The sequence below is a fragment of the Lygodium microphyllum genome, chromosome 24 (assembly GCF_053477565.2).
Source record: "Lygodium microphyllum isolate KBCC chromosome 24, Lygodium_microphyllum_v1.1.10, whole genome shotgun sequence".
NCBI lineage: Eukaryota > Viridiplantae > Streptophyta > Polypodiopsida > Schizaeales > Lygodiaceae > Lygodium > Lygodium microphyllum.
In genome coordinates this window covers 28,662,980-28,735,068 of record NC_141158.1, presented here as the reverse complement: position 1 = coordinate 28,735,068, position 72,089 = coordinate 28,662,980, and positions in this window count along the sequence as shown.

Genomic DNA, 72,089 nt, shown 5'->3' with positions numbered 1-72,089 from the left:
CTCCTCGGCACAAGAAGAATCTACCACTGACTCATGGGTGTTGGATAGTGGGGCCTCCCATCACATGACCAACAAGAAAGGTCTATACAGTTCTATGCAGCCTTTACAAGAATCCATCACTGTGACGGTTGGAAATGATGCTAAATGCCCTACTGTAGGCATAGGTACTATTTCTTTTGTTGCTGTAAATGGTGAAGTAAAAAAGCTTTCAAATGTGTTGTATGTTCCTAAAATCAGGAGAAATCTGTTATCAGTTGTTGCCATAACTGATCTTGGTCATGAAGTGAGATTCAAGAAGACATGTGCAGAAATTCTTGATAGTGTTGACACAATTGTTGACAAAGGAGAAAGAATGAACAACCTGTATGAGCTAAGTGCTCTTACAGCCACCGCTGGAGTGGGCTCAAGTAAGCTATGGCATGAAAGGTTTAGACACATCGGATTTGCAGTGTTGAAGGAGATGCAAAAGCAAGGTATGGTTGCTCACCTACCTACAATAACTGAATTGAAGGAACCATGTGAATCTTGTATGATGGGCAAGCAACAAAGAAAGGCATTTCCACAAGAAAGCAAGAATAGAGCATAGGCTCCTCTAGAGTTGGTGCATGCTGACTTGTGTGGTAAGATGCCTACATAGGCCTTGGGAGGATCTTCTTATTTTATGTTGATTGTCGACGACTACAGTAGGAAGATGTGGGTGTACTTCCTTCATGATAAGGCTCAAGATTTTGGTAAGTTTAAAGAATGGCTAAAACTTGTTGAGAATGAAACAGGGAAAAGTGTGAAGAAATTTAGAACAGATGGTGGTGGTGAGTTCAACTCAAAGGAGTTTGAAGGATTTTGCAAGAGCAAAGGGATCAAGCGTCAATTGACGACGCCTCACACACCTCAGTAGAACGGTGTTGTGGAATGTAGGAATCGCACCATTGTGGAGATGGCAAGATGCATGCTAAAGGGCAAGGGATTACCTAACCATTTTTGGGCTGAAGCTATTAATACTGCAGTCTACATTCTAAATCGGAGCTACACAAAGGCTCTCAAGGGAAAAACACCTCATGAGGCTTACATTGGTAAGAAACCATTTGTCTCACATTTCAGAATTTTTGGATGTGAATGTTATGCGCATGTTCCAGATGAGAAGAGAAACAAGTTAAAACCAAAAAGCAGAAAATGTATATTCTTGGGTTATAGTGATGAGCAGAAGGCTTACAAATTATATGACCAAGAGGCAAAGAAGATCATTGCGAGCTGTGATGTGGTGTTCAACGAGGAGCCGCATACAGTGGAGGAGGAGAAGGCAAGTTCTTCCACTTTATCATCAAGCGAAGAAGTAGTCCACTATGAACGTGTCTCGAGAGCTGTCCCTATCCTTAAGGAGGAGGAAGCATCATCTTCAGATGATGAGGAAAAAGTTCACCAACCTGACATCATCCCACCGAAAAAGCCATTGCCGTGCTGGGTGAAGCAACTCTATGACCACAATAATCCTATGCCTGCATCTGTTGAGGAGAAGGCAGACGGACCAAGGAGGTCTCAGAGAATAGAGGAGCAAAGGAGGGCTTCTGCTCACATAGTCAATATGGCCTTGATGGTTGAAATTATGAGAGAAGTAAAGGAGCCAACTGACTTAGAAGAAGCACTTGCAGATCAATCATGGAAGGCTGCTATGCAAGCGGAGTATGACAGCATAATGAAGAATGACACTTGGGAGCTAGTGGATCAACCAGCAAAGCAGAAGGTTATTGACACCAAGTGGATCCAGAAGGTAAAGTACAAGGCTGATGGTACCTTAGAAAAGTACAAAGCTAGACTGGTTGCCCAAGGATTTTCACAAGTTGAAGGGTTTGATTTTCAAGAGTCATTTGTCCCAACTGCAAGAATGATCACTACTCGCACGGTACTTGCAGTGGCTGCCCACAAGAAGTGGCCAGTGTACCAAAGAGCCAGGAAAGATCTTCATCTCTCAGAAGAAGTATGCATGGGAGATCTTGAAGGCATTTGGTATGACTGAGTGCAAGGAGATAGCTACACCTATGGAGGTGAATGCAAAGTTATCCGTCGAGGATACATCAGCACTAGCAGACATTGGGAGGTATAGGAGGTTGGTCGGTAGTCTGATCTACTTGTGTAACACCAGACCAGATATCAGTTTTGCTGTTGGTGTTTTGAGTAGGTTCTCAAACAAACCTCATGAGAGTCATTGGAAGGCTAGGATGCGGGTGCTCAGATACTTGAAGGAAAATCTTGACTATGGTATCACATACAGTTTCGGAACTTCTCTTGTGGGGAACTATGACTCAGATTAGGCAGGAGATAGTGATTCCAAAAAGTCTTTTTCTGGTTATTGTTTCTCCTTGGGTTCAGGAATTTTCTCTTGGATTAGTAAGAAGCAGCCAACAGTGGCATTGTCTTCTACCGAAGCAGAGTACAAGGCAGCTTGTTTTGCTGCATTTGAAGCAGTATGGTTGAGAAGGATTCTATGGCATATGGGAGTACAGGATGAAGAACCAAATGTGCTGAGATGTGACAATCAGAGTTGCATCGCCATTGCCAAAAATCCAGTGTTTCATGCACGCACCAGACATATTGAGATCCAATATCACTATGTGCGTGATTTGAAGGAGGATGGGATAGTGGAACTGGTCTACTGTCCAACAGAGGAGAATGGAGCAGATATCTTCACCAAAGCAGTTACGAAGGATCTGCTTCAAGTTCATCTTCAGAGACTTGGCATTGGGCCGAGGAGATAGTTCACCTATGGGTGGACATTGAGGGGGGGGTGTTAGATATGATCAATGCCCCACCCTCATTAGGTGCCACCAATGATCCATGGTGCTCAAAGTTGTAAGGCCCTCATTATGAGGAGAAGCCAAATGTGAGCTCGGACATTGGTTAAGTCCTGACTTGTATATCAGATGAGGTCTATGTGACCGGATGGCAAAAAGGTGACCATTGTGGGTCTAATCTTTAGCCCTGGCGGGGGTCCAAGGCTGGCGCCCCCGACCCAATGGTAAAGGGAATATTCCTTGGAATATTCCCTGGCTGACTAGTGGAGGCTCATATGGTAGGTCGGTCAGGCGGACCTAACGGCCTTCGCGGGCTATAAAAGCTAAACCCCTCCACAGTGATCCATCATTCATCTTTCACCCAGTCAGAGTTGTTGTTCCAGCTAGCCTTAAGCTCTTCACCTATCTTCTATCTAGATCGCCATCTAAGCTTCACACAGTGGAAGTGCACAGGTGGACAGAGCCATCTTTGTATCAGTTGTTTGGAGCTAAAGAATTTACTAATTCTCCTCTTATCTATTGTGTACTCTCTATCTCTTTCTCAGATTCTATTCGCTGCGCCGTGTAATTTTTTTTAAAACATGTATCAGCCATATACTATGAGAGGTGTCAATTACCTTAATATCCAAGAATTATCTCAACAAACCAAGGTCCTTTATAGAAAACTCTTTATGTAATCCATGCTTGACTTCAGCAATTTCCTTCTCAAGTGTACCTGTAATAATGAGATCATCAACATAGATGACAACAACAACCATACCATCTTCTGTATGCCTCACATAAAGTGAATATTAATCAGCTTTGCTCTGCTGAAATCCCATACTGCATAAGAATTTGTTGATTCTATCACACAATGCTCTTGGTGCTTGCTTCAATCCATATAAAGCCTTCTTCAATCTGCATACATACTATGGATATTTTGGATCTACATAGCCCTCTGGCTGATCTGTGTACAATTCTTCTTCTAAGTTGCCATTCAAAAATGCATTTTTCACATCCATTTGATAAAGCTTCCAACCATAGATAGAAGCCAAAACAATGACTGATCTCCCTGTAGTCATTTTAGCCATTGGACTGAATGTTTCTTCATAGTCCAAACCATAAGTTTGTCATATCGTTTTGCAACAAGTCTTGCTTTATAACTCTCTAGGGAACCATCCGTTTGACCTTATAAACCCATTTACATCCAATGGATTTCTTTCCATGAGGTAATTTCACCAAATCCCAAGTCTAGTTTTTCCTTAGTGCATCCATCTCTTCATCCATTGCTTGTCTCCATTCTTTGCTCTCTACTGCTTCTTCAAAGTAAGTAGGCTCCACTTGTTGTACATAAGAAACCATGTATGCATAATGCATCTTCATGAACCCATTATAAGTAAATCTATCAACTAGATACCTTACCCTTTTTGACCTTCTCAATTGAGGTGCACTACCATGTGTCTCAACTGATCTAGTGTGTGGTGGAACATACTTTCTTGCACTTTTACTACCAGGTGTTTTAACATGCAGAATTCCATACTAATCATTCTAGATTCATCTTCTAAACTTTCAGCCATAGGTCTCTTTTCTTGTGTAACTTATGCACTTCTTTGTGCACTTTTCAACCTACCACTCCATGGAGTGTAATTGCAACTGCTTTCCACATTCTCTTGAGGTCTTGAAGCATCTTCCACATGCTGATTTTCAGTCTTGTTGTTTGCTGAAATTTTCCTTCCATAGCCATCATCATCACTGCTTTCATAGGAATCAACATCCATTGCAATTTTGGGCTTATACCATGATTCATGTTCACTGAATTTGACATTCTTGCTTATGTATACTTCCTTACTCACTGGATCATAGCATTTGTATCCCTTCTTCTCATCAAGATGTCCAAGGAAAATGGATTTTATAGCCTTTGGTTTCATCTTCTTTCTCAAATCATCCAGAACATGAATATAACAAACACATCCAAAGACTTTAAGGTATGCAACAGTGGGTGTCCTGCCATAGATTTTCTCATATGGTGACATATTATGAGTCAAGGATGTAGGTGTTCTATTCATAATGTGAACTGCAGTATGCATTGCTTCTACCCAATATGACAATGGCATGTTCATTTGGTTCATCATTGCCAACCTCTGCAATGATCCGACTCTTCCTTTCAGCCACACCATTTTGCTGAGGTGTGTACCTGCATGTCAATTGCCTTTTGATACCATGATCTCTCACGAAGTCACAAAACTCATATGACATGTACTCTCCACCATTATCTGACCTCAAACATTTTATGTAGCATCCAAACTTCTTTTCAGCCATAGATTTAAATTCCAAAAACTTTTCAAATGCTTCATTTTTATGCTGCATAAAGTACACCCAAGTCATTCTGCTGAAATCATCAATGTAGGCGATATAGAATCTACATCTTCCGCTCATGGAAAAATTCTGACATGGGCCCCAAATATCTAAGTGGACCATTTCCAAAGGATAGATGCTTATTCTCTCCCTCTTTGGAAATGGCAATCAGGACTGCTTGCCAAATTGACAAGCCTCACATATATGATCAAAATTTACATATCCAAAATGCGGTAGACCATGGACTATCTCCTTATATGCCATAATTCTACATCCTTATCTTACCCATGTCTTCTTTCAACATACATAGAGTTTTGAATCAGTGGAGTACATGCATCCAAAGCAAATAATCTCCCTTTCTTTCTACCATGAGAAATCACCCTGCTAGGTCTTCCATTATGGAACTCCGCAATGAAACATCCAAACTTATTGAATCTCACATGCAATCCTTGATCTCTCATTTGACCAACCGATGCTAAGTTCTTAGTTATTGTGGGCACATAAAGTACATCACCAATATGAGTAATTTTATGTAAACCAGTGGCAACATATTCCTCATTCTGCATTTGCTCCTTGCTATCAAACCACTCAACATGATGAGCCATGTGGTTTTTAGCTCCTGAATCCAAAAACCAATCATTCTCACGAGGAGAGTGAGTCATGCTCCCAAGTACGTGCTCCATAGCAAATAGGTGACCTCTAGGTGATCCACCTCTAGGTCCATAATCTGTACCACCATAAGTGCTTGCATAATGACCATGTTGGGTCCTTCCATGACCCCTAGACATGGCATTTTGTTTATGATAACAATCCCTCTCAAAATGACCAAAATGCCCACAATAATGACAAGTGCCATCTCTCTATGAAGGACTAGACTGTCCTCTACCTCTAGGAAAAGATCCCCCCTGCCTCTATGCATGAAGTCACCACGACCAAAGTTACCTCTTCCACCAGCAAAACCATAATTACCACGACCAAGTGAAGAGCCTCTAGCTCTAGATGAGTTGCCACGACCTCTCTGGTGATAGAAAACACTCTCTCCACCTATATTTTTGCCACCACTAGATGCGTTCAATCCCAACTTGATTTCTTCTATAAGTAGCAATCTAATAAGCTCCTCAAAGTTGCGCATATAGCCTCCTCTAACCGAAATAGAGGTATCCAAAGATTTGAAAATTGTTCCAAGTCCATTTAGTGTCACTAACACTAAATCATCATCATCAACAAGTGCATTAATGGATGCAAGGTCTTCTGCAATTTGCTTGATTTCTGCCACATAGTCACTGATATTGAGATTGCCTCTCCATGCACCATGTAATCTCTGCTTGAGTTGTATCTTACGAGCCTCTATACATGTTCCATACATTTTTTCTATGATTTTCCATGTGTGAGGTGCCCGCCCCCATCAACTGTCTAGGCACACTTTTAGCAGTCTATCAAGAAACGAATCTAAGCGTCATTGCCCAGCACTCCCATGGAACGTTTGCGGTCGAACCCACTAGGATCGACCTAGAATTTGGGCTCCTAGTGGCCAAGGTCTCCTAACAGCATTCTAGCGTCAGATCTTGGATATCCTACTTTACGCAGAGATACCCAAGCCGAAGTAGACCCATCCCGCACTTGGTTCAAAGAGAATGGAAAATGAGAGGGATGCACCGCTCAACCTCTTTGTCCGTAGGGCATAGTCCCATTCCGCTCCCCTAAAACGGCATGAATCGGGTTCTAACGTGACAATACCTAAAGGTTGAATGATGATAAAATCTTGTGAGAAGCCTCCCAATTTTTTGGGACCACCCTGCCGTAGGACAAACTCGTCGAGGGTTTCACCCACCCACTTCCCTTAATAGCTTTAGTTTTCTAATTAGGTCCTACCATATTTATGTGTGACACTTAAAGTCAACTTCATTAATTAAGCCTTTTAGGGAACAGGGTTCATTCGCATAACTTATAGCCTAGACACAAAAACAGAGCAAAGAAATCTATTGAAAAGCAAGATTCAAACAAGTTCCTTAACTTATCTTCAAGTTAATCTTTGTCTCCCACCCATACAGGAGAAATTATGTATCCCTTCTATCCAACAGAAGTATCTCTTCTGCCTTGCAGAAGTAATTGGTCCAAATCTCATGGCACCACAAATTCAATCCTTTATCAAGAATAAGATCTCCCAACATGCCCAGATGTTGGGGGCCACGGAGGTCTTCAACTCCATTCTAGACCTAGCAAGGGGTGTCTAGAGCTCCAACTGACCCGCAAGCTGTCTAGGAGCGAAACATCATTCCCGTGGTTGGCCTTTTCACTACTCAACCTTCGGCCCATGAATTGAGCAGTGCCCTCTTTGGGTTAATCTGTGCTGCGATCATGGAGGTGATCCAACTGTGCAAAATATCCTTCCTTAATTAAATCCTTTAAGAATCAAGCACAAACAAGGCACTCAACCCTAATATCCTTTTCCAAGAAAACATTCCTTTATTCCCATCGCAACTTGTCATCACAGACCCTTGCCATGCTTTTAGCATAAATCACAAGAAATTGGAAAAATCATCCAAACAACAACTAACAACCAGTTGAATGTCAAAGCATTTAGGATGTTGCTCGATCAACCAACAAAAAAAACCAATTGTATTCTTGTCAAACAATGCAAGAGTAGTCGCGATAACATTTCCATCGCATATCTGCTCTCTCCCTTTGGATCAACGAGTGATTCTATATAAAATTTACTTAACACTTGTATGCACAATTTTTAATGTCATGATTATGCCATTCATAACCCTTGACCAATTCTTCCTTGTAATTGCTCTATCAACGAATAAGCTACATGCAACTAGGTGCAATTAACTTTCCTTGATATATGCACTTCGCAAGCTCCATCTTACAAATATGTGAGATGAAATTATCTATACTCATGCATCATAGTATGGGGCCTAACGTATCTCATACGAGAATCAAAATAAGCATCTATCAATTTGGAAATACATTACTTACGAGCGGTACCGCAATTGGATTGATGGTGATAGCTTTGCCTGAAGCTTCATTGTTGGTTATGGGATTGCCATCCGCACATGACATTCTTCACTTGGGGGCCATCGTCCGCAAGTAGACTCAAGAGATTAAGAAGGCAGAATAGATTCGAGATGGGAGAGTATAGGAGAAGATGGCTAAGTTGAGAATCAAGATAGAGGGAATTGTGTAGCCTCTCGGGGTAACTCTTCTCTCTCTCTCTCTCTTTGTGTCTCTTTCTCTCTCTCTGTCTCTCTGTCTCTCTCTCTCTCTCACAATCTCTTGGAGGGTATCCTTCTCTCTACCTCTCTCTCATAGCCTCTTGAGGTCTCCTTATGCTTCATTGTGCCTCCCCATGCCTCATATTTATAGTGAATTAGAGGAGAGGGCTTGTGGCTGAGAAGTGGAGCTCTTTGTGGAGGGGGATCTTGGAAAGATCAGCGATTTGATGCTCAGTTCATAAATCTGATGGTTCCACTGGCTCCGAAAGGGGGGTAAAATACCAAGACACTTGGTTAGAAAGCTCTTAGTTCCCTCCTTCTTCTTTTCTCTGTTCGAAGTGCTATTTTTTGTCAATGGACTACGATCGCGGCGCGAGTGATTTCGCAAATCCTCTCTTTATTTTTTTCTTTTTATAAAATATCCAAAACTAACTAAAACATCACTTGCCTTTTCTTTTAAATGACATCTAATTCTAGAAATCTCCATATATTTTTTTGGATAATATCTAAAATATACTAGTTTTTCCCAAAATCTAATAATTTTGGACCATCCCAAACTATACACATTAATACTAGTGATTAATATAGCTCATAAGTCTCGTTCATGTTGTAACTTACGTGAAGGGTGGCTACGGTCCTTGTCAATCCGAGAAAAATATCAGATTTACGACTCTCGATTTTTCTAAATAAAATATTTTTAATTAAATAAAAATCCTTAATTATTAATGTTAGTTAGTTTTTACCTTAGTTAATCTTTAGTTAGTAATCTTACTAGCTTATTAAGTTACTAACTAACTTTCGAATTAACCAACCAACTTTTATTTTGTGGAGATATTACACCATGCCTCCTTACAAGTACTTGCCTTTTTGATATGAGGAATCAAGGTTTCTGAAATACATATGGAGATGCAATGCAAAACCTTCCTGCTCTTCCCTGTCCAATCCTTGTACGCTTTCTTTTGCTCTTCAGTTGGATATTCAGGCACTTATTGACATTCATCATCGCCTATTATGAGGTCCCATAGACCTCTACCCCCATCAAAAAATTCTCCATCCTGTAAGACCAAACACTATAATTGTCTCTGGTCAATTTGTCTCCTAAATCTGAGTGATTTGTGCCATGTCAGGCATTATAGCAATTTCCAATTTAGAAAAACTAACAATAAAAACTGTCCACAAATGGTATTCAGTACCATGTCTCTAAATCATGAATTTATTGTGTACCATTGTATCTAGTGCCTAAAAATGCAACCTTTATGCGATAATGAGTTGAAACAGTAGGTAAGTTCAATTCTTTTACCAACTTTGCGGAAATAAAGTCATGTGTGCTTCCATCATCATGTAAAATAATCTTTTCTTGACTATGCACAAAATATTTCATTGTTAATAATGAATGAGGATTTGGCATACTTGGTTGCTCTCAAGTGATTGATTTGAATAGCTTTCTTCTTGGATTGACAGTTCACTGCTAAGTGTCCAGGTTGATGACACTTGTAGCAAACCATAGGTTTTTCTTTGGAGACATTATTGGTAAGGGATGGAAGTTTGGGTATATTGGGATTTGGCTAGAGAGAAGGCTTAGGGTCTGAATTAGCAGTTGATGGTAAAGTAGGAGATCGAGTCCAAGGTTTACGGAAAGAAGAAGGAACAAACTAATTTTGATTGAATCTTCAAAAGTTAGAATTGAATTACTTTGTACCAAAGTTACCATTAATCGAAAATTGTTATTGTTACTTTTCTCGTCCATGAATTTTATCTTTCGCATCATGCACTAAAGAAATTGCATCCTCCATAGTCTTTGACTTTAACATATTCACTTCCGCATAGAAGTGACCAAGCAAACTGGTCATATACTTGCGCTTGTGGGTCGCCTCAGGAATATCTTCAAGCATTCAAAGTTGAAGTAAGGCACTCCAAAAATGCTCACTGTATTGCAGGAGATCCCACTGTTTGATAGTTTTTTCATGGAATTGAGGTGGAAGGAATTTCTGCAAAAATTTCTATTGAAAGGCTTCCCAAGTAGAGGGACAATCAACACTCTTGCAGACAACAGTCCACCATAATGTTGCTCTGTCTGCTAGATGGTTAGTGATGCATTTAAGTTTATCTTTTTCAACATATTGCTCTTCATGGAAATAGTCGTCAAATTGACTGATGAAAGCAAGAAAAATTTTGCAATCACGTTGCCCATTAAAAGTACAGATTTTGAAATTTATTTTACTTATCTTGGCCTCTTTCCTAAGAGACTTTGTATCAAGTGTCGCATCAAGTCGCGTCAATTGTACATCGAATAACATCTTCAAGTGACGCTGCGTGGATTGTTGAAGTGTAGCCAGTTGTGTTGGCAAATTTTGGCATACTCTTCGCTCTTCTTAAAGTTGCATCATGATTAGATCCAATTTTTGCTCCATAGTTAGCTCTGGCAAATCACCTTCGGCCATTAAATCATCCATGTGATGATCAGACATCCTGTAAAAATCTCAAACAACCTCACACACTTGAAATCTCATTAGAAGGATGAGCATAGCTCAAATGTGGGTTTACAAGGCTTGCTTTTTTTATTGGCTTTTGCTTTTACGATCATGCTTTTTTTCTCGAGTAGGACAATTGATAACGATATTCTTCTCCAAGCAAAAAATTCTTCCGCATAAACTGTGTGAGACAACCTGCTTGCTGTGAATCAGCTCTGCCAAGTTGCAAGTGGAAACATCGGCTTACTTGAGTTTTGTAACTAGTTCGGGAGTATCACAGTGCGAACCCCCGCTATGGAGGAGATTGAAGATTGAATTTTTAGGCTTTAGTAAAGCTTAAGAACTTTAAGGTTTTTAAAAAGCTTAGTAATTTTGAGAATTTATAGCAGGACGACATGACATTTTTGTTGAAGTTGACGTCGATCAGTATATGCTGCCGCCACAGTTCGTTGAATTGTGGAGCTTTAGAGGTGGTCCTCCGCCTCTTAGGAGAGGTCCTTCGCGATCAGAGAGTATAGCAGGGGGTTCTTCACCGCTAGGAACACGCCTATATTGTTGGTTCATCTCGAGACAACATGTAAAGTCCATTCATTTTCACAGGAGCTTTGCCTTTGCGTGAGATGGTAAGTGATTGGAAGCTCTTGATCTCAGCTTTGCTTTGATATCACTGGCGTGCAAATGGAATGTTGTATGCACGCGTAGTGAATGTCGGAAGGTCCCCAAGAACATAGAACTCTACAAAACCTTCATAAAAGCAAAAAGAGAGTTTGCACGACATGAGACAAAAGACAAATTGAGTGCAATCTCTCCCCATGCCTTGTGTGAGCACTTCACAAGGCATGTATTTATAGATTTATTTATCTCCAAGCTCAAAAATAGCCCACTTTACAAATAGCATGCTTTTGGCTTTTGTGTTTGCTTTTGCCCAAATAAAGAGTAAGGCGTTGGGCGTCCAAAAGTTGAATGTGCCCAAATACAATGTCAAATAATGAAATATTAAATCGAGCACCTATGCGCATACAAAATAATAAATATGTTGTCAAGCTCTTTAATAAATAAGCACGCCTAAATAAATATTGGCACCACGCCTTTAGTGATAAAGCGTGCGTCCATCAAAAATAGTAAATCTTCTAGGCATTTTGAATTCACGCCATCGCCTCGGTGCTACCCAATGCCATCACTACTACCTGCTCTACATATCAACTGAAGCATTCACAATTGTTAGAAAATAATAAGATAAAACCCAAAAAAGTGAATACCTAGCAGTCTTCATCTACAAATAATTAAATAGGTTAGAACTCTGTCCTAACCTTAATTTAATTCGAGTGCGCACTCTAAACTCATAAATGTCCATTAATTTGATATGTATTTTGCGGAATCACGCACTATGGAATCACCCATGTGCACATTAAATTAATCTGAGGCTCGAAAAGGACAGGTATCCCCATCAACTTCTCACACAAGGAATCCACCTTGTGTACGAGCCCTAGAAAATAAATAGTTTTTAGAATCTACCAAAAAACCTCACAGAATCCATCGTGGAATATGCCTCTTGGTATCAAGACTACAACAAATTGTGCTTGTTTTGATGTGAACAACATTGCATGTGGCAACACCCACCATATTGTGTAGCTTAGAGTCATTGGTAGCCTATTTTGAGAGTAGTAATAGATGTGTATGTAGCAACTTAGTCCTACTCATATTTAATTGATGAGTAGCAAATCACACACATTAATCTTGCTTAGGAGTAACCACAGATAAGTAGCAGTCCATTAGTAGATTTTTGCACAAACAATGATACCATTTTAGGGAGGAATAAACAAGAAGAACATGCACAATCTTTAGCATGTTCCTAACTAGTAATTAGGCACATAGTCAGTCTGATACAATCATCTTATTATTTGGAGTAGTGTTATGTCAAAGGCCATCATTAACTCTAACTCATTGGAGATGAAAAATAGCAATAGATTCAAGCACACACATGAATGTACTTAGTCATTTGTATTCAAATCTTCCACTCATATTAGAGAGTAGCACTTGCATCCAAATAATGCCTCAATCAATGAATGGAGTAGATATGGAAGCATTTCTTATCTTTATCTTTGTTAGAGATTAGCAACAATAAGGTAGCTCACTTATAGTAGACACCAGTGAATAGGTTTCTCTTCTAAGATGAATGAGTAGCCTAGCAAGGACAATGTGGGTGAGGCTATACAAAAATGCAACCACATGTAGAGGTGGTTATAACATGCTATGGGAACTCATAGCAATCAGAATGCTCTAATTCATATACTCTAGTATGACTTTGAGTAATCAAGTCTTAAGTTTTGAACCCCCTAATAAATTGTTTAGTTTACTTTCTTTGAAGGATTTTTGTATCCTCATGTACTTTTTCTTATTCTCCTACAAAGCTATTATTTGCATATATAGTTGCTGATGAACTATTTTGTTTGCATGCATATGCATCCACCCAAATGCATGCACATGTACACAACCCACTAGGTGTGATATAATTTTTATTTGTTCTTTATTTTCTTAATGAACATTAGATGTTCCTAAAAGAGAAAGTTCTAAAAGCTCTCAATATATGTGTTGTTATCTATCATGTAGAAATGGAAGACTTAACTAGGATCTAAGAATCTTTAGGTGCATAGCTAGATCTTTTTGAACCTTAAACGAAATCTTAAGTTCTTATTTGCAGCTTAAACTGTCAATTACGCCCAAGATAGGTGTAATTTCACACTTGAAAGTCATTCCATTGCTTTCTAAATTTGCAATTGTCTCTAATACTACACTTGATGTGACCATTCTCTCCCCATAGCATTTGATGTGACCATTCTCTCCCCATAGCATTTGATGTTAGCATGACATTATGATTGCATCATTCTATTGCGTTATCTTCTCTTGGACAAGAATTTGTTTGTGTATGCTAATACTCTTGTAAAAAAGGTTCATTTTAGTGCAAATGTTTGAATGTAACTATATCTATGCTAAATTGAGTTACTTGATGTGTTATCATTCTTTTAAATGATGTAGACATATAAATGAGAAGGATGTAAGAGTAGAGTTATGTTAGCAATAAGTGATCTAAAACTTGGCTTTTCCTATAAATGAACCATCTTTTTGGTTGAAAAGCTCTAAAACTATGTTAGGAGGTCCCTTCCAAGTGTAGCATTCAATAGTTGTTCTAACAAAACAAAGAACGAGTTGATGGATTCCAAGATACAAAACTCTAATTTTCTTGCAACAAAAAATCAATTATACAATATCTTTAGAATATGAAGCCATGCTCTAAGTGCTACTAAATTATTTGTACATACTATATTACGATTATCTTAAAATAACACATGTGAATTCTTTGTAAAACGAAATACAACATTAACTCAAATAACACATATAAGTGAATTCTTGTAATTGCATAAAAATGATTAACCAAAACTTACAAATTGTAAAACAAACCATGTCATCAAAAGTGTTTGCATTTTGTACATTAAGTCTAGATATTTTCTTTGGGCAAAACTTGGCCATTGCATGATAGACCTAAAACTAAGGTTGTAAAATTTTCAAAAAGACTTAAAATTATTATATCATTATACCGCATTAGACATATAGTCTATGGCAAATTAGAACAACCTTTTTGAAATGTCAGTAAGGCATGCAATTGATTTAAATGTATAGACATATCATAGGGTCTATGACTAATTAGAACAACCTTTTTGAAATGTCAATGTCATGCCATGGATACAAATACCTAGATATATCATGCATATATAATGTTTTCAAGGCCATATTAGAAGCAATAAATAATATGGTTTGTTTAAATTAAATCACATGCATCATGCACACATTGAAAAAGGAGCTAGTGACTAAATAATATTATACTTTTACAAAGATGTGAAAGTTCTGTTTGACCAATATTGCAACATAAGGATTCAAAATTTTGATCTTGCATCACGAATGTCTCATCTTTCCAAACCCAATGCTAACAAAAGATCTACTTTAATGAGTTTGAGATTTATGAGTACACTTACATCGAGACTTGACTTAATAAAAGTAAAATACTCATAAAGAGATATTTAATGCAAGGATTGGTTGTGCTTTAACTTCGAAACTTCTAAATGTATGATTAGTTACCGTAGTTAAAAGTTTTAATATGCACCTACAAGCTACAATTAAAACTATGAGGCCCACCATTAGAAAGCTATGTATGTGAGAGAAGAAACTCGAAAGAACTTTTGGACTTTCTACAATGTAATTTGTTCCAGTTTTATGAATAAGAGAGGTTTGGATTTTAGTAAATGTTCCACCATGACATGATAAAATAAGCATGTTTTAGAGAACGCTTTTTATAGGCCTTAGAAATATGATTGAGCTGTGCATAACTACACTCAAGTTATACTTGAAATCAATAAAATGTAGAAGTAGACTATATCGCATACTTAAAAGCAAGATGTGTAACTCTAATGAAGGGAGCACTTGTAACTCTAATGTTCTCTATTGGGCTTGCCATGTGTACTTGTGCACTTGCAACAATGGATACTTCCTTTGTGTATGCCAAATGTAATTCAACCCCCATTCCACAAGGAAGCCCCTTTTGGGGAAACTTGGGCACCACTCTTCATCAACTTGTGGAGAATACAGCTTATGCGGACTATGATTTCAAGACACAAAATGGTGGTGGTAATTGCCCTGCCTATGGGCATGCTACATGTGATTTATCCATCTCTCTAAGGGATTGTTCCAAGTGCCTAACTACCCTTGCCTATGACATTTGGCACATCTGCAACGATGGAATTGGTGCTGAGGTCAAACATGGGGATTGTTGCATTCATTATGAGAACTATCGCTTCTAAGTTTAGTATTTTGATTTGAGTTTGTGTAATAATTTGATTTTATAGGCAAAAATTGTCTACACACACAATTTTTGCCTATAAAATCAAATTATTACACAAACTCAAATCAAAATACTAAAACTTCGTAGCCTACATGAAACTCTCTCTCTCTCTCTCTCTCTCTCTCTCTCTCGGCTTTGGAAATAGTGGAGTTTTTAATGTTGGATTTATATAGAGAACACATGCCCACACACTTCAAAATATGAGGATCCACATTATGTTGGAATAAGCATTTTAAAATATGCATTTTAAGACATGGAGTGTAAGATATCAACAATATGGGGATTTAAATCTATGTTTATTTTATTATCTTATGTACTGATTTTAAGATATGTGTTATATTGTCAGCCCCTATAGGTACCAGGATGGAGCCATATATCTTGAACTCTAATGTAGGGACTACAAATGTCTATACTTATGTTCTTTATGGATTATCAAGGAATGATTTTCTAGGGAAGGATATTGTGTAGTGTGCACCCTTGGACTATGAGGGTCCATCTCATACATGCGGATGAGATCAAGTAATGAGGCTATTTGTCTTGGAGAAAAGGCCTCATTCAAATTGAAAAGCTAGCTCATTGGTAGTTGTAGCATTCAATGCACTAGGGGCTAAGTGATAACACTATTTATTCATGACTTTCATTATTGAGAGATAGATCCATCCTTTACTTTGTTCATTGCAATTCGTGAGGGTGGTATGCATATAATAATACTTTAATGACATAAAAAAACCCTATTATTGACATTTTCAAACTTTTGGATTTTTTTAATGTGGGTTTTATTACCAGGGATGGGGATTGTTGCATTGTTGTAGGGCATGATTTTCTAGGGAAGAATGTTGTGTAGTATGCACAAGCAATGAGACTCTTTGTCTTGGGAAAAACCTAATTCCAATTAAAAGGCCAACTCACTAGTCGTTGTAACATTAGGTACATTAAAAGATCCATCCTATGAATTTGCTCATTACAATTTGTGAGGTGGGTATAATTATAGAGAACTTTGAAATTTTCCATGGGTTGTGAACAAAGACAAATTGTCAAACTTGAGACTAAGAGAGGGGTTTCACATCATGATGGATGTTTTCATAGGGATATTCAAATGAATACATCCATTGTGACAAAAACTCTAATCTCTTGCCTACTAGGAAGCCATGGCCATTTGCTTGAAATACTCCAATTGCACCTTGAAGACATGTGTATGACCTATATGTGAGTTAGTGGAAGACCCACTTGAGTTCTATGTGTGAGATAAACAGATTGGAACCTCACTCCAAGTGATTCTTGCTATAGCAAATCTTATCATAATCGATCACATGGTGGTATAAAGCACGTATGTTTCAAATTTAATGCATTGGAAGGCTAATATAATGTTGTCTAGGATTTTTCCCTATTTCTAAATTTTAAGGATAGTTGATACACACCTCAATGTTAACGCATGTGTTTTGTGTAGCATGGAGGCTTTTGTAGCAAACAAGAATGTGTCTACATCAAATGTTGTACAATGCCTTTTCAACGTGCAAATGGGTATGTGCAAGGTGAAAGAGATTACAAGGAAGAAGGCAATTCATCATGCACTCAAGCATGTTAGAGGGTATGATAGTTCTATTGGGTTCTTGAGAATCATTCATTTCTTGGACAGATTGAGATGCAAGTGAAGACACTATCTCGACATCAAAGAGCTTTGATTTCTCTTAGTGAGAACATTGGTAGCCGTCTGCAGAGGATTGTGAGAATATTGGGGGAGAAATATCAAGGGAACCTTAGTGATGGAGTGAGGATACAGGATGAGTTGGAAGAAATCAAGGGCTGTATAGGGGAGATATGTGACCATATTCGAATATATTGGCCACATGTTGGATCCTTGGATGGTCATGATGAGAAGATGAAATATCTTATTGACAGTGCAAGTCATATAGAGGATGGAGTATGTGAGTTAATTGCTCACAAGAATGAGAGCTTGGCTACACCTGAGAACATTGCCCTTGATGTGCAACTTCTTTGAAAGTTTGTCTTAATAGGTTCTCGGTGATGTTGACCCAAATGAATCATCGTGTAGGCTCATCCCCTTGCATTGGAGAACATTTCCCTTGATGTGCAACTTACTTCTTTCAAAGTTTATCTTGATAGGTTTTTGGCAATGTTAACTTGGATGAATCGCCACACATAAGCACATCCTCGAATCCATGCTTTGCTTTATATATACATATAAAACCTCTACAAGGCATCTTGAAAGAGTTATGATGAAAATCTCCATTTGAAATGCATTGCCTATCTCTTCCAAATTATAAAAATTTTATAGAACCATTTTAATGGTTTCTTTTTCCATATTTCACCTTGGTATTCTTTCAGTTTGGAGTCTCAAACACCTTTGGATCTACAACATCTTCAACCCTTTGGCATGCCCTACGTACAGATGTAGATGAACAAACATCCATTGGCAATGCTTGGAGAGAGAGAGAGAGAGAGAGAGAGAGAGAGAGAGAGAGAGAGAGAGAGAGAGAGAGAGAGAGAGAGAGAGAGAGGAGATTAGAAAATGCTTGGCTAGCCTTTATTGAGTGTTGTGTATGCATGTGCTCGCACATGGCCATGTATGCATTTGCTTATGCATGTTGGACCTAATTCATGTCTATTCACTTTAAGATGAGTGATGGTTCTTGGGCCTTCTCAATGGCAAGTGTTGTGTGCAGATGTGGATGAATGGACATCCATTAGAGAGGGGGATTATTAGTTGGTCTTTGACAAGCACCATGTATGCATGTGGTCATGCATGGCTGTTTACGCATGTGCTCATGCATGACTGTTCTTTTATCTTTGAGTCTAGGTGAGCCTTGATTTAGGATTTTTGGTTGCATGCAATGAAAGAAGCTGAGAGGAGAGAGAAGAAGAGCTGAAGAGAGAGAAAGAGAGCAAGAAGAAGAAGGAAAAAGACTAGAAGAGGAGAGAGAAAGAGCTAAAAGAGGAGAGAAGGAAGGAGGAAGCCATGGAAGCAAGAGATAAAGGTGAAGAGTATAATCTCGATAATAACTGGTTGCCCTAATCTGGGACTCTTACACCTTATATACCCCAATCAGTGTGACTAGGTGTCTAAATCCTAGTCGGTGTGTGTCTCGCGTGTTACAATCCATCTCCATCCTGAAGGTTTTTTCCCTAAAAAATAAGGAGAAGTAGAGGGGAGTGAGGGATGGCTAAGGGAGGGTTTCAGTGTACTACTATGAGCCCTTTGACATTGAAAATTGGGTGGGTAGAGACTAGGGATAGCATGTTGTCCAGGACCAGCCTGCTAAAGTAAACATGTCATAATTTTTTGATAGGCTGCTCCAAATAGGGTGTACCACATGTTCAAACGGAGCTTGTGACAAGTACTTTCAGCCTATGTAAGATGGACATGCTTGAGATTTGAATTAGTACAAAATTTTTCTAAAACAATGCACAGTCTACAGGCAGAGGGTGGTCAAGTGGGGCATGATCGGCTAGTCTTCCAGCCATTGGGCCTCATGGAGTTAGGGGAATTCACTGGGAGTGGTGCTAGGTGCCAAGAGGCTTCTTCAAGGGGTAGGCCTTGCCATTTGATGAGGTATTCTTCAATGGATCAGGACTATAAGTGCTTATCTCGCTGCCCAATGATTGCTTCAGGGATATACTGAGTGATGCCTTCTTCATCTATGGGGGGAAGTTCTTCCACATAGTCCACTGAGGAGCCTACAAAGGTTACAACTGGCTGACATGAAACACGTGTTGTGGATTTTAGTGGTAGGGGGGAGTTCTAAGTGGTAGGCCAAGTCACCAACTCTCTTTAGGATCGGGTATGGGCCATAGAAGTGGTGGGCTAGCTTGTTACTGTTGCCTCGAGTAGCGGGACTTAGGCACTTTCAAAAGGACCAATTCCCCTTCTTGGAATTCCAAATTTTGTTGTTTCTCACATCAACATAGAGTTTCATGTGTGTTTGGGCCTTTTGAAGGTTCGGTTTGCATTGCGAAAGTAAAGCTTGCATGCGATCCAACAACTCAGTTTGACTCTAAGGATTGATCTTATCATTAAATAAGACTATGGGGAGGGGAACCTTATACCCATATAAGGCCTCAAAAGGGGAAACTCCAATGCTAGAGTGCATGGAGTTATTATATACAAACTCAGCCAAGTGGAGCCACATATCCCAATTGTGTTGTACATCATGGAAAAAGTGCCTCAAATATGTCTCAAGCCATTTGTTCACTCTTTTAGTCTGGCAATCAGTCTAAGGGTGGTAGGTAGTGGATGGAGTAAGCTTGGTCCCCATGGAGGTGAAAACTATTTGCCAGAAGTTGCTCATAAACTTTGTATCCCGATCATGTACTATGACTTGTGGCAAACCATGCAACTTGATGACATTTTCCATAAACTGAGTGGCCACCTAAGAGGCAGTGTATTGGGTCTTAGTGGGGGATAAAGTGGGTAGCTTTGGTGAGGTGATGAACTACCAATAGATATTATTCCATCCTTTCTTGGTCACGGGAAGGCCAGTGATAAATTCCATTGTGATGTGATTCCATTTCCCTTCAGGGATAGGAAGAGGCTACAAGAGGCCAACGGGCCTGAGTGTACTATCCTTGTTTTGTTGGCATGGAACACATTTGGTCACAAAGTCCTTGACATCCCTCCATAAGCCTTTCCAATGAAAGCTCTTGGCAATCCTATCATATGTTTTGAAAACACCCAAGTGATCAGCAGTGGGGCAAGAATGCATCTCTTCCATGATCTTCTACGTGAAGGGGGAAGTGTGGGGGATGACAATCTTGCCATGGGACCAAATAAGGCCATGCTTGAGCTGATATTGGGAGTTTTCAGTCATGACCCCATGCTGTAATTTTTGAAATATGTGGCTAAAGTGATCATCTAACAAATAAGCCTCTTGAAGCTCTTCAACCCAATCACTGTGCAATTCAGAGATAGAGGATACTATGCATGCCCACGTTCGAGAAAGTGAATCAACCACAATATTATCCTTGCCCTGAGTGTGCGAAATGTCAAATTCATAGTTTTGTGAGGTTGCCACCCATCCCCTTTGCTTAGGAGTCAAAGTGGACTGAGTCAAGAAGTATTGAAGGACTCGGTGATTGCTTTTGACCTGGAAGCGGCTGCCATACAAATAGTGGTACCATTTCTTGATGGCATGGAGGATGGCCAACATCTCTTGGTCATATACATTAATTTGCATCTCCTTCTCATCAAGTTTGCAGCTCTCAAATGCAGTCACACCATTCTTGCAACAATATTGCACCAATACCTTGGCCATTGGCATCACATTAAATGGTAAACAGCTTAGAAAAGTCAGGGCAAACAAGGATGGGGGTTGAAGTGAGTGTGTCTATTAACTGTTTGAAGCTATGATCCGTAGTGGCATCCCAAAAGAATGACTCCTTTTTTAAGCGATTAGTCAAAGGTGCTACAATGGTGGCATACTTCTTAATGAAGCATCTGTAGAATGAAGAGAGACCAAGGAAGCCACACAAAGAAGTGGTGCTGGAAGGAGTGGGCCAATCTCTAAGACATTGCACCTTCTTTGAGTCAACCTGTATGCCATTTTTTCTCACAATGTGTCCCAAGTAATCCACATATATCTGCATTTTCTCTCCTTAGCAAAGAGTCGATGCTCTCTCAATATTTCAAACACCCTTCTGACATGTGTCAAGTGCTCCTTAGATGACTTGCTATAAATGAGGATGTCATCAAAGAAAACAAGCACAAACTTGAACATAAAGGGTTGCAGGACTTTGTTCATGAGGCTTTGAAATGTAGCAAGAGTGTTAGTCAACCCAAAAGGCATCACTAGAAAATGATAAAGTCCACGATCAATCTTGAAAGCCGTTTTGATCTCATCTCCCTCCCTCATACGAATCTGATGGTAGCTAGAGCGCAAGTCTTAGCGAAAAATCATGCCCCTTTCAACTCATCCAGCAAGTCATCAATCTGTGGGATGGGGTAGCGGTTCTTCACTGTGATTTTGTTCAAGTCTCTGTAGTCAATGCACATGCAAAAGGAGCTATCTTTCTTCTTGACTAACAGGACACGGGATGCATAGGGGGAAGAACTTGGTTCAATGAAACCCATCTCTAATAACTCCTTGACTTGCTTTGCAACCTCTTCACACTCACACTGGGAGAGTCTGTAAGGGGGCTTGTTTATTGCCTTGGAATGGAGATCTAAGTCGAGTGGGTGGTCCACTTGTGAGAGTTGTAGTCATTTGAAATAGATCATTTTATTCCTCAAGTAAGGCATGCAAGGCGGAATCATTAGATACTACAGAGGGTTGATCGGAATTGTCCTTATTCAATTGCAAGACAAAGATTTGTGAGCATTTCTTAAACTCCCTTTTGAGTTGCTTTGCTGTAATGAGTTGAAAATCAGCATGATCTTGAACTCCCTCTAGGTGGATAGGCTATCCATGCATCATGAACTCCATGTAGAGCCAAGAGAAGTCCATAGCAATTTTTCCTAATTGTTTCAGTCAATCACAACTCAAGACAACATCAATGGGGCCCATATCTAGGGCAATCAGATCAACTAGTGCCACATAATTTTCAGCCAAGCATGAGGGAACTGTAGGACATACATGTGTGGTTATTTCTTCTTTTCCATTTTCTACTTGGACCTTCAAGGGGTGGTGTAGTGCTATAGGGGTGCATTTCAACCGATCAATGGCTGATTTATTGACAACTATGAGTGCTACCACTATCCACAAGGATGAAGACATGCTTTCCATTGATATTGCCTTGAATGCGAAGGGTGTGAAACCCATCCTGTGGGTCATATAACTGCTTGTGATCAACATTCTTTGTAGGCTTAGCCTGGTCAGATTATCCTCATCATTGTGCCAATCTTCCATGACATACGTGCTATGAACTTTGACCTTGGCTATCTTGTACGAGCATTTGGAAGCATGATTTGTAGTGTACTTATCTCCATACTTAAATCATAGGCCTTTTTCCTTCCGTTCCTTCACAACATATTGAAAAATGAACCATTGGCTACTGGATCCATGGGAAGGTGATGCAGTGGACTATTTACTTTTAGCATACTTATTCTCAACATTAGAGCCAAATGCTGTCCCAAAAGTGCCCATTTTTCTTTTAGCATGGAAGGTGGGGTAAGTGGGTACTTTAATGTTGGTATTAGGTATAGAAGTGCCTCAAAAACTGCCTCCGTATGGGGCTGATCGTGAAGGAATGCGGGGCTGTCAAACACCTTACTAAAAAAATTCATTCTTACAATACTTTACGGCATATCTCTCAGCTAATTCAATTGCATCAAATAGTGTGATAGGTTTTTGGGCCATGACATCTGCCGATAGACTCAGTTCCAACCCATTGATATACTTGTGCAATTTAGCATCATCACTAATGCTCTCCACATACATGGTCAAGTTCATGAATTGATTCGTGTATTCATGTATAGTGAGGTTACGTTGGTGAAGAGTGTACCATCGTCTTGCCAACCGCTCTTCTTCCACAGGGGACATAAAAACTTGGACCATATGCATTTTAAAATCTTCCTAGTCAGTGAATTGCTGATTCTCTCGATTGATATAGTGCCACCATGTGTGGGCAAATCCTTCCAAGTGAAGAGAAGCAAAAATGATTTTTTGATCATCAATGCAAGGGAAGATATTGAAGTAGGACTCCAACTTGGACGTCCATTCCTTTAAGTCAAATGGTGAGGAGGATTGCTCATTGTACTTTTTGAGGATGATCTTGTCACGTAATTCATTAGGGCCATGCTGTCCATGGAACCCTTGATGTCCATACATCCCGTGGTGGCCATACATGCCTTGTTGTCCATACATCCCATGTGGTGCATTAAGCTCATGTTGTCCATTATAACCATGCTATCCATGCTTGCCAGGCTGGCCATTCGTACCATATTGTCCTTGATGGGGCTGATTCATATGGGCTGCATGGGGGCTCCTCAGGAGAGTAGGGAAAATTCAACCAAGGGTGGGAGAAGGCCTCAAATGTGTTGAAATGGCAAGCTCAACACATGCGGACATTGATGATGGACCACCTGGCTAGATGAGTCTGCACGTCTACACTTAGCACGTTGGTGGTCATTATGATACTCACATGGCCACTGACTTATCACTTATTATAGTTAGTTTGTTACACCTACCTACAGCTGGCAAAGATATAACGCTAGTTGATTAGTGTAGTCGGTTATGCACTGTTTGACTTAGAAGGCCACTTTCCTTTATGTTGTATCTTATCTATACTTTGTGTACATTGTATAGTGTGTGGAAGAAGAAGAAGAAACCACCAAGAAAACGTTTTGGCCTCCATCTCTCTTCTTGTGTTCTTGAGCGAGCTTCCTCTTGCATGTATAATGTGTGTTTGGCACAGCAGCTCAAGCAAAGTCTCCCACCATGCGATTCTTGACATGGTATCAGAGCCGTGCCATTGAGAGAGACTGATTTTGAAGGCTGAAGTGAAGGAGAAGAAGCAAGGCTCGAGCAAGCAAGCAATGGGTAAGAAGCTCTCCCATTCTTTCACTCTCTCTCTTGGATAGTGCTTGTGGAGACACTAAAAGCAGGGTCGAGAAAAAATCTCAGATTGCTATAAGATAGTGCCCTTACAGGCCCCGTTTTAGAGTCGCAAGGTTGCAAACAACAATTTCAGGGTACATTGTGATTTCGACTGTATTGACCAAAAGTGGGTACACAGGTTACAGATTACAAATATGTAATTTTGGAGGTGTTTTCAGGAAGCAAACATAAGGTTTATCTGCAAATATGTTGTAGATTACATGTACTATTGAGCAATCAGTGATGAAAAAGGTTGCTTGATGTATTATTGTGCACGTGTTGTGAAAGATTGCAGAAGACTAGCTTGCTATGTTGTATCTTTGTTTGTGATAATGGCAGAGAACAGTGAAATCCCATTATTGAGAAGCTTGACAAGAACAACTACCCTTCATGGAAGTTTCGTGTGACGAACTTCCTCATTGGAAAGGGCCTTTATGAGTTTGTTTCAGGTGAAGAAAAGGAGCCAAAGCTGGGTATCCCTCTGACTGTAGATGAGTTAAAAGCATGGAAAGAGTGGAATGCGAAAGACAAAAAGGTGATGTACTGGCTATCTGCAGTCATTGAGAATACTATGCTAGGACATATCAGAAATGTAGAAACTTCACATGCAACTTGGACAATTTTTGAGAGCATGTTTTCAGTAAATACAAAGGCATGAAAGATTCAACTCAAGCAAGAGTTGAATGCCTTGAAGAAAGGGAAAATGTCTGTTAATGAGTATGTGTTGAAGGTGAGGAGCATTGCAGATGCTCTAGCAGTGATTGATGCAATGCCGGATGATGATGATTTGGTTTCATCCACTCTCATGAGTGACCTTAACAATGAGAAGGCATGGAAATCATTTGTTACCTCAGTATATGTACGGAAGTCATTTCCAGATTTTGATGAGCTGATCTCTCTCATGATTACTGAAGAGATCAATATGTAGGGTGATTCATCTCAGAGAAATGGTGAACAGGTCCAAGCATTTTACTTGAGTTCAGGAAGGGGACGTGGTACATCCTCTTCGAGAGGCCATGGTATAGGACGTGCTAGTGATAACCAACAAAACATGTTCAATCAACAGTTTAGTGAAATGCAGGTTTCTGGAGGCAGAGAAAACTTTAGAGGCAGGGGGAGCTCTAGAGGAAGAGGTGGATGGCAGAATAGAGGCTTTGGAAATTCTGCTATTGTTTTCCATTATTGTGGCAAAATAGGACATATTACAGCCAATTGTTATGCTAAGAAGGATGATATTCACAGTGGTAAATTACAGCAAGGAAACTATGCATCATCTTCATGACAAAATGAAGACAAAAATGAGTGTATGTTTGTTATGCATCATATGATGAATGCAGTTACAGGAAAGGGGACACATGATGATGTATGGTATGTCAATTCAAGTGCATCTAATCATATGACTAGTCATGTTGAATGGTTTGGAGAGATGCAGGACTTACAAAACCCAGGTTATGTGCAAACGGGTGATGATTCATGCCACCCAATTTCACACATTGGAAAGGTTCCCTTGTCCTTGTATGATGGCCAGACAAGAGACAGATAGATGTATTACATGTGCCATCAATTACAAAGAATCTAGTGTCAATTGGCCAAATGGTAGAGCAGGGGTTGCAGGTCCGATTCAATGCAAAAGGTTGTTTTGTAGAAGAATTTAATGATAAGTGCAGGTTGGTCACAAAAGGAAGTAGAGTTGGCCGAATGTTCACTTTAGATGCTGGAATTCTTGCAATGGATACTGCTATGTATGCTAAAGGAAAAGGAGTAGTTGTAGATATTGAAATATGGCATAAATGTGTTGGACATGCAAATGTGCAAAGGCTGAAATTAATGTAATCTAGAGGATTGGTTACAGGGTTTCCTTCTTTTAGAGTTGCAAAATTGCATAAAGTCTGTGAAGCGTGAGAGTTTGGTAAGCAGGCGAGACAACCCTTCTCGCATGATAGAGAAGTGAGCAGAAATATACTTGATGTAGTACATACAGATGTTTGGGGGCCTACACAGAATGTATCTCCTGGTGGTAGCAAATACTTTGTTACATTTATTGATGATTGTTCAAGGAAGCTATGGGTATACTTCATGAAGGAAAAGAGTGATGTATTTGAGCACTTCAAATCTTTTAAGGCAACTGTTGAAATAGAAACACACTTAAAAGTGAAGTGCTTGAGATCAGATGGAGGGGGAGAGTGCCTTTCTAATGAGTTCAATGGCTTCTTGAGGACTCATGGGATAAAGAGGCAATTTACTTGCAGGTATACCCCACAGCAAAATGGTGTTGCTTGCAGAAAGACAAATAGGCATATTGTAGAAGTTGTACGGGCATTAATGGCTGAAAAGAATATGCCCAAATATTTTTGGTCTGAGGCTGTCCATACTGTTGTCTACATTATGAACAGAACTCCCACAGCTGCAGTTCATGAGATGACTCCTGAAGAATGCTTTACTGGCAAGAAGCCAGATGTATCGCACTTGAAGGTATTTGGTTGTGTTGCATATGTTCATGTGCCAGATGAGCTACGGAAGAAGCTTGATCCAAAGGTAGAAAAATGTGTTTTTATTGGATACTCTTTAGAGCAAAAAGGGTATCACTGTTATAACCCTGTCATAGGTGAGTTCAGAGTGAGCAGGGATGTTATCTTTGATGAGATGGAAAATTGGTATACACTTGGTGGTGATGTTTTGGATGATGATAATGTTCAGGACAGCTATGTGTAGAAAGATACACCTATAGTGAGCCCTTGGTCTGGGAGACTAAGGAGTAGCCCCACATCTTCAAGTGGATCTATAAGTGTTGCAGGGAAGGACAAAGAAAAGAAGAAAGTGCTGGATGGTAATGATGCATCTACCAATCATTTGGAATTTGATGGAGATTCTAGTGGTTCGGAGAGTTTGGATGATGAGCTTGGCATTCCTTCAGTCAGGACACCAGGTGTACAGAGAACTCATAGTGATGTAAAGGCTCCATTGAGTGATCTGGTGGTACACAGATCTAGCAGGGTCAGATACCTTGTTAAAAGATTTGGTTTTGAAGGTTATGCAGCTCACCATTATGCTTATATGGTGAAACTAGTTGAGGATGTTGAGCCCACTTATTTTGAGGATGCTGTTGGCCATGCTTATTGGGATGCAGCAATGGATGAGGTGATGGTTGCATTAGAAGCCAATAAGACTTGGGATTTGGTACCCTTACCTAAGGGTAAAATCTATTAGCTGTAAGTGGGTTTACAAATTCAAGCATAATGTATACGACTCAGTTATTAGGTATAAGGCTAGGATGGTTGCAAAAGGCTATGCTCAAACATATGGCATAGATTATGAAGAGACATTCAGTCCAGTTGCTAGGATGGCAACTGCTAGGTGTGTGATTGTCTTGGTAGCAGCCAAAGGTTGGAGTTTGTAGCAAAGGGGTTATAAGAATGCCTTCTTGCATAGTGAATTGCAAGAGGAAGTGTATATGGAGCAGCCAACAGGTTATGATGCAAGCACCTAGAGGATGGTCTAACAAGATTGGAGAGTATCTTGTCAATATTGGAATTTTTATTTCTAATGTTGATCACTCACTTTATGTGAGAAAGGGAGATGCAGGTTTGGTCATCATAGTCATCTATGTGGATGACTTGATTATTACATGTGATAGTGACAATGGGATTGCTGAAGTTAAGGACTTGTTGAAGAAGAAGTTTGAGATGAAAGATTTGGGTGAGCTGAGATAATTTCTTGGTATTGAGGTGATCAAATGTGTTGATGATATATGGATATCCCAAAGACAGTATGGCTTGGATATGTTATCCAAGTATGGTATGATAGCATATAAACCTGTTCCAATACCATTGGAGAAAAATGTGAAGTTGAATGCCGACGTTGGGGATGAGATAGAAGACCCTACTATGCTCATGAGGATAGTAGGGAGTTTGATTTACATGACTATCACAAGGCCAGACTTGAGCTATGTTGTTGGCCTTGTTAGTTAGTTTATGCAAATGCCTAGAAAGCCTCATTTGGATGCAGTTAGACGTATATTGAGGTATGTGAAGTCCACTTTACATTATGGACTTTTTTATGTGGTAGGTAAGGACTACAGGTCTTTGGATACACAAATGCAGATTGGGCTGGTAGCATGTTAGACAGAAGATCTACAAGTGGATTCATGTTTTCCCTTGATAGTGCAGTAGTTACATGGAGCAGCAAAAAACAACCTACAGTTGCTTTATCAAGAGTACAGAGGATGAGTATAGAGGTACTACTATGGCAGCATGTGAGGTGGTATGGCTGCAAAAGTTATTAGGTGATTTGGACGTGCAGGGAGATGGTCCAGTTTTCATTCATTGTGACAACATGAGCAGCATACAGTTAGCTAGGAATCCAATATTCCATGCTAGGATAAAACACATTGAGGTGCACTATCACTTTGTGAGAGAGAAGGTACTTGCAGGAGAGATTGACTTGGTATATGTCAGCACACTGGATCAGATAGCTGACATTTTCACAAAGGCATTGGGTGCAGAGAAGCTTCAAAAGTTCTGAAGCTTACTTGGAGTTGCAGAGATAGAATTGAGCTTGAGGGGGAGTGTTGAGCTCAACACAAGCAGACATTGATGATGGACCACTTGGCTAGATGAGTTCGCACGTCTACACTTAGCACGTTGGTGGTCATTATGATACTTACATGGCCACTGACTTATCACTTATTATATTTAGTTTGTTACACCTACCTATAGCTGGCAAAGACATAACACTAGTCGATTAGTGTAGTCGGTTATGCACTGTTTGACTTAGAAGGCCACTTTCCTTTATGTTGTATCTTATCTATACTTTGTGTATATTGTATAGTGTGTGGAAGAAGAAGAAGAAACCACCAAGAAAACATTTTGGCCTCCATCTCTTTTCTTGTGTGTATATTGTATAGTGTGTGGAAGAAGAAGAAGAAACCACCAAGAAAACATTTTGGCCTCCATCTCTCTTCTTGTGTTCTTGAGTGAGCTTCCTCTTGCATGTACAGTGTGTGTTTGGTGCAGCAGCTCAAGTAAAGTCCCCCACCATGCGACTCTTGATAAAATGCATGTTGGCTACATGGTAGATGGGGGAATGCAACAGGGGCTCATCATGCACATGAGAGGGTTCACCAATCTCATAGGTGGAAGGGGAGATTCCCTTAGCACCAAGTATACCCTATGGACCATGCAATGGTTCCTAATGTGGAGGACATCAAGACTCATGCCTAGAGTCATTGGCCTTCTCTTGGGATGAAGCGACCTCTAATTGAGCAACAAGGATAGTGAGTTGCTCCAATGTCTATTGAGTCTTCAAGTTTGAGAGAGCCATGTGCTTGATCGCTTCAGTGAACTTGGACATCATTTGGCGGTGTGGTTGGCGACCATGTCATTATGTCGTTCATATGTCATATGGATGGAGCATAGTTAGAGAGGCATGATCAACAATATACATAGTATACTGAGCATATTGAGCATTATTACAAGCATCTTTGCATACCCATCTTCTCTCTTGTCAATGCATAAATGAATTCACTGCCATACATTTCCTTTGACTTCATACAGTTCAAGTGTCATACATGGGTACGATTAGCATTGTGGGGTGTCCAAAGGGGATCATTACATCAGGGAGAGTGGAGCTCATGGGAAGTACCTGCACTTGTGTACAAGTATTCGGATCTGGATCACCGAGAGGTGGGCAAAGTTCCCCCCCGGCCAAGTTGTGCATCCCTTCAAGGTCTTAAGTGGTAAGAGAGGGTCACCTCTCTTTTGTCTTACCACCTCGCCTGGCATCGGTCTTTTTCCTCAGCCGGAGTATACATGGTAGATATTTTTATTAGGCAATCAGCATGAGATGCATTGGAAAAGAGACATTGGGCCTTTTCATGAGATGCAAGGAATGACAAAGGTTGGGATAGGGTTTACCTTGGCAGTTAATGACTCACTGGCTGCTACTTACCCAATTTACAATGGCTATTATTCATTTTAGGGCTCATCCGAGATCACAAGACAAAATGGGGGTTAATGTTAGCTAATACAATGAATTTTAGGAAGAACTATGATGCATGCACAAGAAGAGGATTGAACTATTAAACCTTATGCAATCTTGAATCTCTCCAACAAGGGATCAAGCTCTCAGCAAGTGGCTAAATTTGAGAGATTAAGATCAGATTGGCATACCTCTTTAATTCTTGGGGAGACCGTTGAGCATAACTTCTCATGATGTCCGATTGCTCCATCGATCAAGTCTAGTTGATTGGGGCATTCATGGAAGAAAACTTTAGCATTCAAATTCTCCTATTGATGAGGATGGCTCATGTGCTTGTCCTCGAGCTTGAGCTTCAAAGAGGGGAAGCTTCAAGTGAAGCTTTCATGGTTGCGCTCCCATGCAAGCTGAGTTCCATGTCTTCAATCTGAGTAGAAGAGGCCAAAAGGGAATCGAGAGACCTCTTGATGGCTCAGCTCCAGGGGTTATGGGCTAGATCAAGAGCTTGGACTGAGCACTAATGGCTGCCCATAGGGGTGTTTAGTAGGAGGTTCAATTCGAGTGTCAATGTTGGAGTAAGGGGGTTAGATCTTGCTGGGCGGTTTAGTCCTTGCCGCAAGAGGCCAAGAGTACCAAGGGGCAGACTAGGAGCAAGAGCAGGACGTAGCAGATGGCCAGGCGTAGCAGCGCAATTTGCGCCGCAAATTGTGGGTTGCTGGCTATTGCTTGGGGCAAGGTTTCCTTGGTCACCCAGGTGCTCCAAATGAAGCTGGAGATGGTGGGGATCAAGTGTAAGTAGTGGCTGCTGGAGTCCTGGAGTTATCTAGAGGTTATCTAGAGCAATTTTGTGGAGGTTATGTGTTAGATATGATTAATGCCCCACCCTCATTAGGTGCTACCAATGATCCATGGTGCTCAAAATTGTAAGGCCCCCATTATGAGGAGAAGCCAAATGTGAGCCTGGACATTGGTTGAGTCCTGACTTGTATATCAGATGAGGTCTATGTGATCGGATGGCAAAAAGGTGACTGTTGTGGGTCTAATCTTTGGGTTAGACGGAGTGGTTAAGCTGGTAGCAACGCGAGGCGCATTGCATCGAGTTGCGGTGTAAGGGAGTTAAAAGGGGCCCCTATTGTGGGGTTCGGGGGCCGCGGAAGCGGCCCCTAGCTGGGGGGGTCCCAGGGGGGCCAGCGGCCCCCCTGGCGGGGGTCCAGGGGCACTGCCCCCGGCCCGATGGTAAAGGGAATATTCCCTGGCCGACTAGTGGAGGCTCATATGGTAGGTCGACCTAACGACCTTTGCGGGCTATAAAAGCTAAACCCCTTCACAGCCATCTCTCACTCATCTTTCACCCAGCCAGAGTTGTTGTTCCAGCTAGCCTTAAGCTCTTCACCTATCCTCTGTCTAGATCGCCATCTAAGCTTCACAGAGTGGAAACGCACGGGTGGACAGAGCCATCTTTGTATCAATTGTTTGGAGTTAAAGAATTTAGTGATTCTTCTCTTATCTGTTGTGTACTCTCTATCTCTTTCTCAGATTCTGTTCGCTGCGTCGTGTAATATTTTACATGGTATCAGAGCCCAAGGGGCTCTAGAGATCGGAGAGTGTGCAAGAGGCAAAGGCTTCAACAGCAAAGAGAAACTATGTCGACTTCCGGAAGCGGTTCTGGCGCATCAGGAAGCGGTGTAGGAGGTGGTGTTGCTGTACCGGCTATTCAAACACTGAGGATTCGTCCACCAACCTTCAGCGAAGGCAAGTTAGATGGTACAAACTACACCTTGTGGAAGTTCAAAATTACAACTATCCTTGATTCTTATGAGCTTTTGGAGACTGTGCTGGGGACTGATGTAGAACCATAGCCTACCCCCAACCTATCAAATCCTAGTGTGATGATTCCTCCGAATGCAAATCTTCTACGAGCTTGGAAACGAAGGAATGCAGATGCATTGTGTGCCTTAGTTAGAAGCTGTTCTGACAGTGTTCTAACTTTGATTCAGCATTCAACCAAAGCGTCAAAGGCTTGGAATGTACTAAGGAGTCAGTATGAAACACAAAACCAAACAAGGATTCAAAACTTGGAGAATCAACTAGTAGCGGAGAAGTTTGCTGAAGGAGAGACGGTGGAAGCATTCATCACTCGGATTAAGAATCTGCGCGACCTGGCACTGGGATACAAAAGACTAGCGAAGAGCTCGCTCAGAGGTGTCTTCGGATTTGTCTACAAAAGTTTGATGGACTAGTAACTGCCCTTAATACTCAGGTGAGACCTCAAGCTTTGACTTTTGAGGAGTTTGTGCATTATTAATGGAGGAGGAGTTGAGGTTGAAAGCCCGAGAAGGAAGCAACAATGGAGATGCTGCATTCTCTGCCAATGCAAAAGGCAAAGGTGGTTCCTTCACCAAAAATGATGGTGACAAAAAGAAGAAGGGCAGAAAGAAGAAGTTTCAAGGAGAGTGCTTCTATTGCAAGAAGAAAGGACATGCAATTGTAGATTGTCGTGTCAAGAAGGCAGATGAAAAGAATGGTACCCTTAAAAGTAAAGGGAAAGAGACAGCCAATACGGCTGAAGCAGAGCTGGAATTATTCATGGCGACCATTGAGGAAGAGTGCTCCTCAGTGCAAGAAGAATCTACCACTGACTCATGGGTGTTGGATAGTGGGGCCTCCCGTCACATGACCAACAAGAAAGGTCTATACAGTTCTATGCAGCCTCTACAAGAATCCATCACTGTGACGGTTGGAAATGATGCTAAATGCCCTGCTGCGGGCACATGTACTATTTCTTTTGTTGCTGCAAATGGTGAAGTAAAAAAGCTTTCAAATGTGTTGTATGTTCCCGAAATCAGGAGAAATCTATTATCAGTTGCTGCCATAACTGATCTTGGTCATGAAGTGAGGTTCAAGAAGACAGGTGCAGAAATTATTGATAGTGCTGGCACAATTGTTGGCAAAGGAGAAAGAAGGAACAACGTGTATGAGCTAAGTGCTCTTACAGCCACCGCTGGAGTGGGCACAAGTAAGCTTTGGCATGAAAGGTTTGGACACATCGGATTTGCAGTATTGAAGGAGATGCAAAAGCAAGATATGGTTGCTCACCTATCTACAATAACTGAATTGAAGGAACCATGTGAAGCTTGTATGATGGGCAAGCAACAGAGAAAGGCATTTCCACAAGAAAGCAAGAATAGAGCACAGGCTCCTCTAGAGTTGGTGCATGCTGACTTGTGTGGTAAGATGCCTACACAGGCCTTGGGGGGATCTTCTTATTTTATGTTGATTGTCGATGACTACAGTAGGAAGATGTGGGTGTACTTCCTTTGTGATAAGGCTCAAGCTTTTGGTAAGTTTAAAGAATGGCTAATACTTGTTGAGAATGAAATAGGGAAAAGTGTGAAGAAATTTAGAACAGATGGTAGTGGTGAGTTCAACACAAAGGAGTTTGAAGGCTTTTGCAAGAGCAAAGGGATCAAGCGTCAATTGACGACGCCTCACACACCTCAGCAGAACGGTGTTGTGGAACGCAGGAATCGCACCATTGTGGAGATGGCAAGATGCATGCTAAAGGGCAAGGGATTGCCTAACCATTTTTGGGCTGAAGTTGTTAATACTGCAGTCTACATTCTAAATCGGAGCTATACAAAGGCTCTCAAGGGAAAAACACCTCATGAGGCTTACATTGGTAAGAAACCATTTGTCTCACATTTCAGAATTTTTGGATGTGAATGTTATGCACATGTTCCAGATGAGAAGAGAAACAAGTTACAACCAAAAAGCAGAAAATGTATCTTCTTGGGTTATAGTGATGAGCAGAAGGCTTACAAGTTATATGACCAAGAGGCAAAGAAGATCGTCGCGAGTCGTGATGTGGTGTTCAAGGAGGAGCCACATACAGTGGAGGAGGAGAAGGCAAGTTCTTCCACTTTATCATCAAGCGAAGAAGTAGTCCACTATGAACCTATCCTGAGAGCTATCCCTATCCTTAAGGAGGAGGAAGCATCATCTTCAGATGATGAGGAAAAAGTTCACCAACCTAACATCACCCCACCAGAAAAGCCATTGCCGCGCTGGGTGAGCAGCTCTATGACCACAATAATCCTATGCCTACATCTGTTGAGGAGAAGGCAGACGGACCAAGGAGGTCTCAGAGAATAGAGGAGCAAAGGAGGGCTTCTGCTCACATAGTCAATATGGCCTTGATGGTTGAGATTATGAGAGAAGTAAAGGAGCCAACTGACTTAGAAGAAGCACTTGCAGATCCATCATGGAAGGCTGCTATGCAGGCGGAGTATGACAGCATAATGAAGAATGACACTTGGGAGCTAGTGGATCGACCAGCAAAGCGGAAGGTTATTGGCACCAAGTGGATCTGGAAGGTAAAGTACAAGGTTGATGGTACCTTAGAAAAGTACAAAGCTAGACTGGTTGCCCAAGGATTTTCACAAATTGAAGGGTTTGATTTTCAAGAGTCATTTGCCCCAACTGCCAGAATGACCACTATTCGCACAGTACTTGCAGTGGCTGCCCACAAGAAGTGGCCAGTGTACCAAATGGATGTTAAGTTAGCGTTCTTAAATGGTGACCTCAAGGAGGAGGTGTACGTGGCTCAGCCCACCAGGATTTGAGGCCCCCCATTCTGAGAACAAAGTGTGTAAGCTGAAGAAGGCATTATATGGGCTGAAACAAGCCCCCAGAGCATGGTACCAGCGGATAGATAAGTTCTTTTTAAACCTAAACTTCAAAAGATGTGCCTCAAATGCTAACTTGTATGTTTACAGGGATGGTAAAAAGTTTGTAGTGATTGTCCTATATGTGGATGACCTTCTTATTACAAGTGACTATGAAGATATGATCAACCAAACTCGAAAGGCTTTGAGTTCTAAGTTTGAAATGACAGACTTGGGCTTACTGCACTATTATTTGGGGATTGAAGTCTGGCAAGAGCCAGGAAATATCTTCATCTCTTAGAAGAAGTATGCATGGAAGATCTTGAAGGCATTTGGCATGACCGAGTGCAACGAGATAGCTACACCTATGGAGGTGAATGCAAAGTTATCCGTCGAGGATACATCAGCACTAGCAGACATTGGGAGGTATAGGAGGTTGGTCGGCAGTCTGATCTACTTGTGTAACACCAGACCAGATATCAGTTTTGCTATTGGTGTTTTGAGCAGGTTCTCAAACAAACCTCATGAGAGTCATTGGAAGGCTGGGATGCGGGTGCTCAAATACTTGAAGAAAACTCTTGACTATGGTATCACATATAGTTTCAGAACTTCTCTTGTGGGGAACTGTGACTCAGATTGGGCAGGAGACATTGATTCCAGGAAGTCAGTTTCTAGTTATTGTTTCTCTTTGGGTTCAGGAATTTTCTCTTGGATTAGTAAGAAGCAACCAACAGTGGCATTGTCTTCTACCGAAGCAGAGTACAAGGTAGCTTGTTTTGGTGCATGTGAAGCCATATGGTTGAGAAGGATTCTATGGCATATGGGAGTACAGGATGAAGAACCGACTATGCTAAGATGTGACAATCAGAGTTACATCGCCATTGCCAAAAATCAAGTGTTTCATGCACGCACCAAACACATAGAGATCCAATATCACTATGTGTGTGATTTGATGGGGGATAGGATAGTGGAACTGGTCTACTGTCCAACAAAGGAGAATGGAGCAGATATCTTCACCAAAGCACTTACGAAGGATCTGCTTCAAGTTTATCTTCAGAGACTCGGCATTGGGCCGAGGAGACAGTTCACCTATGGGTGGACATTGAGGGGGGGTGTTAGATATGATCAATGCCCCACCCTCATTAGGTGCTACCAATGATCCATGGTGCTCAAAGTTGTAAGGCCCCCATTATGAGGAGAAGCCAAATGTGAGCCCGGACATTGGTTGAGTCCTGACTTGTATATCAGATGAGGTCTATGTGACCAGATGGCAAAAAGGTGACTGTTGTGGGTCTAAACTTTGGGTTAGACAGAGTGGTTAAGCTGGTAGCAACTCGAGGCGCATTGTATCGAGTTGCGGTGTAAGGGAGTTAAAAGGGGCCCCTATTGTGGGGTCTGGGGGCCGCAAAAGTGGCCCCTGGCTGGAGGGTCCCAGGGGGGCCAGCGGCCCCCCTGGCAGGGGTCCAGGGGCGCTGCCCCCGGCCCGATGGTAAAGGGAATATTCCCTGGCCGACTAGTGGAGGCTCATATGGTAGGTCGGTCAGTAGGCCAACCTAACGACCTTCGCGGGCTATAAAAGCTAAACCCCTTCGCAGCCATCTCTCACTCATCTTTCACCCAATCAGAGTTGTTGTTCCAGCTAGCCTTAAGCTCTTCACCTATCCTCTGTCTAGATCGCCATTTAAGCTTCACATAGTGGAAGCGCACAGGTGGACAGAGCCATCTTTGTATCAATTGTTTGGAGTTACAGAATTTACTGATTCTTCTCTTATCTGTTGTGTACTCTCTATCTCTTTCTCAGATTCTGTTTGCTGCGCCATGTAATATTTTACATTATGTGGGCTGGCAGCCATGGTAGCTTGCAGGAAGGAGAGAGAAGGAGGGGTGAGGCAAAAAAGTAACTGAGGTTCTGCCCTCTTCCAACTCCTGGGACTCTAAAATTGGCCTAGAACCCTTAAAATTTGCATGAAAAAAGTGTCGACTTGCTATTTTAACCGTTTTACCACCTCTAGATATGTCTGAGTCTCCAGCCCCATAGCTCCTATTTCCTCCAAAAAGCTGAAGTTAATTGCAGTCCCTCTTGCTGTACTTGTACCTGTAAGTTTAGTAACTAGGGTTTTTGGGATTTGAAAAGGAAGAAAGGGGGGAAAACACAATATGAGTGAGTTTGGAAATCTCCTAATTCCCATTTTTGAATACTAAAAAGGTGGCACCCGAATAACATGCCCATAAGTTTCTCAAAACCATATGATGTGACCTATCATTGGAAAGCACTTGAAAAATGGAATCTATTGAGCTATAGAACCTCGATTTGGAGTTATAGTGTTCAAGTTATGACAAATCCAAATATTTGACCATGTGTCCCAAACTTATGGGAAATTCTCATATTTCCCAATTAGGTTTTGAAAGGGGAAAAGGACCGAAGCTTGAAGCTCTGATACCACTTGCAATGAAAGAAGCTGAGATGAGAGAGGAGAAGAGTTGAAGAGAGAGAAAGAGAGCAAGAAAAAGAAGGAAGAAGACTAGAAGAGGAGAGAGAAAGAGAGAAAAGAGGAGAGAAGGAAGGAGGAAGCCATGGAAGCAAGAGATGAAGGTGAAGAGTATAATCTTGATAATAACTAGTTGCCCTAATCTGGGACTCTTACACCTTATATACCCTGGTCGGTGTGACTAGGTGTCTAAACCCTAGTCAGTGTGTATTCGTCTTGTTACATTGCAAATGTGTTTATTGATTGTATCTTGAATATCTTTGAGATTTCTCTATTGGAACTCTTATACTCTCTTGAAAGTTTCGTGTAGCCATCATGGAACAAAGAAAAATCCATGGACGATGTTATAGCCATAGTGCATTCAACTCCATTGAATGTAGTTCATTTAGTAGAATTAACGAAAACTGCCACGACATCATCTCTTGGACGCTTGCCTAGTTGGAGCCGTTCGCATGGGTATGGAGGATAGTTCTAATTATATTTACATCAAGGTGTTGTATGTTTTTTTGGAGATAATTATTTGTATATTTTGTTGCAGTCAAAATGTGGAGTTTAATAGAGTGAATAAAGTTAATGTGCGGAAAATGAAAGAAGTGGCAAGGCGACAAGGAACACATGTTGCTAAATCTACAAGAATATCAAGGATTCAAAGAACCACAAAGGCTACTTCAAGTTCTTCACAATTGAAGCGTCTTGAGACCAAGATGAATGAGTTGATGGAATTGCAGATGAGTTTATGCACAAGTGTTGATCATGCACTTGCCATTTATTCTGTAGAGCTACATGAACAAGCTAAAGGTTTGTATAGTGTTGTGTGCGAGACAAAGCACACCTAGACTGTTCTTCAACAAGTCTTGAGTGGTCTCGGTGGTGAAGTAAGAGAACTTTGGATGATTGTCTCTGAGACAAGCAAGTTGATGAATTTATTGGTGAATGATATGTGGCCATTTTTTTGGGGGCTTGGAGATAACCATGAGCATGTGATTTGCTAAAGGGGTTGTCGGCTACCATTCTTGCAGTTTCAAATGAATGTTAATAGGTTTAATGCCTTGCTGCAACAATTGAGTCATCAAATGAATGGTCACAACCTAAGGAGGAGGACTTGCTCAGGATGAAGCTTATGGGCTATTATTATCTCCCTTATTGTTTTAAAGTGTGTGGGCCATCACTTTTTGGTGATGATGTGTGCTTCCTTTTCGTGAGGTCTACATTGGTTTTGATGTGATGCTAAGCCGAGTAAAATGTATTGGGTACCTACAATGTGATGTGATGCCTCTTTCTTGGGGTTTCATCTAGAGAAAGGGGCATCATGTCTTGCACTCTAGATAGAAATTTATTGATTCTTGCAATGTAATGCATATGAGAGTAATATTGTTTATAGAATGTTTGGTGTATGGTCTAATTGTAGAATGTTCATCTCTCTCTCTCTCTCTCTCTCTCTCTCTCTCTCTCTCTCTCTCTCTCTCTCTCTCTCTCTCTCTCTCTCTCTCTCTCTCTCTCTCTCTCTCTCTCTCTCTCTCTCTCTCTCTCTCTCTAACAATTGGTTCAATGTATAAGGCCTTGGATTAGATCACATTTTTAATTTTGAGTGTGTATTCATTGCTCGGGATGAAACTTATAAGCTACTATTGCCTTGCTTATTATAAAGTGCTTGGGCCACCACTTTTTTGTGGTAATATATACTTCCTTTTTGTGAAGCCTGCATCAATTTTGAAATGTAATGGGTACATAAAATGTAATGCCTCCTTCTTGAGGTTTAATCTATGCAAAGATTGATTGTGTCTTGGAATCTAGAAAGAAGGCTTAATTGATTTTTGCAATGCAATACATGTGAGAGAGTAATATTCTCTACAAAATACTTAGTGTATAGTTTAATTTTGATATCTAGGATTTAATATTCTCTACAAAGTACTTAGTGCATCGACACATTCTTTTTGTAAGATTGTGTGCTTTCTTTGTACAAAGTTGCATTTCATGGGCTAAGAATTTATGCAGCACTTTTGATGTGACATAATCTAGAGTAGATGCATCAAAAAATAACTATGTTGCTATTTTTGTCATGGCAAAGTTAGTTCTTGAATCTCCATCAAGTCTTCGGTAAGTACTTGCATAATTTCATATTAAATGTATATGTATGCATTGGTTTCTCTCCCTCTCTTTCACTTGCACACACACATTCTCTCTTTGCATCCATTGCGCTTAGGAAGGTAATTGATAATGAGAAAAGCTTTGAGAACCATTTAGATGTCCAGTTTGTGGCTAGAGATTTGCGTTTGGATTTGCATGTAGATCATGTGTAGAGAATTTAATGTTGAATAATGTTAAATGCATATGGATTTGTTTGGGTCTCTCTCTCTCTCTCTCTCTCTCTCTCTCTCTCTCTCTCTCTGTCTCTCTCTCTCTCTCTCTCTCTCTCTCTCTCTCTCTCTCTCTCTCAACTCTTAGTGATACCCATCTATAACATTTGAGGAAGTTATTAGTGTTGAAAATAATTTAAGAATCCTAATGTTTTGGGTATACTACCCATTCATTTGAGTTATAGGCTTGGGGGATCACTTGCTAGTTAGACTTTTTCCTTGTCTCTCTTTAGATGAGATATCTAATTATATAGAATATATCATTCTAGATTTAATTGCTACAATGTTTTGAATTATGTGATTCTAGATTGATTCTACTTTAAGTCTTCTTGAAAATACTGATCCAATCAATTATCTCCTTGAAAGAACCCATAAACTCTCTTGATGTGCAAGCTTTGTGGTAATTAAATCAATATGGGATTTTCACATATCGGACAACTAGCAGAGATTATGTGTTACATGTTCATAGGCATAGACTCAACTCTATGTGGCATAAACGATGACAAGTTGCTAGGCTTAGGATGCAAATGGTTTCTACAGACAAAACATAATTGGAGGGGGCACACAAAGATGTGTTGTGCTATGGTTGGATGCCAAGACATTTCACATAGAGAAGCTCTAAGTCATGATAGCTTGATTCATGTGGGAGTTCAGGGTTTGGTTCATAGTATGCAAAATATGCCTTCTCGCATGGGGATTCTAGATGGGAATAGTGAATTGATGGAGCAACAATTTGCTATGAATCATAATTTCCATACTAGAAATCACCAAAATATAGGAAATCGTATGATGGATGAGTCGTGTGTCAATAATGCTCCAACCTTTAGCCCTCAAAATGGAGGTTTTTGCTCCATTTTGCATGCTTTACCTACAATAGACATTCATCCTGCAACTACAATATTGCTATTTCAAGACCCGATTGTGCATTCCATGGGAAGTCTTTATGAGGTGTGTGAGCAATGTTTGGCTAAATTGTGGAGATGTGAGACTCAAGTGCAAGGATTGGTTTTGTTTGGTAAACATTGTTGTCGGAATGGAAAAGTAATGTTGCCACCATTGAAACATCCACCGCAATCGTTGCATGATTTGTTGCATGACATACATCCTCAAAGTAGAGTATTCAAAAATAGTATATGGGCATATAATAGTGCTCTTTCATTTGTGTCACTTGGTGCTAGTGTTGATGAGTTTTTGTTTGTTGTGGGGAATTCTTATACCTTTAGAGCGCATGGCTCCATTTATCATCGTATAGGCCCTCTACTTCCTAATGTGCAACGACGGGAAAGGCCAAGATTTGCACAACTTTATGTTTCTGATATGAGTATGAGTTGTCTAATCGATTGGGTGTTATGACTAATTTATTGCCAAATTTACTTGGGGAGCTTGAATCTATGATGCATCAACACAATGTGTCTCCTTAACGTAAAGTCACAAGGGTTGACACTAGTGTTGTAAGAAGGTTGCCAACTGCTTTCTTCCCTCCTAATTCCATGCTTCTTGGCCAATGGTCTTGGCTCGTTTGCTAGCCCATGGGGCCTAAGCTTTACCTATGCGGTACTGCTCATGGTGCAAATGTGTCTCTTAACTTCAGTCGAGTCGACGAGATTGATGTGCTCACACTAGAGAGCTCATCAATTTCATCTTTTTATATGGGATCTATGTCCTTTAAGTGCTTTTGGGCTTCTCTCACCCACTCCTTGACCTTATCTATGGCTTCAAGCTTGCGCTTCGGGTTAGGGTACTACCCAACCTTAGCATTCCCTTTTTCTGCAATCTTTGGAGCAGATGTTTTTGCCTCTACACTTGTGACTCTTTTTCTTGTGGGTAGTGTCATGGCACTCTCTGTCATCTTAAGCGTGACCTTTGCCTCAGTTCTCTTCTTCCTTCGCCTATGGCTCTTTTTTCCTATTGAGGCTGCGTCTAGGTTATTAGGCCTTGGTAGTGATATGCCATCTTGCTTCGTTTTTGCTTGGGTCATAACATGCAATGGGATGGGCGTAGCCTCTCTGTCGAGTGTTTCAACTTTGAATAGCCCCAATGGCACTAATGGTACGATTGCCAAACTAGAGGATAGTTTCCTTCTAGGGCAATCAACGAATAGGTGGGTGATTTTGCACTCTAGGCATCTAAGGTCTCTTGGAATCAAATAGTCAAAAATAATGAGGAGTCCCCTTGTCTCCCAGCCCTTTTTTAAAATTTTCTAGAAATATAAGGAAAATTTGAAAAACTTGTCTAAACCTTCAACAAGGTAAAAATTGTGCTTTGCAACGCCTTTTACTCAAATTGTACCACTAAATCACACAAATACATGTATAATTGGGTTGATTATTGCACATACTCATTTATCAAGATGCTATCTCTTTGATAATCACATCACATATTTGTACTTGATGGTGGTGAGGGATAGTTCAAGGTGGGGTAAATTGTACACTAAGATCCTGAGTCCCCTAGAATATTGGCTTGTAGAAGCCATTGTTACCAAATCTTATAAAGAGCTTCATAAAAAAAGAATGCCATTTTCTTTTCGGATGTACCACTTAAGATTTTGTGAAAGGAAACGAGAGAAATATGGCTATGGAAGTGGACAATGTAACGGCCATCATGTGGTGGTGACTTTTTTAACACAAGAGGTGAGACTTATCAAAACTGTTTGTGATAAGGAAACATAAGTGCAAGCTATTCTTGAAGATGAACACCAAACACAACTTCAATTTTCTATTAAAATGACTTGTAGAGCCATGATTTGGAGCATATGATGGGATGCCCTCACATGAGTGGCTATGGCAATGAAGACAATGTCTGGTAGGCCAAAGGGGAAAAACCAAAAATGGATAAAATGTGGAGACCACGCCTTGCCATTGGTCCTCCTCAAACCTTTTCTTATTAGAAATGAGACGCATTGTGATTCATCTTCCTCCAATGATCTTGTATATGAACTTGTAAATAACATCCATGGTGGCTCTTTCTTAATGATCAAAGAATTTTTCATATATTTGAACATTCACATGTAACATGTTTCTTTTAACCAAGGACCATACCACATCCCCAACATGTAAGGGAAATCTTATCTTACTTTGTTCTAAGGGGTGGGTTTATTGGTCTTCCAATCAACTTTACAAAACAACTATGATTTGTGACACAAAAAATTGCCTAGTAGTGTACCATTACAATCATGTTTCAATAGATGAAAAGTGCTATTTGCACTAGAACTTATGATGCCTAAATATAAATAGTTTGCCGAATACACTATTTTGATTACGCTTATATATATATATATATATATATGTATATAGGGAAATATATGTATGTTCTTTTCTTCCCTCCAACCATTCAAAGGTAGAGAATACACATGCACTCCCACCTTACAAGAATAGGTAATTGCTTGTTGAACGTTCAAGAAGGGAAGGAAGGGTAAACACATCATTACAAGATAATCTCTCTCTCTCTCTCTCTCTCTCTCTCTCTCTCTCTCTCTCTCTCTCTCTCTCTCTCTCTCTCTCTCAATGCTTTACCAAAAAAATTTGGATGAGTTGTGAAGCACCCACCATCCTTATCATATCATTGTTCAATCTATGCTCTTATGAATGCACTTTTTGATTATTATTACATCTACCAAAGAAGTAAAATTGAACTCAAAACCCCAACCAATCTCGTAAGACTTTTGCTTTTGCCTATGCATTTTTGTGTGCTCTTTAATGATTTTGCAAACCATGCCTTCCAATTTCTTTACAACATAGCTTTTGATTCTTACTTGAGTTTGCCAACCATGCTTTCAAAATCTCTCAAACCTAGCTTTTGATTCTTACACATCTCGCTTTTTTAAGTATGTAGCATAGTCTGCTTCTACATTTTATTGATTTCAGGTATAACTTGAGTGTAGATATGTGCACCTTAATCATATTTGTATGACCTATAACACGTGTTCCCTAATAACATGTTTATTTTATCATGTTATGGTTGAGCATTTACTAAAATCGAAACCTCTCTTGTTCATAAAAGTGGAATAAATTACATTTTAGCAAGTCCAAAAGGTCCAAACTATCAAGTCCCTTTTGGGTTTCTTCTCTCACATCTATAGCTTTCTAATGGGCCGCTTAATTGTAGCTTATAGATGCATATTAAAACTTTTAACTAACTATGGTAATTAATTGTGCATTTAGAAGTTACGAAGTTGAAGCACAACTAATCCTTACATTAAATCTCTCTTTATGAGTCTTTCACTTTTAACTATGGTAACGAATTGTGCATTTAGAAGTTATGAAGTTGAAGCACAACTAATCCTTGCATTAAATATCTCTTGATGTGTCTTTGACTTTTATTAAGTCAAGTTTGGATGTAAGTGTACTCATAAATCTCAAACTCATTAAAGTAGATCTTTTGTTAGCATTGGGTTAGGAAAGATGAAACATTAGTGATGCAAGCTCAAAATTTAGAATCCTTATGTTGCAATACTTGTCAAAGAGAACTTTCACATCTTTGTAAAAGTATAATATAATTCAGTCATCACTAGCTCCTTTTTCAATGTTTGCATGATGCATGTGATTTAATTTAAGGAAACCATATTAATTATTGCTTCTAATATGGCCTTGAAAACATTATATATGCATGATATATCTAGGTATTTGGATCATGGCATGACTTATTGACATTTCAAAAAGGTTGTTCTAATTAGCCATAGACTATATGTCTAATGTGGTATAATGATATAATAATTTCAAGTTTCTTTGAAATGTTTACAACCTTAGCTTTAGGTCTATCATGCAATGGCCAAGTTTTACCCAAAGAGAATATCTAGACTTAATATACAAAATGCAAACACTTTTGATGACATGGTTTGTTTTACAATTTGTAAGTTTTGGTTAATCATTTTTATGCAGTGACAAGCATTCACTTATATGTGTTATTTTGAGATAATGTTGTATTTCCTTTTACAAAGAATTCACATGTGTTATTTTAAGATAATTGTAATAAAGTATGTACAAAGAATTTAGTAGCACTTAGAGAATGGCTCCATATTCTAAAGATACTTTATAATTGACTTTTTATTGCAGGAAAATTATAGTTTTGTAGCTTGGAATCCATCAACTCATTCTTTGTTTTGTTACAACAACTTTGAATATTAACTTGAAAGGGGCCTCTAACATAGTTTTAGAGGAACTTTTCAACAAAAAAAATGGTTCATTTATATGAAAAGCCAAGTTTTAGATCACTTACTACTAACATAACTCTACTCTAACATCTTTCTGATTTGTAAACTGTCTACATCATTTATAAGAATGATAACACATTAAGTAACTCAAATTAGCATAGATATAGTTACATTCAAATATTTGCACTGAAAATGAACCATTTTTACAAGAGTATTAGCATAGACAAACAAATTCTTGTCCAAGAGAAGATAACACAATAGAGTGATGCAATCATATTGTCATGCTAACATCAAATGCTATGGGGAGAGAATGGTCACATCAAGTGTAGTACTAGAGACAATTGCAAATTTAGAAATCAATGGAATGATTTTCATGTGTGAATTTATAGCTATCTTGGGCATAATTGATAGTTTAAGCTACAAACAAGAACTTAAGATTTAGTTTAAGGCTCCAAAGGAAGTCTAGCTATGCACCTAAAGATTCTTAGATTCTAGTTAAGTCTTCCATTTCTACATGATAGATAACAACACATATATTGAGAGATTTTAGAACTTTCTCTTTTAGAAACATCTAATGTTCATTAATAAAATAAAGAACAAAGAACAATTAAAACACATTGAGTGTTTTGTGCACATGTGCATGCATTTGGGTGGATGCATCTGCATGCAAACAAAATAGTTCATCAGCCTATTCAAGACTTGGCCTTGTTGGAATAACTATATATGCAAATAATAGCTTTGTAGGAGAATAATAAAAAGTACATGAAGATACAAAAATCCTTCAAAGAAGGTATAATAGTATGTAACTTAGGTTCTTATACTCATAACTATTAAGAAGGTGATTAAACTAAACAATTTATTAGGGGGTTCAAAACTTAAGACTTGATTATATGTGCAAGATACTCAAAGGCATACTAGAGTACATGAATTAGAGCATTCTAATTGCTATGAGTTCCCATAGCATGTTATAACCACCTGTACATGTGGCTACATATTCCTCCCCAAAATGGCATCATTGTTTGTGCAAAAATCTACTAATGGATTGCTACTTAATTTGTTGTTACTCCTAAGCAAGATTAATGTGTGTGATTTTCTACTCATTCATTAAATATGAGTAGGACTAAGTTGCTACATACACATCTATTACTACTCTCAAAACAGGCTACCAATTACTCTAAGCTACACAACATGCTAGCTATTGCCACATACGCTATTCACATCAAAACGAGTGCCATTTGTTGTAGTCTATAACTCTAAATCATGTTGAATATGCATCAAAGATCGTCTCCAATTACATTCACCATTACTATTGTTGTTTTGCCTCTTCTATGCACCTTTGAGCTACTACATGGCTATTGAAGATCTTTACTTGTCTTTAACTCAAAGCTATTGTAGATCAAATTTGATTATGATCTAAGGTGATCTACTTCAACTATTGGATTGGTTAACTTGCTATATTTTCATTGTGGCTAACACAAGGAATCACGCGGTTTAACTCTAAGCTATGATTGTTGTTGCTGATTTAAGCTCTCTATTGTGCTATTATTCATAAGTTAACCAAATCTGTATCATTACTCCACATTGAGCTATCGCTATTTCATTCTTACTAACTAATGTCAATAATGCTAGAGTTCATATTGCCTAATTCAAGAATACTATCGTATTTATTTATGATGTAAAAGAAAAAAATGCATCATTATTGTCATTAAATATTGTACTCAAATCTAAGCATTAGTTAGCTCATTTCTCTATTTTCTTGAGATATAGTAAGTTGTCCAAATTCCTACTGAGATCTAGTGGTTCTAAACACAACAACATTGCATCAAATTAATTCTTATGAAGAAAGGCTTATGGAATATTGCAAATGAAAAGGAGAAGAAACCTCAAGATGTAGCTCAAGTAGCCACATGGGAAGTATGGGATGAGAAGGCCCAACCCATCATCAAATTGGAGCTAGATGATACTTACATTCATAATGTGAATGGATGTGACACCACAAAAGACACTAGGTATCAACTCAACAAAATTTTGGAGCTCAATCCAAGAGTTCCAGGTTTGGCCTACTAATTGAATCTTTCCACTTAGAAATGAAGTATCAATATTCTCTTGCATCTCATTTGAATCAAACGAAAGGATTTTAACCACATGTTGCAAGAATTGACCTTAAGATTGAACAAGACATTATTATTGGTGTCTTGTTGAAATTCATGCTTGAAGAGTGTGATCATGTAGACGCTACTCTTATCAACATGCCCTCTCCTAAGTTGAAGACTCTCTTCTAGAAGAAGAGAAAAGACTAAAGTTGAAGTAAGAGATCAACGCAAATCCAAAGTGTGAGGCCCTCTACACCAAATCCAAGTTTAAAAGGAAGAACAAGGTCAATCACAATGGGTCCACTATCTATGACTTTTTAAACAAACCTAGCCATAAGGAGAAAGAATTGTTTCATAGAAAAGAGCTCAAAATGTATTTCTTATAAAGATAGTTCAAGAGAGTGAAGAATGAGAAGAAAAAGACAAGGAGGAAGCACAACACGAAGAAGAATAAAAGCATCATGAAGCCCTTTCAATTACCTTCAAGAAGAAAATGGGAGCTAAGAAGGATCCTTCTTATGTTTCAACTTATAAAGGATTTATTTAGGAAGTGTGCATTGTCTTTTGAAATTCTCCCAAGTCATGCCATGAAACCCTTATAGCTTCTACCTATATAAATCTTAGCTAAAAATATATTGTCTAACAGCCCAAGTCCCCTAAACCATCCAAATCCTTAAGCCACAAATGATCAAGCCAAAAATACCTCTGATCATCTTGAGTAGACAAGTCAATATGGCTTTGAGCTACTTTAAGGGTGAACATGCCCCTAGTAAGTCATGTGGTGACCAAGCTATTGAGAAGATGGTCATGCACAAGCTATGTACAATCTTGAGTTCAAAGGGGGTGTTAAAATCACAAACACATGATATGAATTTGGGGATTGCACAAAGGTCACACTTAGGTTAATGAGCTTATCCTATGTTGTATCTATCAACAAAGGGAGAATCTCCCTACACCCACTTCACTATGTGATTGAATCTACCTTTAGTCACCAACCTTATCCATTTAAAAACCACTAATAGAAAGGTACGTACCAAAACCACTATCCTAAATCAGTACTCTCAGCTGCTTGATTATAAGCCCATATAAAGGCACTTGTGTACTTTTTATCCTTAAAGTAGTAGCAGTAAGACAAGTCTATATGGCTTTGAGCTACTTTAAGGGTGAACATGCCGCTAGTAAGTAGCATCAAGAGAGGGTCTCACATGCATTTTCACTTTTCTCCATTTTTCTATAACTCTAAATTGAGTTTAGCTTTGTTTAACTTTCCTTCTCTTGAGAAAGCCAAAAAAATTTCAACCCCTCTATTTTCACTAAACATCCAAATGTGAATTTATTTTGTGAGTTAGGCCTAGTGTGCTCAAATGTTGGATTAACATGTTGTAAAATTGTACAAACTACTTTTTTAAGAAAAATGTATTTATACATGATTTTTTTTTCATATTCCAATCTTAAATGGCTATTGAACTCGTTTTAGGTAATGAAAGGTGGTGCATTTGCCAAGTATCCATTAGGATTCCCAACAGGGCCTGATTAGCTCTTGTATGTATGCCTCTACATGGAAAGAAAAAACTAGGGAGGGATCTCTTATATTTAGACATAGAAGCCTACATTTATGTTACAATGGATATTTACACTCATTTTTGTTTGGGATACTCCTTACTTGGAGTTTGGGATGAGGTGGCTAAGGACTATCTAGTGGGACCTAAAATTGACCCAATAGTAGCTCACTTACACTCAAATGCACTCTTGGATCTCACAACCCAAACCCCCCCTCCCCCCACCCCGTAATAGCCTTGTGGCCATGAGTGATTAAAAGACTGGCAATAGAGAATCTCACACTACACTAAAATGTTGTGTTGTGTAGTCCAATCCCTAACTACCTCATCTCGAACTCCAAGCAAGGAGTATCCTAAACATAAAGGGTGTAAATATCCCTTTTAACATGAACGTAGGCTCCTTTGACTAAGTATTATGGCCTCTCTAAGAATTTTCCTATTTGATTAAGGTTGATTCCTACAAGGTTCCATATTTTATTCATAATGTGCTAGATACTCCTCTCTTTCTAACTTGGCCAACATAATACCCACCAGTCACGCTATGGCTTGTATCTCCTTGCCTACAATCAGTCAAAAGGAAAAAAATTACAATGTGTCAATGCATGCATGATGTAACATGTAACACACCAAGGGTATGTAATGTGTTAAAAAAGTATTAAGTAATTACAATGCATGTCCGAGGACAACCCTTACACTTCATGCATGCATATAGACTACATATTGTTGCATTATTGTACACACTTAAGGTACCAATCCCTCATGACTTGTACTATCTTCAAGCAAAAATATAACACACACATATGTTATAGCCCATGCCAAAGGATTAAAAATTACAACAACTTAGTATGCAAAGATTGGTTCATCATGTTTCTCCTTAATTTTAGACACAATGGCTGGTATTAAGGCTACCCTCATTCTATCAAACCATCATTTTTTGCTATAAATTGGGTATTTTTTTCATTTGTGATATTTAATTAGTGATATATGACATGATTTATCAAGGCCTAAAATGGACCCCACAGGAGCTCTTTCACACTCTAAGCTCACTACAAGACCTCAACCAACCCCCACTGCCCTAAGCCCATGAGCGACTAGCTATAGCTAGAAGAACTTTCTCTAAACACTAATATACTATGTTATAGTCCAATCAACTAACTACCTACCCTGAACTCCAAGCAAGAATGCCCAACTTAAGGTGTCTAGCACACCACATAAATGTAACACAAGCTCCTCCTAGCTGATTGTTGTGGCCTCTAATCACAAGCATACTACTCGATTAGGGATTTGACCCACTAGTCCTCGTCTTTTTGCACAAATCGATACACTTACTTCACTTAGCCTCACTTAGATCCCCTTGAACCTTTGCCACTAAACAACTTAAATCTTCTTCACACACTTATTCAATGTAAAACAAGTGCTATGCATCAATGTGTACAGAATAATTCTTACCTGTATAAAGTGAATGAAAGGTATAGAAGCATATTCAATGTAGAAGACAAAGTGAAAGTGAATCAAACAATCTTTCCATATTTTTCCATGAAGATGTTGTAATGATTTGCAGCATTGCTACACAAACTCAAGGACACTGAGAATCCCAACTCATGCTACCCTTGAGTAAATAGATAACACAAGATTGTCCTATACACGATGTGCATCAGAATCTAATCCATTTCAGTTATATTTATTATAATTTTAACTACTCGGTACACTTAGAATACAATAGATGGCACTAGGGCGGCACTAGGGCCAACCCCATGCTACCAAACTGCCATACTTGGATATAAAAAGCCTTGGTTTTTTAATATTTTGAAAATGAATGTGAGAAATTTTTATATTTTTTGGGTTCTTAGATCATTATTAGTGTACTACTACTTATTGGTATATTTGTACTATGTTTTCTTATTTTTTCAAATTTTAGCTATTTATTTCATAATAAATTAGAAAAGCAACAAAAAACTTATATAAAGTGCTGAAAATTAAGTTCAATCCTTCCTTTTTCTACCTCTAAAATGGTTTTTAATTTGGATTTTTTGGCTATAAAAATTAGAGCATTACGCTCAGACCACTTATGTGTCATAACACATATGAGATGCTATGTGAAATCCAAGGCCACCAATGCTTGAGATATCCACTAAGAGGCTTGAAAAATCCTCCACTAACTCTAGAAATGTACCATGAATATTCATTTTCATACCACTCTTACCTCTCTCTTGTTTGTACCCAACCACCTTCCTCTCATAGGAATTTCCATTATGTGTATGGAAAGGGAGGAGAGAGAAAGGCTAAAAAATTAACATTCTTAATCCTTCATATAAGGCCATAAAAATTACATGAGCACATACAGGATGGAGAGGAGAACTCATTTCTCATAGCTCTTGCAACACGGACAGTTCATAAGTCCGAGCACAAATCAAGGGAAGCATGGAATGTTAGCACCTTGTTTTTTTTCTCTTTGTTCCTCTCTCCATGATTTCTTCATCCCATAAATTGCATATATTAAGTGCCCCTTCATACTTTGGCCCATGCCTCATTAAAATTGATCCACACCCCTTCAAATCTTGGCCCATTTGTGGCCTCCTTAGCTACCCATTCCGTGTTCCTCCATAAATTAAGGTATCTTAGCATGAAATTCTACCTCAAACACATGGAATTCATGTCCAAAGGATGGAATTCTTCTTCCTTGTTTGTAGACTCAAATTTGTACTATGCTCCATCTCTAGCTTTAAAACAACCCATCTCTCATTTTTTCAACTCTAGCAATGTGCCTTCAAATCCATCTCTCATGATTTATGATAAAAAATATACTCTTAAATTTCTATGATTTACTTGTATTTTATCACAAATCTTAAATATTTTTTATATATTTTTCACTTATTTTATCCATTTTTCTCATGAAGAATCCATATTTAATATAATTTATTAGGTATTCCCATGAAAAATACATATTTATTAGAAATATAACAAATCATTAAAAGAGCAAACTATGTGCAAAATATAAGCTTTTACTATAAAAAAAGCCACTACTATAATACGAATCTATAAATCAAGACTCCCCAAGGCCATTTATGTTAGGAATAGCCACTAACACACTTGGAAATCCTTCAATATGCTTCAACATAGCACTCCATCCATCACTTTTCACCCTTCATGTCTCCATTCATTTTGATTTCTCTTTCCCCGTATCTCACATGAACTAGCTTTAATGGCTATGGATGAGGAGAGAAAGATTGAATTTTTCGAGAGAGGAATGCTGAAATCGTAGATCTCTTAATCCTTCAAATCAGGCTACAAAAATGGTATAGACATGTAGATCATGCCAAGAAGGACCTATTTATGATGTTCAATATATGAGAAGTGAAGAACTTGAGAAAAAATGATCAGAAATCCCTCTACATGATGAAGTTTGATACTCCTCTTTGTCTCTCTCCCTCTCTCGTCTAAACTCCTCTACTCAGCTATTGAAGGCAAGTATATATTTGGGGCTAGGTATATAAGGCTTGAGTAGACCCAAGGGAGTCCACCTTATAGAACATGTAAGATACCACATGAGTTTAAAAAAAAGGGTATTATATTTAGTAAAATTTATAGGATTATATTTACAAAATGGGTTTTTTAATTACAATTTGAAAAAAAATCTATAGGTTTAGTAAAGGAAAATGTCATTTTAAGGCCTTATAGCATGTAAAGAATGGGTATTTCTTAATAACTTTTAAACACACGTTATATAGATGATTTCTTATTGGTGGACTCCCCAAGGAGTAGACTCACACCAAATACATTATATGCCTTGATATAGGGAGGCAATTTGAATTTGTATGCATGATTTCCCATCACTTTGAATACTTCACCAAGTCCAAACATGTTAGACTAGGCTTTTTGTATTTCCCCATGGATAGTGAGCTCTTTTTAGCTCACCCTTAGGAAAACCATATTGCGTCTCTTAAATGTTTATACTACTATTTGGAGATCTGTATATGATTTTCACCAACCTGGGAAGCTTTGATATCATGCTAGATAGCTTGGATGTGTTGGTCCATTTCTTCGAGCATGGCTTTGGCTACCTCCATCTCAAGAGTGGAGTTCAAAAATTTCAAAGGTACAAAAAATCTTATCCATAGAATGCTTGAAATGGGGACATCTTGATCATTTGTTGGTAGTAGCATTGCACACAAATTCCACAAGAGGTAGATGTTTGATCCACTACTTTGTTTCTCTACCCCAAAATATGATCTTAGGATATCTTTAATGGTTTGATTGTTGAGATATCGAGCTCCACTCATGATATGCCAGGGTGACCGTTGTGCATTTATGTCACCGACTTGTTAGTTTGCAGACGCAGTTGGTACACCGCCCATGAATAATAGCTAGATGACAACTATCCTTATCTACTCTAGTTCATGGTTCAGTTAGTATGCCGCCTTAGTTAGTTGAGTTTGATTTGAGACCCATATATAGGGTTCTTCTATTTCTTTGTATGAGAGTTCATTTTGGCTTACACAACTAAGAAGAGGAAAACTGTTTTCAGCCTCCACCCTTGTGTGTATTCCCCCATTGTGCCAGCAAGAAAGCTACAAGTGACTCCTTCCTTCTCTCCCACAATCTTGACATGGTATCAGAGCCTTGTTTGTGGTAAGGAGCTCAAGAAAGTAAACCAAGTTCGCGGTGTTCTGGTAAGAGGACCAGTGTTGCTTTCATTTTTCTATTTTGGGAGCAAGTCTCTGCAGGTAGCACAGCTAGAAAGTGCAAGAGTGTATTGTCTCAGATTGAGACGCCCTTTGCGGTGTAGCAAGAGGGTAGTATATGCTGCAGGGCAAGGGCTTTAGCCTTTGGTTGCCCTGTTTTTTTTATTTGAGGCCATTTCGGGGCCTGTTTTGAAGGCGGAAGTTTTCTGCATGCACTCAGGAAAAGGCCCTGTTTTATGCTATGCAACCACTGTTCTACAGGTCCGTCAAGAGTTACCATAGAAATTGCATCGTATGCCTGTGCGCAGAGACATTGGGAGTTACAGAAACATCCTTGTTTCCTGTTGATGCAAAATCGTCACTAGAAAGTGACTGTGTGGTCAAATACCACTTTCGTCACTTTTGCAGATTTGCCCTTGTGAGGTTGAAGCTATGTTTTTTGCAGTGACAAGATTCTTTGCAGTGTTCTGTAATGGCGTCTGATTCTCTTTCACAGATTGTCATTGAAAAGCTTGACAAGAACAACTTCCAAGCATGGAAGTTTAGAATGACGAATTTCCTTATGGGAAAAGGATATTGGGAATTCGTTGCAGGAAATAAAGAAGAATCGGTTCTTCCTGATGTTCCCAATCAACAGCAAATGCAGGCATTTAAAGGATGGCATGAGAGAGCCAGAAAAGTTATGTACTGGCTGTCTATCAGTATTTCAGACTCTATGATTGTACATATTCAAGATGCAAGTACGCCAAAGGAGGCATGCAATACTTTGTCAAAAATGTATAGCACAAATACGTAAGCCAGGAAAATGCAGCTCAAGCAAGAGTTGCACAATGTGCAAAGAGAAAGTATGAGCATCAATGACTACCACATGAAGGTGAAGAAGATTGCAGATGCACTTGCTTCCATTGGGTTGCCAGTGGAAGATGATGATTTAATTTCCGTGACCTTGAATGGTCTAGGAAAGGATTATGCACAGTTCCGAACATCCATTTCCGTCCGTGAAAGATTTCCTGATTTTGAGGAGTTGATTGCTCTTCTAATTTCTGAGGAGCAGAGAAATGGTGGTGCATCTTCTTCAGGAGGAACTTCAAAAGAAACTGTCTTCTACTCAAATGCTGGAAGAGGTAGAGGCAGAGGTAGAGGAGGCCGATCTGGAGGCCATGGTAGAAATCAGAATATGCAGCAAACTCAAGAAAACCAGTCCTATGGAGGATGACGTGGTAACTCTAGAGGCGGGGGGAGCCAAAGAGGTTGTGGTGGATGGCAAAGAGGCCAAAATGCAAACAGTAATGTTGAATGCTACTACTATGGTAAAATGGGTCATATGGCTAAAGACTGCTATAAAAAGCAGAATGACATCATGAATGGAAAATTGCAACAAGGAAATTATGCATCTTCTAGTAGATAGGGTGATGACAGAAATGAGCATTTATTTATGGTGCAGCACATGAACAATTCTGTGACAAGTGCAGAAGAAAGCAACGAAGTGTGGTATGTTGACTCAGGTGCATCAAACCACATGACACGTCATGCAGAATGGATGCAGGATGCAAGGAAAATGGAAAAACCAAGATTTGTGGAGACTGGTGATGATACTGCACATCTTATTGTGCAGATTGGAAAAATTCCTTTGTCTATGCAGGATGGGAAAAAGAAATACGTGTCAGACGTATTTCATGTCCCGAATATCACCAAGAATCTGGTTTCTGTTGGTCAAATGGTTGAGCAGGGCTTGCAGGTCAGATTTAATCCTCATGGATGCTTTGTTGAGGATATGAAAAATAAAGATCGCTTGATAGCAAAAGGAAAGAAGAAGGGCAGAATGTTTACGTTGGATGCAGACATGTCTGAATTGAGTGTAGCAATGTTTGCACATGGGACCGGTGTAGTTGCAAATATTGATATCTGGCATAAACGCATTGGTCATGTTAATGTACAACGACTTAAATCAATGCAGGCCCAAAATATTATTGCAGGATTGCCTAAATTCAAGGTTGCAGAAATGCATAAGGTATGTAAAGCCTGTCAATTTGGAAAACAGACAAGGAAACCATTTCCTAGACATGTTTAAGAGAGTAAGAAGCCATTGGAATTAATCCACTCTGATGTATGGACTACTAAAGCTGCATCTATTGGAGGCTATCATTATTTTGTCACTTTTATTGATTACTATAGCAGAAAAGTTTGGGTGTATTTTATGAAAAAGAAAAGTGAAGTTTTTGGGCATTTCAAAACTCTTAAAGCTATGGCTGAAAAAGAAACAGGCCTGCAAAAAAAATGCCTAAGGTCAGATAGAGGGGGAGAGTACCTCTCAAATGAGTTTGCAAGGTTCTTGCAGGAGCATGGCATAAAGCAGCAATATTCATGTAGTCATACCCCACAGCAAAATGGAATTGCAGAAAGAAAAAACATGCATATTGGAGAGGTATCTTGTGCCATGCTCAATGAAAAAGACCTACCGGATTTTTACTGGGCTGAGGCAGTTGCTACAACAATCTACATAATGAACAGGACTCCCACTGCAGCAATACATGGAATGACTCCAGAGGAGAGGTATACTGGTAGGAAACCAGATATTTCTCATTTGAAAATTTTTTGTTGCATTGCCTATGTTCATGTGCTAGATGAGTTGAGATCCAAGTTGGATCCAAAAGCTGAGAAGTGCATCTTTATTGGTTACTCTCTGCAGCAGAAAGGATATAGATGCTATAACCCTTCTACTCGTAAGTTTACAGTGAGCAGAGATGTTGTTTTTTATGAGATGAGTAGCTGGTATAAACCAATAAATGTGATTGATAATGTAGATGCACAAAATGGTAATACTGCACAGAATTCACAGCAGCAGTCACAAGATATTAGTGGACCTGGAGTGTCCTCTAGCAGTGGTTCACATTCTTTGCCATGGACAGGCAGATTGAGATCAGGAGAATCTTCTCAAAGCAATGCAGATAGTGGTATGCAGGTATCACGAAAAGGAAAAGAGAAGGTAGATCAACCCATGTTTGATGTGAATGCAGGTCACTCTTATGTGGATGGTGAATCCAGTGGCTCAGAACAGAGCATTGATGATGAGTTGGGTATTCCTTCTATTGTTACACCTGGAGTAAGGAAGACAAGGGATGTTTTGAGAGCACCTGGAAGTGAGCCTACTTTGCGCAGGTCTACCAGAGCTAGGTATCCTGTGGATAGGCTGAAATATGATGGATTTACAGCCATTCATTATGCCTATATAGTCAAAGTGATATAGGAACCAGAACCCACTTCTTTTGAGCAAGCCATGAGAAAAGAAAAATGGGAGAAAGCCATGGATGAAGAAATTGATGCTTTGGAAGCAAATGCTACATGGGAATTGGTACCTTTGCCTAAAGATAAGAATGCAATTAGTTGTAAGTGGGTTTATAAGGTGAAGCACAATGCAGATGGTTCCGTGAACAGATACAAGGCAAGATTAGTAGTCAAGGGGTATGCACAAACATATGGAATTGATTATGAAGAAACATTCAGTCCGGTTGTAAGGATGGCAATCGTAAGAGCAGTCATTGCTATGGTTGCATCAAAGGGATGGTCTTTACATCATATAGATGTAAAGAATGCCTTCTTGCATGGTGATTTGCAAGAAGAGGTCTATATGGAGCAGCCACCAGGTTATGTGTATACTGTTCATCCTGAGTTTGTTTGCAGGTTGAAGAAAGCCTTCTATGGCTTGAAACAAGCACCTAGAGCATGGTCTGACAAGATAGGACAGTACCTTGTCACTATTGACTTTCAGATTTTCAAGGTAGCTTTCTCACTTTATGTGAGAAAAACAGAGAAATGTATTATGCTGCTTGTCATTTATATTGATGATTTGATTATCACAGGTGATAGTGATGAAGATATCCTTCATGTGAAAATGCTATTGAAGCAGAAGTTTGAGATGAAGGATTTGGGAGAGCTGTGTTATTTCTTGGGCATTGAGGTGATTAGATCACCAAGTGGGATATGGCTCTTGCAGAGGTAGTATGGATTGGACATGCTATCCAAATATGGGATGACAGGCTGTAAGCCTATTTCAGTTCCTTTGGAGCAAAATGTGAAGCTGAGCGCAGATGCAGGTGAGCTTCTGGAAGACCCTACTATGTATAGACGCATAGTAGGAAGTTTGATTTATATGACTATTACCAGGCCAGATTTGATCTATGTTGTTGGATTGGTAAGTCTGTTTATGCAGGCTCCAAGGAAACCGCATTTGGATGCGGCTAGACGCATACTCAGGTATGTGAAGTCCACATTGCAGTATGGACTATTTTATGATACTGGGGTTCAGATACAGTTGCATGGATACACTGATGCTGATTGGGCTGGTAGTATTTCTGATAGACGATCTACTAGTGGATATGTGTTCTCTTTTGGGAGTGTTGAAGTCACTTGGAGCAACAAGAAATAACCTACAGTTGCCTTGTCGAACACAGAGGCTGAGTACAGGGGTGCAGCAATGGCTGCATGTGAGGAAGCTTGGTTGCATAAGCTACTTTATGATATGCATCAGTCTACAGATGGGCCAGTTGTCATTTATTATGACAACATGAGTAGTATACACTTGGCAAATAACCCAGTCTATCATGTTAGAACAAAGCACATTGAGGTGCATTATCACTATGTGCGAGAGAGAGTTTTACTAGGTCTTATTGATCTAGTTTATGTTGGCACAGAGGATCAGGTAGCTGACATATTTACGAAGGCATTGGGTGCAGAGAAGATGCGCAAGTTCAGAGACCTACTTGGTGTGCAGGAATTGGGATTGAGCTCGAGGGGGAGTGTTGAGATATCGAGCTCCACTTGTGATATGCCAGGGTGACCGTTGTGCATTTATGTCACCGACTTGTTAGTTACAGACGCGGTTGGTACATCGCCCATGAATAATAGCTAGATGACAGCTATCCTTATCTACTCTAGTTCGTGGTTCAGTTAGTATGCCACCTTAGTTAGTTGAGTTTGGTTTGAGACCCATATATAGGGTTCTTCTATTTCTTTGTATGAGAGTTCTTTTTGGCTTACACAACTAAGAAGAGGAAAACTGTTTTCAGCCTCCACCCTTGTGTGTATTCCCCCATTGTGCAAGCAAGAAAGGTATAAGTGAGACTCCTTCCTTCTCTCCCACAATCTTGACATTGATTCACCCTCTCAATTTGGCCATCAGTTTAGGGATGATAAATGGTACTAAAGCATAGTTGAGTTTTGATACGAGAAAATCACAAAAAAATATTTGTCTAACATTTTATTGATTTTTTGTACGTTTGGAGCTTTGAAATAAAGAAGAGGGTGGGAACAACCTCTTGGGAAATCCAAGAAATCACTGGATGAAAATATTTCATGGACCGGTTTACCAAGGGGGGGTGAAGAGTAAAGATCAATGGAGGAAGGTGAAGGGAAAGTGTATAATGTGAAAAGGAAAGATATGAAATGGATTTGGAGCCATCCAAAGGGCATGTGAGGCTCATAATGTCATGACTTTGGAGCCTTATGACAATTCAACCAAATGGGACCCTTCTTGGAAGCATTAGTGGAAGAAAAATCAGGCACATGATTTTGTAAGATTTTTTAAAAATACTTCCACTCCGATCCAAAAAAACTTTTCAACATGAAAGTTGTAGTGCGTGAGCTGAAGTTTCGGCTGGTATTTTTTTATAATTTTTTGGAGCTACGAGTCGGGAGATATGGCCAAAATGGTGGATGCCAACTTTTTCCAACTGCAGTGGAGACCACCTCCCAATTTAATACACATCCATACTTTCTTCCCCACACTTAACACTTCCATAAAACATCATTCATTAGACCCCCAACCCTTTCTCCTCTCTTATCCTCTCTCTCAAGCTAATAAACCATTAGAATTCCCCTCCTAAATCACCCTCAAATCATCCTTAGTTGTAGTAGTAATGTATGAACTCTCATTACTCTCTCTCTATTATTGCTAGATATGATCTTATTTTATGAAGATTCTCTATATTTTTTTATAGGAGAGCTCTTGGACTCAAGCTATGGGGGGGAGAATGGAGACAACTCACCTATGATGGAGCTTGATTAAGTACAAATTGGTCAACAAAACATCTAGATGGAGCTTCCATATTGGTGGAACCGCCTTAATGCAGCTTTGGTGGTGTTAATTCCTATTACATCTTAACCTCCTCCCTAAACACCCTCAAGGCCTATATAAAGAGGCCTTCTCGTTTGTAATTTGTAAGAGGAGAGAGAGCAAAGAGGCCTCCTTCAGCCCTATTGGGCCTTCCCCATTCTCCTTCATGAGCTTATGGAATTCCTTCTCTTACTATAGCTTATGTATGCTCTACAATGTAATAAGCCCAGGATATTGGTGTCCATATTGTGTATATTGGTTATGTCCCGAGGGTTCTCCATCTCTTAAGTTTATTGATTCATCTATTTTTTCGTAGTTCTCTCATTCTCACTCACTCTCTCTCTCTCTTCCTCTCTTAGTTTTCATCTCTTCTCCCTTACAATCTCCTCTCCCTCTTGCATAGCGTCCTAGTCCGCTCTTCCATGACTAGGTGGTGCCCTTATCTCATTCACTTTGTGGCAGAAGGGAGTTTGGCATAGTATAGAGGCTGCCATACCGAATTTCCTTCGTCATAAATTGGTGCCCCCACTGAGGACATTCTCATCCATGCGGGACGATACAACACATGGTGGTGCATCCTCTAAAACAAGTACTCCAAGTGGCTCTTCTCCAACGCCTTCACCAACTCTTTTTGAAGCTGATCGAAGTCCACGACTCCCACAATGGTCTCCCAAGGAAGCCCAAGAAAGGAAGTATGCCTATCGGATGACGGCACGTATGCGGGTAAAAGGTGTTCACCTTAGAAATTCCATTCTCTCACAATGGAAAAAATCATGTTGCCATCAATTGCTAGGTTCTCATAATTGTGGATAGTGTTTTGCAAACAAAGTAAAGGCTCTTCCGGAAGGTCCTCGTCTCCAAATCATCAAATCCCTCTCTCTCTCTGGCCTAATCCACATCAAAGGAGGACAATTATGCATGAACGGTGTGGAGTTTTGTAGAAGTGCAAAGTATGAAGACTACCTTCAAACTGTTGTTAGCTCGAAGGTTGGGTGTGGTTGAAAAGGTGGCCATCACACCTTATGAAATATATGTCGCCGAGGATGGACACACTAAGGCAAGAACAATCACTGGTGAGCAAATTCTCCGTATAGCAAAGTTGGTGGGATCCAAAAAGAAACATTCTGGGAAAAATCCTTCATAATTCAAGAAAGTGCATTCCCTCTACTCCCTTAAGTAGTTTCTACTCATGAATAATAACAATGGCCTGAATTTCTACACCTTCCACTCTGTACAAAACATCCAAGTTAATGTATGCATCAGTAGGAAGATTTTCTTCCAACAGCGTCTTGTCATGTACTTTGGAGCTGAAAGATTAAGGGAGATTCTTGTATCACCAGAACCTATAATCTTCCCAATGCTAGACTACAATGCATCCTTCAATGTACATGTCTTTATCCTATTATAATAGTTTCTCATGAATCACAACGAGTTGTATGGACCTATCCGTCCACTTGCTATGCAAACTGTGCATATTGTAGCTACCACAAAGCTTAGATTCCAAGGCATTATTAGAAGCATATTGGGGCCTAGACGTCTTGCTGAAATCAATGCATCTGTAAACCCATTCATCCTTCCCCTCATAAAATACAACTTAAGTCTAGACGTGTTCATCTTTGTACTCTACTAAGGCAACATGGCATTTCCAAGCTTCTTTGGGCGCAATGGAGAAAATGCATTGGATTTTTTGGACAACCTTGAGATGGCCTTCCTTGTCTCTGGGAGGGATGATGAAGCATTAAAGTTGAGGGCTTTTCCTTTGGTGCTCAAGGAAGAAGCTAGAATGTGGTTCCAAACTCTAAATCCGGCCCAAAGAGCTGAATGGGAAGGATTGAAGGCAGCTTTCTTGCAGAGATTTCAACAAACTAACTCAGCTGAAGAGTTATGGCAACGGCTTTTGGCCCTCCATCAAAGTGATCCTTATGGTTATGCAACTTATGAGGAAGGGTTTTTGAAGCTTTGGGGGCAGTGGTCAGACTCACTAAACCCTGGAGAGAGAGCTCCAAACTGCCTTCAAAAGGATCGATTTATTTCAGGTTTGTATCCCTTGCTTAGGGAGAAGGTAAAGGTGAAATTTCCAAACACTTTTGAAGATGCTTTGAGAATCACTAGGGAAAAGAATCGAAAGATTCTGTACCAAGCCCAAGCTAGCCAAACAAGTTTGGGAAACAACATCACAACTATGGAGGCCTCTCAAGTTTCCCCAAATGTATCTAATGCACCAGGCCTTGTTAGAGGTCAAGAAGACATGATCCAACAAATAAACAATCTTACTAATCAACTAGAGGGTTTGAGAGTGAATCTTGTGCAAGGTGCAAGAAGACCTATCGAGGGGAATGGTGGGAATCGACCACAAATGCTGCGACAAGCAAGGGAGATGTTGTGTTACAACTGTGGAGAAAATGGACATGGCATGTACAATTGTCCTCACCCTAGAAGATATGATCACCCTGCCAGAGGTCCTCGACAACAAGTAAGCCCTCCTCGTGCTAGGACTCAAGAGCAAGAGCAGTCACGACCTGCAATCTTACAACCACCTTATGTTCAAGCTGAAACCCCTGTTGTTCAACCAAATGTTAATGTCATAAAAATAGAGGAGGTGGTCAGGGATAGAAGGCTCCAAGAAGAAATAGCAAGAGGTAAGATGAAGGTAGATGTAGTAGAGACCATGCCTATCAAGCGGGTACGTGTCCAGACTGAGGCAAGTAAGGAAGCAACCAATGAGGCAAGTACATCACGGGCACCTGGAGATGAAGGGAAGAAGAGAAAGACTCGAACTAGGTCTAAAACTGATATCTCTGACTTCCCTTGGGGTTCTCGGACACAACCTTATGATCTGGTAGCAGACGTGAGCTCTCAAGGGCCAAAAATTACTTGGCCACAACTACTTCATGCCTCTCCAAAGCTACGACGACAATGGTCAAAAATGGTAAGCACAAGGGCAAGGCAAGGTAAAATGGTTAGTGCAATCAAGGCATATGGACTCAAAGATATAGTGCCTATAGTGGAGGCTCAAATTAAAGGTCAACGGATTCGAAAAACATACATTGATAGTGGAGCAGAGGTTTGTGTCATGACAGAAAAACTTATGCATCAATTAGGTTTAGAAGTAATGGAATCCTCAACCTTCAGGGCAAGGATGGCCAACAATGATGCGGTCACATGTGTGGGTGTAGTGAAAGCTTTGAGAGTTTCTGTTTTTGGAATCACTGCAGCAGTGGATGTTTATGTGATGCCAGTAAAGGGGGAAGGATATCCCCTCATCCTAGGGAGACCTTGGCTTATGGGCATCGGAGCTAGGCAAGATTGGGCAACGGGAGATTTGGAGTTGAGGCCACGTAAGGTGGGTGGCCACGATCAAAAGGTGGTTTACAACTTGAAGAGTGGGCGTCAAGAGAACCTCGAACTAGAAACGTCTGCCGATGAGTGGAGCTCAAGTGGATGTTCCTCATCAGTAGAAGAGGAAGAGAGTTCAAGTGGAGAGAGTGATAGCACTCTCGAAGTTATGGGCGTCACCTTAAAGGAACCTACCTTATCAGAAGACAACCCAAGAATCCAAGGAGAAGATGTGTGGGATGCTAGCCTAGAGAAGATGATATCCAAGGATATAAAGGATGAAGAAAGGGAGGGTTATGTGAATGTTCTCAAGAAGCATGCATCATTGTTTATTTCTGATTATACTCACATTACAGGTGTCACTGCAGTGAAGCATCACATCCAACTCAAAGAAGGAAGCAAACCTATAGTACAAAGATTGAGAAGACTGGGAGTTGTGCAACAGGATGCACTGTTGATGGAGGTGAAGAGACTCTTGAATGCAGGATTCATATACCCAGTGGAAGATTCAGAATGGTTCTCCCCAGTAGTAGTGAGGCCAAAGAAAAATGGTAAGTGGCGAGTATGCATAGATTACAAGCCACTAAATGCTGCAACAAAGAGGGACCACTTCCCTCTCCCATTTCAGGATGAAATCTTGAATGAAGTAGCGGGACATGAGCAGTATACGGTGTGTGATGGCTACTCTAGCTACTTCCAGATTCGCATTGCAGAGGAGGATCAAAAGAAGACCACTTTCATCACACCATGGGGCTGTTTTGCCTTTCGGGTCATGCCCTTTGGTCTCACAAATGCCCCAGCAACCTTTCAACGATTCATGAATATGGTTTTCCAACCTTACTTTGGTAAGTCCATAAGGGTTTTCATAGATGACTTTTGTATTTACAGCTCAAGGAACATACATCTACGCAAGGTTGATGAAGGATTTACTCGCTTAGCTATGTTGGGTGGACAACTAAATAAGGATAAATGTCACATTCGGGAAAGCAAGGTTACACTACTAGGGCATGTAGTGTCAATTGAAGGAATTGAGGTGGATCCAAATAAGGTAGAAACATTGCTAGCTCTACCTTCCCCAACCTCCATCAAACAATTGGTCTCCTTCTTACAAAAGCTAAGATATTTGGGTAGATTTATACACTTACTCTCTCAGGCCATATACCCCCTGCAGCAACTGACACGCCAAGAAACACTTGTATGGAGTGAACAAAGTGAAGGACATTTTAAGGAGATAAAGAAAATGTTGGGGTCACTTCCTATAATCCTCCAGCCTTGTTGGGAAGAAACATTCTTTGTAAACCCTAGTGTGGGAGAAGAGGCCATTGGTGCTGCTCTCCTACAAAAAGATCCAAAAACATCCTTCATGAGGCCTGTGTATTTTGCCAGCCGCCTCATGAAAGCCTCAGAGAAGGCTTACACCTCCATGGAACAACTAGTGTTGGCCCTCATGTTTGCAGTAACCAAATTTCGGCCATATTTACTTCCAAAGAGGTTTGTGATCATCACTGTGGAGGATATGTTTCCCTATGCACTACAACATATGGAAATCTCTGACAAAATAGTAAAGTGGGTAGTCCGACTTCAAGAGTTTGACTATACAGTGCAGGTTGAAAAAACAACTCGGGCATGCTTGGCTGATATTTTGACAAATAGGTGCTATGAGAAAAATCTCGTGGTGAAAAGAAAGAACCTTCCACCACCCCCATCCATAAAAACTCTTGTAGATGCTTATAGCCTCTACTTTGATGGTGCATACAAGAGAACTAAGGATAAGGCAGCCGCAGGCATCGTTGTTTTCTCTCCTTTAGGAGAGAAAATCTATTGTGAAGGAATCATCTTGGAAGGTGTCCACTCTAACAATGAGGCAGAATATCAAGCTTTAATTCATGGTCTTTGTTGGTGTCTTAGTAATTCAATCGAGAGATTGAATGCTTTTGGAGACTCCATGCTATTGGTAAGGCAGATGCAAGGTACATGGGCATGCAAAAATACAAACCTCTCTAGTAAAATGAGAGAGGCCAAATCTCTTATGAGAAGATTTAGGGAGGCACAAGTACATCATGTGCCAAGAGACCAGAACAAAGATGCCGACCATCTAGCATCATCAAAGCTGAATGAGTCAATGGTGGGAGCAGTGGCTATCAAACCCCCACTTCGACAAGGCAAGGAAGACTTAGAAGATATTCTACATCTCTTAGAACAAGGAGAAGCTCCCAAACACCTGACTAAGGGAGAAAGACAGTGGCTAGCTCAGAAGGCTACAAGATATCGCATAGTAAATGACAGTTTGTATTGTCTTGGTAAGGATGGTGTGCTTAGGAAAGTGCCATCAAAATGGGAAATTGAAGAAATCTTAAAAGCTTGCCATGATGATGTGTGTGGAGGCCACTTTGCACACGACATCACAAGTAGAAAGGTTCTACAAGCCGGCTTTACTTGGTCCAGTCTACACCGAGATGTCAAATATTGGTGTCAAACATGTGAAGAATGTCAGAAATCAGGACCACGACGGCTCATAGCAGAACCCCAAACCCCAATCAAGGTCTATGGACCCTTTGAGAAGTGGAGAATTGATGCCATAGGGCCTCTACCACGCACTCCATCAGGAAAAGAGTATATTATCATGGGGGTAGATTACATGACTAGATGGGCCGAGGCTATGCCAACTAGAAGAATCACTGCTAAGGAAGTGAGTAAATTCATCTTTGATCACATTTGTTGTAGGTTTGGTACCCCTCTTGAAATACTATCAGATAGAGGACCAGGGTTTAGAGCTAATGTGGTGGGTGAACTCATGCAAAAGCTAAATATTCAACGACGACACTCTACCCCTTACTACCCTCAATGCAATGGATTGGTCGAAAAGGTAAATGGAATGATTTGTAAAATCATCAGCAAACAGGTACATTCAAGGCCCCGGGATTGGGACAAGCACCTTAGTGGAGCTCTATGGGCTTACAGAACCTCCTTCAAAACCATGTTAGGGTTCACACCTTTTCATCTAGTTTATGGACAAGAGGCTCTTTTGCCTATTGAGGTAAAATTAGCTAGCCTTCGAGTATTAGGTGGCACAGTAGGCTCTCAAAAGGAGAAGTTACATCAAAGATTACTGGACCTAGAGAGGCTACAATTGGATCGTGAAGAAGCCATCAACCACTACTCCCAGGAAGCTGAGAAGCGTAGAGAAAATTTCAACAAGAAGCTAACAGATAAAAACATCAAGGAGGGATCTTTAGTGCTTCGATATAACAATCGCTTTGATAAAAGAAAGGATGGCAAGTTTCTCTACCGGTGGGAGGGACCGTTTTGGGTCACAAAAAAATTCAACAATGGCTCCTACAAACTTCAAGACATTGAGGGAAAAGTTCACAAGACCAGTGTAAATGGATGGCGCTTAAAACCCTATCACATCAGGGTGGGGTTAACTCAAGATACCAAAGAGTGTCTAGAGGCATAAATACCTCTAGCTAGGTTGGGGGGGGCTATATGATACGAGAAAATCACAAAAAAATATTTGTCTAACATTTTATTGATTTTTTGTACATTTGGAGCTTTGAAATAAAGAAGAGGGTGGGAACAACCTCTTGGGAAATCCAAGAAATCACTGGATGAAAATATTTCATGGACCGGTTTACCAAGGGGGGGTGAAGAGTAAAGATCAATGGAGGAAGGTGAAGGGAAAGTGTATAATGTGAAAAGGAAAGATATGAAATGGATTTGGAGCCATCCAAAGGGCATGTGAGGCTCATAATGTCATGACTTTGGAGCCTTATGACAATTCAACCAAATGGGACCCTTCTTGGAAGCATTAGTGGAAGAAAAATCAGGCACATGATTTTGTAAGATTTTTTAAAAATACTTCCACTCCGATCCAAAAAAACTTTTCAACATGAAAGTTGTAGCGCGTGAGCTGAAGTTTTGGCTGGTATTTTTTTATAATTTTTTGGAGCTACGAGTCGGGAGATATGGACAAAATGGTGGATGCCAACTTTTTCCAACTGCAGTGGAGACCACCTCCCAATTTAATACACATCCATACTTTCTTCCCCACACTTAACACTTCCATAAAACATCATTCATTAGACCCCCAACCCTTTCCCCTCTCTTATCCTCTCTCTCAAGCTAATAAACCATTAGAATTCCCCTCCTAAATCACCCTCAAATCATCCTTAGTTGTAGTAGTAATGTATGAACTCTCATTACTCTCTCTCTATTATTGCTAGATATGATCTTATTTTATGAAGATTCTCTATATTTTTTTATAGGAGAGCTCTTGGACTCAAGCTATGGGGGGGAGAATGGAGACAAATCACCTATGATGGAGCTTGATTAAGTACAAATTGGTCAACAAAACATCTAGATGGAGCTTCCATATTGGTGGAACCGCCTTAATGCAGCTTTGGTGGTGTTAATTCCTATTACATCTTAACCTCCTCCCTAAACACCCTCAAGGCCTATATAAAGAGGCCTTCTCGTTTGTAATTTGTAAGAGGAGAGAGAGCAAAGAGGCCTCCTTCAGCCCTATTGGGCCTTCCCCATTCTCCTTCATGAGCTTATGGAATTCCTTCTCTTACTATAGCTTATGTATGCTCTACAATGTAATAAGCCCAGGATATTGGTGTCCATATTGTGTATATTGGTTATGTCCCGAGGGTTCTCCATCTCTTAAGTTTATTGATTCATCTATTTTTTCGTAGTTCTCTCATTCTCACTCACTCTCTCTCTCTCTTCCTCTCTTAGTTTTCATCTCTTCTCCCTTACAATCTCCTCTCCCTCTTGCATAGCGTCCTAGTCCGCTCTTCCATGACTAGGTGGTGCCCTTATCTCATTCACTTTGTGGCAGAAGGGAGTTTGGCATAGTATAGAGGTTGCCATACCGAATTTCCTTCGTCAAGTTTCAATTTCTTAGAATAAATAAGTTGAGAACCTTGAGGTGAATCTAGAGTCTCCATCATTGACTATACTCGCTATTAGTCCATGAATTTTGAATACCTCCTTGATAATAAAGACTCGAGAAATATTAGATGAATTGTAAGTAGTCTTCATTAGAATCAAGTGAGCGAATTTGATTACTCTTCCTAGTACTACCATGATCAAATTATATCCACTAGTAGTAGTGTGGGTAATCCAACCACAAAGTCCATACATATAGACTCCCACTTCATTTGTAGAATGTCCAAGGCTAGAGCACTAGGTTATATATTGTAATAAGTCTCTCTTCAAATCTAGCTAAATGATAGCTTTTGTGAATTGCATTAAGAGTCTTAACATATCCTTGATGTCTAGAAATTGGTTTTTATTCCTTGTCAGAGCTTCCACCTTAGAGTACCTTGGTCATGAGTAGCCCATACTCCTTGGAGGAATAGCTTGGCATATAAGCTCTAGGATAGGATTGTCAGGTACTAACATGATTCTTATTCTTTGAAGCTGAGCAATACAATAAAGGAAAACTTTCCAATTTAAGGCATATGCAAGATTATTATCCTTTTTTGGACAATACTTGTTCTCAAAATGAGACTCTTGTGGTGTTTCCATCTACCTTCTACATCTCACGTTTTGGTCAACTTGGGTGAAAATCCACTTAAGTTTGGTGATCTATTATTAGACTAAAATTTCTTCTCAATATATAATTCCTCCATAGTCTCAAGGTATGAATCACTATGAGTAGCCCAAAATCATGTGTGAAAGAATTGGATGCAAAGGGTTTTAGCTTCCATGAATATAACCAAGAGGCCATCAATCTTATATTAGTATTCCTCTAATTGTGAGTCCACTTGCATTAGTGTTCACCTCGAATGGTTGGTGGGTGAAGTCAAGGAGTTCTAGTAATAGGATGGTAAGTACTACTTTCTTGAGTTTATCAAAGCTCTCTTGGTGTTTGACTACCCATATGATTACAATATTTTTCTTCAATGATATTAGTCAAAGATGTCACAATGAGGGAATAATCCTTGATAAAGATTTGGTACCATGATCTCAATCCCAAAAATCCTCACATGCCCTAGATTATTTAAGGTATCGGCCAATTTAGGACATTCTCTACTTTTTTAGGGTTCATGGAGATTCCATCTATAGTGACAATGTATCCTAGGTATTTAGTCTCATCTATAAAATTATGCTCTTACTCTTCTTAGTGTAGGGATGGTTCTCACTAAAGGTTTATAATAGAGTGATCCTTAAATGATCCTCATGATTCTCCAATGATTTGATATACATCAATACATCATTAAAGAATACTAGCACAAAGTCATCTAGGTATGGCCAAAAGGTATCTTGCATCAATTAGTTGAATGTTATTAGGACATCCATCAATTTGAATTGTAAGACTAAGGATCCATAGTGTCTATATCTAGTACTGAGGGTAGTCTTTGGGATGTCTTGTTCCTTGATTTAGATTTGATAATGTCTAGATCTAAAGTTTATCTTTGAAAAAACCTTGGCCCCATGTATACAATTTAGGAGCTCATTAGTTTTGGGTATGGGATACTTTTCCTTGATTATCACTTGGTTTAGTCCTCTAAAGTTAATGTAGAGTGTGAGAGATCCATCTATCCTCTTCTAGAACACAACATATATGCCCCAAGGTGACTTAGTTGGATAGATTGAATCCTTAATCAATTAGTTGCCTCAATTACTCCATAAGCTTGATGGCTTTTAGTATGGATACATATATGGTGTTTTGGATACTAGTTTGACTCAAAGAGTCTACTCCATTTCATGGTCAAATTCTCAAGTTAGGTATAGGCATGTTAATTATTCTAGGGAGACATCTCCAAAGTCATTGACGATCCATGAAGGTAATCCTCAAATAGATAGATTGTCCTTTTCTCCAATCCTTTTGGATTCATATTCTCTTGGCCAGATGGACTTTGGTTTCCCAACCTTCCCTTATGTCTTTATGGTATTTCCTTCTAGATCCTAGAATATAAATTCCTTCTCGGCACCATAGTATTCAAGCTTATTCTCCTTGAACTAGTCCATACCCAAGATGCAATTCGTAACATCCCAATGGTAGGATTTGTAATTTGCCTCTAGTTCCTGGTTATCTAATTCAATTCCAACTTTCCCTATAGTTTCAGTAGAGATAATTTCCTTCAACACTAGCCAAGTCTATTTTCATTTTCTTTCTTTCTCTAGATTCTAGACGCAGCTTTTAATTGTTATAGGTGCAAGAAAGGAAAAAGAACTTCTTCAAATCAATCAAATTTTTGAAGAGCTTAAGTCATTGTAGTCTAGATAATAAAGCATTACTACTTTGCTCTATATGTATGGATCCTTGTTCAATCTTTAGACCTAGTTTGCATTATTTGGGTTGGCCTATCATAGCATTTACTTGAGCTCCAATTGCTCTTCTGCATCCATAAACTTAATTGTTATTATGATCTCTTCGAACTAGAAATTTTGGATTTGGGTTCTAAGGATAATTTGGATTTGTTATTAGCATTTTTATGACCTCTTCTAGATAACAAGTTTGAATTTAGATTCTAAGTATAATTTAGGTAGCTCTTAGGTGTCCCATATTTTTGCATTTGTAGATTTGTTACCCAGACCACTTGGTCCCTAAATATTAGCATTATCTTGTAGGCTTCCTCTAGCATTTTTTGCATTAGCTCCGCATTTTGGATAGTTTCTTTTATCATTGTTGTTTATAGGGTGGTCCCTTTGGGCATTTCAAGCAATCTATTTGTTATGGACTTTTCTTACATGAGGGATTTTTTAGGTGTTGTTAGCCTTATTCATTCTAGAGAAGTATCAAGAGCTTTGAAGCCATTCTAGGTTAGGTTTATCATTGGACTTTTTCTGGAGTTCAACAAAGGGTGGTGTTACCAATAGTAGGTAGAAAGTAGTTATGGATGAGGTTCATCAAGGTGTCTTGTGTGGTCATCTTTTAATGGAGGTAACAATTTGGAATATCTAGCAAGCCAAATTGCAATGGCCTATTATGCATGGAGACATCAGAAGTGGCTTTGCAAGTGTGACTCTTATCAATGGGGTTAGGTAGAGGGATAGGGTACCGCTCCACTTGATTCTTCCCCTCAAGCCATTTCAAATTGGGGCTTAGATTTTGTGAGGCTAATCAAGTTGGTTGTAGCCTACACCAAGAAATTTTATATTTTGATGGATATAGATTCTTGTACAAAGTGGATGGAATCATGGATATTAAAAGATAATGTCACCAAATATTAGCATCTTGACATCCTTACTTGATATGGCTATCCACTCGAATTGGTTAGTGTCCACCGAGGAGGGAACTTCACCAATAAGGTGATAAAGCACCTAACAACCTTGTTTTTGGTGATTCATAAGAAATATTCCCCTTGCTACCCCTAGGCCAATGGATTGGTTGAATCCACCAATAAAACCCTTTGCAAAATCCTTACAAAGCTGGTGGAGCACCCTAGGAAAGATTGGGACAATAAATTTTTGGTTACATTATGTGCCTATTGAACTTCTTACAAAGTGGCTATACCAATATCTCACCTTACAAATTGTCCTTTGGGCTAGAAGTTATTATGCCCCTAGAATTATTGGTTCCCAACACATAAATCATGGTTTCAGATTGACTCCCTTGGGAGGATTCCCTACCTTTCTAGTTGGAAGTATTGGCATAGCTAGAGAGGACTAGTAGATCAGGAGTGTTGATCTTTAAAGAAATCTAGATGTGGCAAAAGAATCAGACTAATTGCTTCTCTAAGAAGCATTTATTTGAAGGTGGCAAAGTAGTTTTGGTGTTTAATGCCTAGACGGGGAAGCTTCCAAGAAGTTGAAATTTTGGTGTTTAATTCCTAGATGGGGAAGCTTCCAAGAAGTTGAAATTTTGGTGGAGTGGCTTGTTCTAGGTGTTCCATGGTACCATATCAAATGCTTTCTACCTCACTGATCTTTAGGGAAATCCCCAAAGCAACATTAATGGATTTTAATTGTGGCACTATCCCATGGATGGGCCGGTTTGCTCATTCCCTCTATCGGATGAGTCCAATGAGTCTCCAACTTCTTCTACTCTTCAGTCTAGATATGGATCTCCTAATGCATAAATTCTGATGATAGTGAGTATTCAAGTCTTGATGGCTTTGGTGGTAGACAATGTTGGTTATGTGGTAGGCCTTAAAGCTTACTCATTATTTTGGGTGGGCAATATGTCTCATGGAAATATGATGTTTCACAATGTGGGTAACACTCATGGATCATTGTGTGAAAAGTGGCTAATGTGGTGAGCATGCATTGGTGAAAATTTTCAAAGAATTTTTTGTGGGTACCACGTCATAGAAACAAAGTTTTCTTTCATCCTTGAGCTTGTTTGCAAACTATTGCGTTTAGTTCACTCTCTCTCATTGCCCTTTTACTCTTTGTGTCATCTTGTTTTTCTTTGTGAGCTTTCTCTACAACCATGGTGTCTAATCATGTTGTTTTTAACAAAATTCT